This window comes from Chenopodium album, chromosome 11, assembly GCF_948465745.1.
Source record: "Chenopodium album chromosome 11, dcCheAlbu1.1, whole genome shotgun sequence".
NCBI classification, from domain to species: domain Eukaryota; kingdom Viridiplantae; phylum Streptophyta; class Magnoliopsida; order Caryophyllales; family Amaranthaceae; genus Chenopodium; species Chenopodium album.
The window spans coordinates 36,300,150-36,361,097 of record NC_137844.1 but is presented as its reverse complement, the minus strand read 5'-3'; the positions used below and the strand labels follow the sequence as shown (position 1 = coordinate 36,361,097).

Below are 60,948 nucleotides of genomic sequence, written 5' to 3'. Positions count from 1 at the left end.
TTTTTTAAGGAAATTTTGACTTTTACTACCATAAAAAAAAAGCATAAAATTGTTTTTTTACCATCAAAACGTCTTAAAGTTTTATTTTACCATCAAACAAAAATCTAAAAATTGTCTTTCACGACTTGCTGTCAAAATAATCATTATATCTAACGGAATTATTAAAATATCACTCTCTCCGTCCCACAATATTTGACACGTTACTAAATATGAAATGGGACCACTAGTAAAAAAAAATATTTTTCCACATTTTCTCTCTCCTCAGCTACCCCACTCCCGAGGAAGTACTTATGTCGTATTGTTATGCATTTGCAAATGCATAACAAATACCAAAATATTAAAAGTCACATGGAAAAGAGAGAAAGATAAGTGGGACCACTTTTAATTGTACCACTAAAAGCTTATATAATACTATTGGTTATTTAGTGATACTATATATGCAATTAGTTAGTACCATTGAATGCATAAAAGTACCACGGAAATATTCAATGGTATTATTTGATCACCCAATGATACTATTGATCACTCAATGGTACTACTCTAAAATCAGAATATACATTACTTGTAATTACACTCTTACCCCTTATTATGCAATTTTTCATGCATAACAATACTCCCTTTAAACTCCCTCTCCCACTCCCACCCCACTTGTTTTCTTGTAATATAAAAATACAAAATAAAATCTTTTATACAATAAACAAATATTTTAAATCGACCCACTTGTAATTTTCTTAAATTACGTGTCTACTCCAATATTCCAAATATAATTGGCCAGATGAAGTACGATTTTTGTGCAAAAAGTGTTCTTTAATGGTTTTTGGGGTCATTTTGCCCCTTTGAATCCGATTTGAAGTTAGAATTGAAGAAAAATTAATGCAAATGTCTCATTTTGCCTGCTAAAAATGCATCGGTTTGCGTGAAACAATTTTAGGTAGGACTTGTGTCCCGCACCCATGCAAATTCTTTGAAGGATAGGGCCTAAAGTCCCAATGAAGACAATATCTAATAATGGGCTCATATTGATCTGTGGTATTACATAATTAGTTGTTAATAATAATTAAATTTGGTATATGATTTATTATATATAATGGAGAGAGAATGTGTAGAGGAAGGAAGATTGTAGGGAATATTTCAAGCATCTTACACTTGAGCCTTACTGTGATCATACACTTAAGTATGGTGGCGTCCAAAGGGAAGGAAACTAGAGCAAAAAAGTCACCAATAAGTTTTAGGAACTTGTAAACTGTTCACAAAGTGAAGGTTACACCCCTTCACGATCCATGAGATTGCTAACTCCATAGTGGTCTTGAATCATGACTTGACATTCAGAGATGAAGGTACAAATCCAACCTAAAAGAGATTGAACCTGCCCTAAATAGGCCTCTACTTTATTCTTCTCATATTCATGTGCGCTTTTCGATCAACATACAATCAATATATTAACCCTAAACCTGTTTAATCTATGTTGGTTGACATTAATGCACAAACAAATCTACTATTGGCGATCACTTGGATTAAAATCACATTAACCTAATTCAAATTATTAATTATCTTATTAAGCGTGATTTCAAGTACAAATTTCCTTTAAACCTACAAGAGAGGGCGTGATCAAACAATAACAACAATATATCAAGCAACATAATAATAGACACAACAATCATCATCATCATCTCAATATTATCAAAGCATAATAATAATAGCAAGATCCTAGACATGATACTAACATGATTAATAACAAATCCTAGCATGTCACTAAACACTAAAAATTAAAGCTTTATCCCTAACATGATACTAACATGATAGAAGAAAATAGATAGCAACCTAATCATGATACGAAAAAGCAATAAATAACATCCTAACATGATACTAGGAATTAAAATAATCCAAGCATGCTTTCTAAAGATATAGAGCAATGAAATTACTCACTTTTTTGCCTCGTATCTCTTTCTATCAAAATAATACACACGTTAGTAACTTCAATAAAAGTATTAAATCAAACAATTAATTTAAATAATTGAAATAGGGATTTGGGACCAAACCCTCAGAAATTATCAACCTTTCACGTCTAGGGCGAAGGCAACTTCGAGCTTGGCTAGGTGTGTCTAAGTCTCGTGATAGACGAATGTTGTATTTTGAAAAGGAAAGGCTTAGGAATCAAGAGAGAGAAAGAAAAAAATAAGCTTTAGCTTAAAGAGAAAGAAAGATGGTGATTGTTGGTGAATTGAAAACGGGGAAATACGACCTTATTTATAGAGAAAACTGTCCGAAAACGATAGAAAAGAGTCTGAAGTCGACTTAGAGTAAAATTGCTCCCATCGCGATGCGACAGCGTCATCGCGACGCGACAGTTTCATCGCGACGCGACGGACTTCATCGCAACGTGACGGACTTCATCGCGACGCGACAGACCCATCGCAGCGCGATGGACCTTATCTTGATGCGATGGATGCTGTACTATAAAATTCGTACGGAGTACTTCTTCCAATTGAATTTGGCTAAGTAGAGTCCGTACTTCTCTATTATTAAATCAAATTTAATCCTTAAAACACTTGTTTTATTCCAAATAAAATCATTTATCTTTTCAAAATCAAATATAATTATTAATCTTAATCTCTTTAGAAGTTAAAAGAACCTTCTAAATTAGTCTAAAAAATTAAAGTAAATCCCAATGAATTTAGGAATAACAATTAATGGGGCCTCCACTTGATCATTGGGCTGTATATAAAATTCATTTTGGGCCCAGTTTAGTATTTTGGCCATAACTACCTCATTATTCATCAGAATTGGGTTTATAATATATCGTTGGAAAGCTATTTTCGAGCCCCATCCAACTACACTATTATTAGACCTATATCATGGACCAAACTAAATTGGACTGGATATTTTCATAAATAGGGTACAATCAATCAATCAATCAATCAATCAAAGCCTTAATCCCAAAAGTGGGGTCGGCTAACATGAACCAAATTTGATTATTCCGTGTAGTCATCAACATAAATCTTTCTCCTCCATCCCTTACGATCCAAAACTTCATCCTCACGTAAATCCATGCACTTCATATCCTTCCTCACTCCTTCCAACCAAGTCATCTTTGGTCTCCCTCTTCCTCGTTTAATCCCTCCATGGTCCCACTCTTCCACTCTTCGCACCGGTGCACCCTCGGGTCTCCGTCTTACATGTCCAAACCAACGCAGACGATTTTCCCTTAATTTATCTACAATGCCCGCCACACCTACTTTCTTGCGAATAACCTCATTTCTGATTCTATCTCTTAAAGTGTTTCCACACATCCACCTTAACATGCGCATTTCCGTAACCTCCATCTTTTTAATATGCTCTTTCTTAGAAGCCCAACATTCTGTACCATAGAGCAACACTGGTCTTATGGCAGTCCTGTAGAATTTTCCCTTCAACTTTAAGGGAATGCTGCGGTCGCATAGCACTCCCGTGGCCGCTCTCCATTTAAGCCACCCTGACTTAATCCTGTGGGTCACGTCTTGATCAATGTCACCATTCTTCTGGATGATCGACCCTAGGTACTTAAAACATTCACTCATGGTCAAATCCTTTCCATCCAAACTCACCACTTCATTGCTTGTCCCCCTCTGAGTGCCAAAACGACATACCAAATATTCAGTCTTACTCCGACTTAGCTTAAACCCTCTAGATTCCAACCTTTGCCTCCATTGCTCCAACTTGACATTAACCCCATCCTTAGTCTCATCCACCAAAACGATATCATCTGCGAACAGCATACACCATGGAACCTCATCTTGAATTACGAAAAGAAATATTTTGAAAAACAGAAAGAAGTATTTTTATTAAAAACAAGTGCATCACGAGACTCTTTCACATTTCACCTTGTTCGATAATCAATGACGTGATAGATATTCATCACTAGGTTTGGTTTTTGGGGAGAGACTATTTGGTGTCTACTAAAGCCCCCACTTTGACTGAGTTTGGAGAAACGTAAGTTTCGAAAACAAAATTAAAAGTAGCGATAGGGACGGAGAATGATTCAGAACGTTCTACGATCCTAAATCATTCTTTGCAACGCCGATACCTGCAAACTAGCGTTACTTTAAATAGATAAAAGAGTTAGAGACGCGTATCTTGCACCGTCGAGTACACGTCTCTGGCGTAACCGATTTTATTGCTGCATTTGTGACGACCTTCCTCAAGCCAAGGGATGTCGCCGAAGACGGATTCTCTTGTAGCTGCCTTCAATTTTTTTTGCTGTGACAGTCCTCCGCAAGCTAAGGAACACCATCGAAGATTGCTCTGCTTGTAGCGATCTTCTGCTGTTTTATGACCATCTTCCGCAAGCCAGGGAACATCGCTGAAGATAACTCTGCTTATAGCCATCTCCCATTTTTATGAAAACCTTCCGTCGTCGAAGGTGACTCTGCTTGTAGTCATCTTCATTTGTTTGTGACAACCCTCCACATCCTAGGGAACGTCGCCGAAGGTGACTTTGCTTGTAGTCATCTTCAGTTGTTTGTGACAACCTTCCATATCCTAGGTAACGTCGTCGAAGACCATTCTGCTTGTAACAATCTTCAATTTGCTGTGACAATCTTCCACATCCTAGGGAATATCGTCGGAATCTGCTACATCACGAGCTATTTTCTTGAATCATGGTGACAACCTTCATAATCATAGCGAATGTCGTCGAAGACCACCTCATCACGAACGGTTCTTCTTAAATCTGGGTGACGACTTCCACAATCATTGCGAACATTGTTAAAGACCGTTCATCTCATGCCATCTTCTCAATTTCTAAGTGACAACCTCCTCAATCTTAGCGAAAGTTATCAAAGATTGCCCATCTCGTGCTATCTTCTTGAATTAATTGACAAACTCCACAATCTGAGCGAAAGCCATCAAAGACCGCTTCATCTTGAACCGTCCTTCCCAAATCCAAGCGAGAGACCCTTTTAATCCTACAGCCTCCTGTCGAAGGCTTCTTCATCTTGAGTCTTCAAATCTTCTTGTTTTTACTCCTAGAAGTAATTGACCTTTCCATCTTTGGAAAATTCATTTTAAGAACCATATCTAAGATTCTTAAAGTCTTCAAATTGGTTTGTAGAAATCTTCCATCCTAGGAATTCTTTGTGATTATAATCCATCACTACTCAAATGTTCTTAATCAATTTTCAAATCTGCTTCATTTGATCGTCATCAAGCCAATCACCAATCAAGTTGTAATCGAGATGACTACTAATCAAAAGTGTTCATTCAATATGTAATCAAAGTATGGTCGTCATCAGGCCTATCAATCAAGATTGTAATCGAGCCGGTTACCAATAAAATATCTATCAATTATTCAAAAAGATCGAATGCTCATCAAGACTCTCAAATGGATTAGTCACAGACCAACCAATCCAAGTTGTGAAACCATCGAAGGCTAACACGGAAAAATCAGAGCCATCGCGCAGCGACAGGTCTACCGCGTAGCGACAGGTCTATTGCACTGTGTCATAGTGTATCGCGCTGCATCAGGGAACCTCGTGTTGCGTCAGGGAGCATTGTGCTGCGCCAAGGTGCATTGTGCTGCATTGGGGTGCATCGTGCTATGAGATTTATATAGCAAAGCGCTTGAACCTAAGTTAGAGCTTTTTCTGCTCGTTCCGCTTTGGACTTAGCGTACCTGCATCTATATTTTGGACTATAGGACTTTGCTCATGTTTTTCTTAGGGTTGACCTAAGGCTTGGTGCTATTCAACTCATTGTGTGAACTCGACTTAATGTGTTTTAACACAACGACTTAACATGACTCAAGGTGCAAGACTCCACTCGATGTGATATCACACGACATGACTTAGTTTACATGACTCGTGTGTGCATTGTATTGTGATGTGCTTAACTCAAAATGCAGAAAAACAAAAAAATTTCGTCATTTTTGTGGAGGGTACTGACTTTCTCCCGAAAATGAAAGACGCGAAAAGGAAGAAGTGATTGTTTGAGAGTGCATGTTGAATGAGTTTAGTCAAATGTATGTGCTGATGTTATATCTCATGGTGCAAGGTTTGTAACATCCTAGGCTATCTCAATTGTTGACTCGATGATGAAAGTATTTAGGTAACTTAGGCACGGAGGCTAAGTACTTCATACTTTGTGATGCAATGATGATTATGAGTGATTAGTGATCTTGATATGACAAGGCGTGCTTCATCATTGTGTTAAGATTTCATGACAAAGGGTTCCTATCGGAAGGTTTATTTGGCCATGTATCTGTGACGTGTGTGAAAGTGACACTAGAGTTTGGCCGCAAAGGCTAAGTGTATGGGAAAATATTTTGAAAAAGAGTCAAATAGTGGTGACTCTTAGGCTAGGTAAGCTAATAGATGTAGGGATCAAGCCCCCAAGTCTAACTCTAAGTAGATAGGGATGAGCATTGGAGATCCCTTGATATGATCATGCATGAATATGTATGTGAATGAATGAATGCATGATTATTACGGTCGTACCCCAATGTGAGGTTGCCTACGTATCCATTAGGAATTAGGCCGAACGTAGCTCTAGCCGAACCTCGCACAAGTGTGTGTATACCTCAAAGAGGTCTTTTAAGGGTTGTAACGTGGTTAGGCTAAAGGTTGAAGAAGAAGGGGATAAAGGTTCAAGACCCTAGATAAGCCTCCAAGGTGTGCAACCTTGCTTTTGAATCTTTGTATTTGTATGCTTGAGGTTTCTCACTTTTTAACTCTCTTTTATTTTTGCTCTCTATTTTCTTTTTCTTTCATTTTTTTTTATTTTGATAAGTGTGGGCAATCCCGATCATGCGGTCTATCACTCATTTGGCATTCCTGTTTCTCAGGCATGATACTGAGCACTCGATAAGAGACGCAATCTGAGACGTGTTCATATAAAATATATTTTCATATTAAAGACATTGGAACACTTGCCCTTTTGCACACTTTTATTGCTATTTGAACTTTTAAAATATTGGTAAAATTACTCAAGCTTATGTATTTGAAAATTGCATAATTTTCACACCACCCCATCCCAAGGTTAGGTAGATATGGGTCGAAAAAAGAAAGGTCTATCGTTAGACGAGGTTCAAAGTGGTTTATCAAGAAAGGATCGTATTTTTGAAGGGTGAAAGGTGATATGATGTGGCTACAAGGGGTGCCTCAAATCATTAGTATACCTTGTGCTTAGTCCGAAAATGATTTTTTTTAATGCAACGCAATGATCATATGTAAAAAAATAAATGCTCCTTTTATTAAAATGAAAAAAGATAAAAAAAAAAAAAAAAAAAACAAACTCTAATAAATCTAATGAGGAAGATGGGGAATGCATATGCTAGACTTATTGGGGAAAGGAGGAATAGAAAAAGAGGTCACGAAATCTTGTCATTGAAGCTCGCCTTATGTCTGGTGCTTTATCATCATTTGTTCTTCTTGCTAGCTAGAGGTTTGGGAAGCTTGTTATTATCAATCAAATATTGGATTGCCTCTTTTAGCTTCCAACAACTCTCAGTAGTATGCCTCCTACCTTGATGGTACTTGTAGTGTTAATTTGGGTTCCAACCGGGCAACCTCTTTTCAGGTGCGGGATCTTGAATAGGTCCAATGGGAGTAATGAGTCCCTTGGCATGGAGTCGAACGAAGGCAGTATGGTAGCTCATCCCAATAGGGGTGAACTCTTTCCTCAGTTGTTTTTTAGGTCCTTGGTTATCCATGGCTAAGACTTCATTAAGGTCAAAGGTACTAACATTGTTACTTGAGTAGGTGTTTTCGGAAGAAGAAGGATTGTCGTTCTTCTTTCCTTTCCAGCCACTGTTGTTACTATTGTTAGTAGATTTTTGTTTTGCAAGGTCATCTTCAATGTCAATGCCTATGTTATAGACTGCCTTGAAAGTATTCAAGTTGTGTTGGTATTTCAAATGCTTTGAATACTTCTCTTGGCGGTTTTTGATGAACATTCTTACGGACTCCCTTTCAGTAGGGACCTCGACCATTTTAGCGGAAGTCTCCCTACACTTGTTGAAGAAGGAAGTGAATCCTTCGTTCTCTTTTTGTTTCAACATCTCAAGTTTCCTATGGTCAATTTCAACTTGAATGTTGCACTTGTATCTATCAGTGAAAGCATTTGTTATTGAGTCCCAAGAAGAGATTTTCTCTTTATCAAGGGAGAAAAACCATTGTTGACAAACGATTTCAAAAGATAGTGAAATAGCGAGTGGAAAGCTTTCCTATCAATTCCCTTAATATTCATTATAGTTTCGAAGGCTCTTAAATGAAAATAAGGGTTGTCAGTTGGCTTGAATCTAGGGATGTCGTTGGCATTGAACTTCTGTGGAAGAAGTTCCTTATCCACTGAGATCCCTTGTGAGCTTATCCCCTGAAACTTGTAGTCATTGGAAATTTTGCTCAAGCTTTCTTTCATACGCTCAAGCTGTTGTTGCTTACTAGGGTTGTTGACTTGAAGAGCGAGAGTTTTGAACATTTCAGTCAGATTGTTCATGTTTTTCCTCAACTCATCAACTTCTTGTTGGGAAGCCATTAGTATGAACTTTTTCCGGTGTCTGATGGGTTTATCGAAGAGTAGGACTTGAAAAAAGGTGTTTTCCTTGATTAAGCGCCCTTCTCTCCTTGACCAAGTGCTGTGGAAAGGGAAGTCATGCATATTTATTGTTAATTGTTTGACTTAAACTTGATTCAACATGCATAGATGGGAAGAGATCATGGAAGAATGAGGGGAATGATATGTATGGAGAAAGCATGTGGAGAGTGGAAATATGATGTAGATAGAGAGATATGGAAGAATTTAGGAATAGAGTGGACCCCCAACTCAAATGACGGAAAGGACGACTCATGCATGAACCTAAGACATGGTCATGATGACACATATACAAAGTGTGTGCTTTTGACTAGTGAGTGAAAGTGACATGTTTTGACACTTGTTTAAGACCATGGGACTATGTGCCTAGACTCAATCAAGTACTAAATATGGCTTTAGCTATTAATAAATTGATTAATTAGACTCAACGTGAGGACTCAGGCAGAAAACTGGACCATCGTAGAGGCAACGGGACTGTCACAGCGCGTCAGAGCCATCGCAGTGAGATATTGTTATTGCGTCGCGATGGACACTTGCGTGTTGCGCCACAGGTCAAACCTTCACGTCATTACTGAAACGTCAGTCTTAGCCTGTTTTCAACGTTCTACCTTAAAAGGACAAGCATATAGTCGTACTAAGTCAGGTTTAGTCAATTTATTAGACTTTAATTACCCATATTAATTAATTAATTAATTATGCAAAGTCCTTTAGTCATTAATTAGTTTATTAGACTTATACAGAAGTCAAACAAAGGGTTAGTGTAAACACACATAGATTATGCACAAGTAAAAATGCACAAATAGTCAAATAAGCACAATATGATGCAATGAGTTTGCAACCTAACCATGGCTCTAGTTCTCTAAAGTTCAAGGATTAGGTTAGCTAAAAGAGGGTCCATGGTTATGAGTCTGAATGCATCGCGCAGAAGCCTTACCTTTGGAAGGGTTGGCTCGTATGGATGGGACCCCACAAGTTAAACTTGTTTCCATGGTTTGGTGAATTTGTAAACCGTTCATAGGGTGAAGGTTACACCCCTTCACGATCCATGAGAGGGCGTGATTTCAAGTACAAATTTCCTTTAAACCTGCAAGAGAGGGCATGATCAAACAATAACAACAATATATCAAGCAACATAATAATAGACACAACAATCATCATCATCATCTCAATATTATCAAAGCATAATAATAATAGCAAGATCCTAGGCATGATACTAACATGATTAATAACAAATCCTAGCATGTCACTAAACACTAAAAATTAAAGCTTTATCCCTAATATGATACTAACATGATAGAAGAAAATAGATAGCAACCTAATCGTGATACGAAAAAGCAATAAATAACATCCTAACATGATACTAGGAATTAAAATAATCCAAGCATGCTTTCTAAAGATATAGAGCAATGAAATTACTCACTTTGTTGCCTCGTATCTCTTTCTATCAAAATAATACACACGTTAGTAACTTCAATAAAAGTTTTAAATCAAACAATTAATTTAAATAATTGAAATAGGGATTTGGGACCAAACCCTCATAAATTATCAACCTTTCACGTTTAGGGCGAAGGCAACTTCGAGCTTGGCTAGGTGTGTCTGAGTCTCGTGATAGACAAATGTTGTATTTTGAAAAGGAAAGGCTTAGGAATCAAGAGAGAGAAAGAAAAAAAATAAGCTTTAGCTTAAAGAGAAAGAGAGATGGTGATTGTTGGTGAATTGAAAACGGGGAAATACGACCTTATTTATAGAGAAAACTGTCCGAAAACGATAGAAAAGAGTCTAAAGTCGACTCAGAGTAAAATTGCTCCCATTGCGATGCGACAGCGTCATCGCGACGCGACAGTTTCATCGCGACGCGACGGACTTCATCGCAACGTGACGGACTTCATCGCGATAGAAAAGAGTCTAAAATCGACTCGGAGTAAAACTGCTCCCATCGTGATGCGATAACGACATCGTGATGCGACGTACTTCATCGCGACGCGACAGAGCCATCGCGACGTGATGGACCTTATCTTGACGCGATGGATGATGTATGATAAGATTCGTACAGTGTCCTTCTTCAATTGAATTTGGCTAAGTAGAGTCTGTACTTATCTGTTATTAAATCAAATTTAATCCTTAAAACACTTGTTTTATTCCAAATAAAAACCTTTATCTTTTCAAAATCAAATATATTTATTAATCCTAATCTCTTTAGAACTTAAAAGAACCTTCTAGATTACTTTAGAAAATTAAAGTAAATCCTAATGACTTTAGGAATAACAATTAATGGGCCCCCCACATGATCATTGGGACGTATATAAAATTAATTTTGGACCCATTTTACCATTTCTCATTTACGCAAAATTACCATCATACCCTCCCTTTTTACCTTTTCTAAAACTAAATTCTCTAAATGCCCTTCAAAATTTGTGTTCATATGTAATAATTGCACAAACCAAGTGCCTTAAATGCATTTTCATTATTTTCTCCATTTAAAAGAAAAATATAATACCTTTTGTAATTATTTTCAATGTATGTTCACACATGATTTTACATTTTATCTACTTTTCTTAACTTTTATTAAAAATGAGATACAGACAAGTAATAACAAGGGGACTTAGGGAGTATTGTGCTGTTGTAATACCCCGAAAATTTCCTTTCTTTAAAATACCTTTTAACTCCAAATAAAAATCATATTTAGAAAATATCTAAAGTATTATCGCCACCGTGATAACGGCTGAGGCTATTTTCAAAGTCACACAACGAAAGTCAAATTTTTAAAACTCAAATAAAATAAAGTTTAACACTAGTGGAAAAAACGCCATCCGTAACGGACAAAAAGGGCCCATCTGTAACGGGCAGTGTCCGTTACGTATGCGGCCGTTACGGATGGCCATTATTATTCTTAACAGGCGTTGTCCGTTACATATAACCGGTTATTCGTAACGGGCGTTTCAGGTGCCCTTTACGAATAAGTCCTTTTTTGAACTAAAATAAGTCCTTATTCGTAACGGGCACTAAAAACGCCCGTTACAAATAACCCATTATTCGTAACGGACACTTTATCTACCCGTTACGAATAAGGTTTTATGGTGTATAATTAAGTACTTATTTGTAACGGGCAACAAAAACGCCCGTTACAAATAAGTGCTTATTTGTAACTGACAAATCCCTTGCCCGTTACAAATAGTCATTAAATTAAATTTTTTTTTGATTAAATTTCGGCAGCATGTATTTATATATAATTAATATATTTTAATTAAAACCTGTTATAATAAACCTGTTCCTGTAGATAAACAATTATACCGACTTTCGTAAAAATTAATACGACATAATATAAAAATTCTAGTATAATATTACAAATAAGAACTTGTATAAATTTATCCAACACATACAACGAACAACACTAATAATATTACTAATGTTCTACCTAAGCAAATAGTTATGCATTCAATAAATACTTTGTCCTAAAGTAGTGCGCCCATTGTTCTCGAACCACATTCAACTCGTCAACATCATACGGGGCTTTCCTTGGACAATAATCCTATAAAAAAACATATAAATGAGGTTACAAAATAGAAACAATCCATAATAAAAACAATCATTTGAATAAATATGATGGTCCAAATTATAGAATTAAAACTCAAAATATAGAAATAAAACACATAACATCCATAATTAACTTATATTTTGGTTTCTATGAATTGAAATCAATGAAATAGGACCATTTACTCACTTTTGGGAGCATATAAAGCCAAAAAGGCTTCAAAATTGCCTAAGGGACTTCTATCTTTCCCATCTTTCATGTATTGGTCCAAATTATAGAAATAAAACACACAACATCCATAATTAACTTATATTTTGGTTTCTATGAATTGAAATCAATGAAATAGAACCATTTACTCCCTTTTGGTAGCATATAAAGCTAAAAAGGCTTCAAATTTGCCTAAGGGGCTTCTATCTTTCCCATCTTTCATGTATTGGTCTAAATTATAGAAATAAAACACACAACATCCATAATTAACTTATATTTTGGTTTTTATGAATTGAAATCAATGAAATAGGACCATTTACCCACTTTTGGGAGCATATAAAGCCAAAAAGGCTTCAAAATTGCCTAAGGGGCTCCCATCTTTCCCATCTTTCATGTATTGGTCCAAATTATAGAAATAAAACACATAACATCCATTATTAACTTATATTTTGGTTTCTATGAATTGAAATCAATGAAATAGGACCATTTACTCACTTTTGGGAGCATATAAAGCCAAAAAGGCTTCAAAATTGCCTAAGGGACTTCTATCTTTTCCATCTTTCATGTATTGGTCCAAATTATAGAAATAAAACACACAAAATCTATAATTAACTTATATTTTGGTTTCTATGAATTGAAATCAATGAAATAGAACCATTTACTCCCTTTTGGTAGCATATAAAGCTAAAAAGGCTTCAAATTTGCCTAAGGGGCTTCTATCTTTCCCATCTTTCATGTATTGGTCTAAATTATAGAAATAAAACACACAACATCCATTATTAACTTATATTTTGGTTTCTATGAATTGAAATCAATGAAATTGGACCATTTACTCACTTTTGGGAGCATATAAAGCCAAAAAGGCTTCAAAATTGCCTAAGGGACTTCTATCTTTCTCGTCGTTCATGTATTGGTTCAAATTATAGAAATAAAACACATAACATCCATTATTAACTTATATTTTGGTTTCTATGAATTGAAATCAATGAAATAGGATCATTTACTCACTTTTGGGAGCATATAAAGCCAAAAAGGCTTCAATATTGCCTAAGGGACTTCTATCTTTCCCATCTTTCATGTAATGGTCCAAATTATATAAATAAAACACATAACATTCATTATTAACTTATATTTTGGTTTCTATGAATTGAAATCAATGAAAAGTGACCATTTACTCACTTTTGGAAGCATTTAGAGCCAAAAAGGCTTCAAAATTGCATAAGGGACTTCTATCTTTCCCATCTTTCATGTATTAGTCCAAATTATAGAAATAAAACACATAACATCAATATTTTGGTTTCAATGAATAGAAATCAATGAAATAGAACCATTTACTCACTTTTGGGAGCATTTAGAGCAAAAAAGGCTTCAAAATTGCCTAAGGGACTTTATCTTTCCCATCTTTCATGTATTAGTCCAAATTATAGAAATAAACACATAAAATCCATAATTAACTAATATTTTTGTTTCTATGAATTGAAATCAATGAAATTGGACCATTTACTCACTTTTGGGAGCATATAAAGCCAAAAAGGCTTCAAAATTGCCTAAGGGGCTTCTATCTTTCCCATCTTTCATGTATTGGTCCAAATTATAGAAATAAAACACATAACATCCATTATTAACTTATATTTTGGTTTCTATGAATTGAAATCAATGAAATAGGATCATTTACTCACTTTTGGGAGCATATAAAGCCAAAAAGGCTTCAATATTGCCTAAGGGAGTTCTATCTTTCCCATCTTTCATGTAATGGTCCAAATTATATAAATAAAACACATAACATTCATTATTAACTTATATTTTGGTTTCTATGAATTGAAATCAATGAAATATGACCATTTACTCACTTTTGGGAGCATTTAGAGCCAAAAAAGCTTCAAAATTGCCTAAGGGACTTCTATCTTTCCCGTCGTTCATGTATTGGTTCAAATTATAGAAATAAAACACATAACATCTTTAATTTACATATATTTTGGTTTCTATGAATTGAAATCAATAAAATATGACCATTTACTCACTTTTGGGAGCATATAGAGCCAAAAAGGCTTCAATATTGCCTAAGGGACTTCTATCTTTCCCATCTTTCATGTAATGGTCCAAATTATATAAATAAAACACATAACATTCATTATTAACTTATATTTTGGTTTCTATGAATTGAAATCAATGAAAAGTGACCATTTACTCATTTTTGGAGGCATTTAGAGCCAAAAAGGCTTCAAAATTGCATAAGGGACTTCTATCTTTCCCATCTTTCATGTATTAGTCCAAATTATAGAAATAAAACACATAACATCAATATTTTGGTTTCAATGAATAGAAATCAATGAAAAGTGACCATTTACTCACTTTTGGGAGCATTTAGAGCCAAAAAGGCTTCAAAATTGCCCAAGGGACTTTTATCTTTCCCATCTTTCATGTATTAGTCCAAATTATAGAAATAAACACATAACATCCATAATTAACTTATATTTTTGTTTCTATGAATTGAAATCAATGAAATATGACCATTTACTCACTTTTGGGAGCATTTAGAGCCAAAAAGGCTTCAAAATTGCTTAAGAGACTTCTATCTTTCCCATCTTTCATGTATTAGTCCAAATTATAGAAATAAAACACATATCATCCATAATTAACTTATATTTTGGTTTCTATGAATTGAAATCAATGAAAAAAGACCATTTACTCACTTTTGGGAGCATATGAAGCCAAAAAGACTTCAAAATTTCCTAAGGGACACGATTGGAATTTAGACACGTGATTATGAAGCTGATATACCAGAAAACTTCACACTTCCAGGAGAAAAGGTCTTAGCCTAGGTTAGATTGAAGGTACTTCATCCATATAAAACAAGTATTTTGATGCAAAATAAGATAACCATGCAATTGCATTTAAAAATGAGTGGTTTATACCAATTTTGCCTTAATAAAACAATAACTAGAGCATCACATTTTAAAACTGATTTCTCTCTTTAGGTTATGCCACTAATGAGAGTATAAACTATAATGGCTCTTTTGATTATAAACAAATAGTTTATTCAAGTCACCAATACTAAAACTTATAATCAAGTAGCAGAAACAAAGTTGACATTTCTAAAAGAAGAAACTTTAAAATGATAAAAATTTAGTGACCAGAAGAACTTAACATTACTAACCATCACTCCTCTTTGTACATCCTCTTACAACCTCTTTACTTCCCCTTTCAGTTTCCTTGTTTTCCATCATTTTTTTTACATGCAACAAATAATGGAAAACTAATTTTATAATTTTGTTTTCCATGAAAATCATTTTACATCGAAAATGTTTTACAAAAAATCAAACGAAGCCTTAATAATGATAATAAGTCCAACTTTACAACAACATACTACTAATAAGAAGTCTAGTTAAACTTAATAATAGGATTATGGGAGGAGAAAATTAGCTGAACCCTAAAAGGTGAGGCCCTGACCAATAGAAACCATAAACACAAACAACTACAATAAAAACAATATTAGGCAAGAGAGGGAATTGTTATACAGGCCACAAACCTAGAAACATCTAACTCAATGCTCGCAATAGTTGTAATAAACTAATAACATTAGATCAGAAAGAAAATATACATGTACTCTTGGCAAGGCTCACCAGGAAAACCTCACCTTTCACATAACATACAGGCTAGCTATCTTAGTTTTCAGCCCAGATAACTCAGCATGTGCATATCTGAAATAACTTGTATACTCCGTAATAGACTATAAGTTTAAGAGAACTCAATGTCCCTGAATATTAAATAATTAAATAATTAAACATACTACGAAATACAACAGTAAGCCATGTAAATAACCTTCATGTCATTCTAATTTTTCACACAACCAAGCAGGTAAAAACTAATATCCATTGGTTAATTTTTTCTCAAAGATTTCCATACTAACACCTAATGCAAACATCTAACGAACTCGGCTCATTGAATCAACTAACAATGTATGAAATTAGACTTAATTTGTTCTAATGCCAATCTACTAATTAAATTTACAATCCCTACATGAAGAAAAATAATAGAAGACCAACATTTAAGTAACTAAACTACAGAAACATTTACTATGTTCAGGCCTTTTGATTCAGGCTCTATTTCCAATTCCAACAGCATGATAGAACTTATCAAATTCAATTGAATAATTTTCAAGAAACAATTTTGTTTTTTTTCACTCGATGTAAACACAATTTCGATGCAAACAATACAACAACAAAAATCATGCAATATATAAATAAGAATACAATACATCAAATTTATAGGGTGTGATAAAATTAAATCTAATTCACCCACTAATTTATAAGCATTATTCAACAGAACCCAAAAACCAAATTCCATAAAATTAAGAGCAAAATCAACAACCATAACAAGACAATGGGTATATAAACACAAGGGAAAGTGATGATTACAGCAGAAAGATGCAAACTTTGATTGAAATTAAAGGGTTTGATTGAAAGAGGAGAGAGAAAGAAGGACTTACTGGAAGCCATGGCAGTGGTTCGAAGTAGTTAGAGAGAGAAAGTAGGAAAGAGAAACTGGTGGAGAGAGTGAAAGCGCATGAAACCCAAAAGCTGTAGAGCTCAGGTTTTGCCGTTTTTTTATGGAATTAATTTTCAGTGACTAAATTACCAGTATTAATTGAAACAAGGGTTATGAAATTGGGGGAGGAGAGAGAAGGATAGCATCAAATTGAGCTTACGGGAAGCTATTGATGGGAATTTCTTGAGCAGGACCGAGCCTACAGGACCGAGCTTACAAGACTGAGAACTTGAGAGCTTGAGTTGCTTCAATGGAGAGAGCTTGGGACTAAGAGAGGGAGTCGCGACGAGAGGGACCACCGGAGTTTGGAGAAGACCGAGAACTCAGAGTGCGCTTTAATGGAGAACTCAGAGTGCGCTTCAATGGAGAACTCAGAGTGCGCTTTAATGGAGAACTCAAAGTGCGCTTTAATGGAGGATGCTTAGGAGAAGAGTAAGGATGAGAGGAGCAAATTAAAAGCAGGAGAGAGAAATAGGAAACCCGAAAAGACCGAACTGAGCTTGGAGCTGCTTTAATGGAGTTGACGGAGGTGAGCGACGCGGGAGCTGGTTCAATATTGGATAGAGAAAGGGGAAATATTTTGAGAGAGAGAGAGTGAGAAAAGGGAAATTAAAATTTTAGGGTTTACTTTGAAACCTTATTCGTAACGGACACTCCTTGTTCGTTACAAATAACTAGGTCAAAATTTTGTTGACTTTTCTATTTGTAACGGGCAAGACTTGTTGGTTACGATTAGTCGATTATTCGTAACGGGCAGAACACCGCCCGTTACGAATAACAACTTATTAGTAACGGGCACCAATCTGTCCGTTACAAATATCTCTTTTCCCACAAGTCACAACTTTTTTGTAACGGACATTGAATTTGCCCGAATTTGCCCGTTACAAATGATGTAATTGTAACGGGAATTCATATGCCCGTTACAAATAGCTTGTTACAAATAAGATTTTTTCCACTAGTGTAATAAAACCAAACTCAACTTTAAAACCAACTTACATCAAACCAATAAATTGGAACCATTAAAGACGCTTTTTAAAAACCAACTAAAGTAAAAACAATAATTAATGTTAGTGTTACAATTACATAAATAATCCAATACAATAAATAATAACAAATAAACATATAACCCTCTTCGCTCAATCCCATCATGCTTGATATGCTCCTTCTATTCGTACTTCTATTTATTTCAACCTCGCTACTCGGAATATAAAATGGGTCATAGTAGGGCCAATACAAAGAAAAGCCAAACACAAACATCAAGCTACGAATCAGCAAAAGCCGAGTACATATGCACTAATAAGAATAATCACACTAACATGAATATCCTAACAATAGACAATAAAAAAATGAAAAATTTCATGCTCGCCATACAATACAAGTCAACTTACCTTTGATTCACGACTCTACTTTATTTCATTAATAAATAGTTTTGGATAACGCATCGAACGGTTTTCATTCCTTAAAAATAGCCCATTAAAAATAGAGCTTCCAATCAGGGAGCCACCCCCAAATGGCACCTACTATGTCACACTTCGTGACGGAATTCCAACGCATTATAATAAAAGAAAGTACAACGTCATGTACACTTGTAGAAGCTATGGTTAAATAGAAAACCCCATAATTCCCCCCATATGTTCATACTCAAGGTATATATGTTTCAAGAGTTTTGGTGCGTATCCTCTTACACTTTACATGATTTACCAATTTAACATGTGAAGACTCCAACCAATCAATCAAGAATAAACATAACAACATTCAACACATACTTCCAATTCATTCTTGAATTAATTAGTGAGCAGATACTATTTATTTTAATTAAGGTTCCTTGCCTAATTTTGTGCACAAAATTACACGATTGCTACCTTGGTGCATAAAATGCACTAATAATTTCCTTGACTCAATCTCAACTTATGTGACTGATAATAAACTAACTTCTTGTCTCGACCTCAACTTATGTGGGTGGGTAAATAAAACTTTCTTGACTCAACTCCAATAATGAATGGGTGAGAATAAAATCATGAATCATGCTCAATAAATATAACTTTAGTTCTGTTCAATAAACATAAGGTGGGTTTATATAAGAGTGATATAACATGATTCAATTACTTTCAACTTGTATTAAGCTCACAATAATTATTCCAATATATTCACGTGCTTACGTATAGATATGGATTACCAATCCATCAATCCAAATATCACAACACAACTTAACATGATACTAATCTCATACTTGATACCAATTTAACTTCCTAACATGGTACTACGCATAATGATATATCCTACCTCAATTCATCTTTCCAACTAGCCACAATGCTAGAAATTACTCAACTTAAAATCTCCTACACCAAGTATATAAACTCAATTAATCCCTTGATTACACAAATTTCCAGCAACTTTTAAACACTTTAAAAGCTCTCTAACAAGCTGAAATTTTGGTTTAAAACCTTTAAAACTCTTTCTTTAAGTGGGTAACTAAAACCTAAAAGTAGAAACTTAATTATAGTGCTTATATAAAATTACAGCATACTTTTTAAGGTTTAAATCCCTCAAATAAATCTGAAAATTCAATTAAAACCAATTTAAAACCTTTTCCACTTATGGGTAATTAAACCCTTTTTATTTATAAAAACACAAAAGTAGTACTTAAAATAAAATTCTAGCATTATTATATCAACAAAAACCCATTAAAACTCCATAAAGAAACAATCTTTAAGCTTTATTATCACTTACAATCCATACATATATAAAACCCCCAAATTAATTGCAAGTTAGAACCCTAAAAACCAATTCTTTTATAATTAAAACCCCAACTTTTAACACTTTATAAAATCTGAAAACAAAGCACTTTATATTCTAAAATTTGCAATCTTTAATCATCAAAACATAATCATAAAACATAATAATCATGTTAAACAATTAAAATCAATACTCAAAATATATAATTATAGGAATAATAATTAAAACAAGAAGGAGAGTAGAGAATAGGGTTTAAGTTTGGGCTTAATAAATAAATGGGCTTGAGTTATGGAATATTTGACCCAGGAGTGTTCAAATAAAGAATTGTGCTTACTTAAATGGAATGGGTAGGTCCACTAGAAGTATGTAGGAATAGTTTACATACGACATTTTAAATAAGGCCAATAATTAGTAAACGTTTGGCCCAAAATATATTTTATTTTTATAAAACCTTATAATTAAAATACTTTAACCCTTTAAAATATTTAATTAAAATACTTGAGACCTTAAAAATACATTTTATAAATACTTAAATACTTTATAAAAATACATAAAAATACGGAGTATTACAATTGTGGTATAGATGATCATGTGGTGAAGTGAGAAAGTAGTATATACAAAAAGAGATGATATAAAATTTTATATCGTGGTCGAAGATGCTCTTATATAAACCCACTTTTTTTTACATTCTTTATCTTACTTTATGTTACGCAAACTTGTATTTTTCATATTTTTTTATATTGCGTACATGCAATACTCCCTCCGCTTTTATTTAAGTGCGTCATGTTGACTTTTTGCACTATTCACCTAAGACACTTTGACCCATATTAGTGATGTGTACATTACAAAAAATATAGCTACATAGGTCTTTAATTTATTGGAATACCTCAATATAGTTGTCGAATATCAACCTTTATTATTTATATTTATTGATTATCAAGATATTTTTGGTCAAATTTCTACTTTAATTTCGTCAAATTTCTTCATCGACATACATGCCTAGTCAAAGTGGGACACTTAAATACTTCTTTTTTTTATATTTTATTTGTATCACTTTAATTGTTACATTTACCGAATCTTAACTTTGACCATTAATATCTGTAATTATTTATCATTAAAAATTATAATTTTTTTAAATGAAAATAGACATTGTAATAAATTTAATGATATATTAAATAATAATGTTTATTCAATGATATTTTAAATATTATAGGGTAACATTTATTCAATTTATCGTAGTAATAAATTAAGTCAAAAAGAGCATCAGAATTATGCATAAATCAAAATGATGCAAAAACAAAGGGAGTAAAAGTATAGGGAATAACCGTGTACAACATATTAAAAAAAAACAAACTTTAGTTAGCGGGGTGCATGTATTTTTCTTAGTTTTTGTGGGATAATCATATTCCATCCATTTCTTAATAATCGCAATACATTTCATTTATTCTGCTTTATAATAATTACATCACTTTTGTATTTGGTAAAGACCCACTATTATTTTATTATATTTCATTAATTCCACTATCACAAATATTTTATTATTTCTTTTCTCTTCCAACCCCACTTAGGCCCCCCCTTTTTTTTAACAAAATCAATTCATTAATAAAAACATCCGACATCTACAAATGAAATATAAATTATCAAATACATAAAATAAAATAAAATAAAGGTTCCCTTCATTAATGCAATGATCATTGAGAAGATCTTGCAACGTGGTACATTCGTTGCACACATCGCTGAAATTTGCAGCCTTTTCGGAAACACGATCTAACGATTTGTTTAAGCCGTAAGGATAATTATTATCTGATTCGCTTGAACGCATTTGAGAATTCGACAATCGCTGCGATCCCAAACAAAGTATGACTAATAATAGGGCAAAAGATAATTACTTTTTTGATAAGCCATGACACATATATAAACCCTAACGAAATACAAACAACTATACTAAAAAAAACAAAAAACTTCACCTTAGGGAGACAGTACACAAGAGGGAGATGGGGACTATCTACACTACTTGTGTAGAGTTATTGAAACCTAAAATATAAGAAAAAAAGGGTCGAAAATAGTTTTTTTAAAAAAAAATTAGACTAATTTCGCCCTATACGGCAAAAAATTATAAATCCTAGCTAGAAGAGAAGAAAGAGGAGAGAGGATATATTTTAAATGTACTTAGACCCTATTTTATTCACCTTATTTTTGGTAAATTGAAATTATTTTTACTGAAAGGAAATTTTGTCTAAAACAACCCGCTAAAAACACTTTTTTGTCAAAAACCATGCACCCACTTAAAGATTTTTTGCCCAACACCGCCCAAATTTAAATTTTTGTTGTCAATAACCACCTGACTCAACATTCTATCATTGACCATAGACTCCGACGTTGACTTAGGTACGTGACTTTTAATGACCACCCACCAAACCACATCACCACCACCACAGACCCATCCATCGTCACAACCGCCACAACCACCCCAAAAACCTAGCGAATTCCACCGCCTGAATCCACCCCTTCACCTAAAACCACCCAGAAAAACCCACCTACACAACCACGAAATGCAGCCACCTCCACCAATCATGAAAAATCAAAAACTCGACCACCTCCACCACCTAAATCCACCTCTTCTCCAGATCCAAGCCCACTAACCAAAAACCCACCACAACCGCTCTTCTCCTTTTCCCCAAATTTACCTACACCACTTCGCAAACCTACCCCCACCACAAGTAACCTTAGACCCACCACCCCAAATACCTCGCCCTGCCTTGAAAACCCAGACCCACTACCTCATCCTCACGCTAATTCTCGAAACCAACCCCGCAACCTTGTATTTGAGTACGTGGAAAGTTTCTAATGGTGATGGGAAATAGCAGGTGTTTCGCGATAAAGGTGTGGCCATGATTTTGCTTTGAGGTTGCAGATAACAGAGGAGAGAGAGAACAGAGAGAAGAGATTAAAGAGAGAGAATGGAGGGCACCAAAATTTTCGTAGGAAAAAAAAGAAGGGGGGGTTAATTAAAAGTCATATACAAGTCATGTGGGGTAGGTCAATGTCGGATTTTTGGGTCAACATCGGAATATGGAATCAGGTGGCGTTTACAACAAATGTTTAAAATTGGGTGGTCTTGGGCAACATATTTTATTGTGGGTGGTTTTTGACAAAAATGTGTTTTTTTAGACAAAATTTCCTTACTTAAATGAAATTATTTTGGTTCAACTTATTATTTTTACTTAAATGATTTCTTCTTTACAATTACTGATTTTTATTAAATACTACTCGTTTTTCTAAGGTGGAGAGAACATAGATCCTTACGTTATTATATATATATATATATATATATATATAAGAATGAGATCATATAAGACCACATCACTTATGTGAGAACCATATTATATGTGAGGACATATCACAACTGTTGGATCAATTGCATCCAATGGCTACAATTTATCCCAATGAAACATATTTTCAAAAAATAATTTTTTGAGTTTTCTCTCTCCTCCTTCATTCAACACGCCATTTTCTCTCTCCTCCTTCGATTTCTCTACTCTCTTTCTTACTGCTATTTACTTTGATTCTTCATCAATTCTTCTTCAAACTTCATTGACTCTTTTTCAAGGTGATTTTCGTTGATTTTAGTTTGATTTTCATTGATTAAAGTTTGATTTTCATTGATTAAAGTTTGATTTTAGTTTGATTAATTAAGGTTTTCGTCAATTGAATTCTTCATTAATTAAGGTTTTTGTCAATTTTTTGCGATTTTTCGCGATTTACGATCAATTTTCGTTCGAAATGTTTGTTCATTTGACAAATGAGCACTAAGTTTGCTCATTTGTTAAATTAGCAACTAAGTATATGCTCATTTGACAAATGAGCAACAAACTATTTGCTCATTTTCTAAATGAGCGAAAAATTGATTGCTCATTTTCCAAATGATCAAAGAAATGTTTGCTTATTTTTCAAATGAGTAACTAATTATTTGCCTATTTGACAAATGAGAAAACTAATGGTTGCTCATTTCACAAATGAGCAAAGAAATGCTTTTGATTTAATGAATTATTAAAGAAATCTTTGCACATTTGACAAATGAGCGACTAGGTTTCACTACTAGAATCAGGTCGAATTTCGACGGAATAGTTCCGAAGGACACGTAAATCCGTCGGAAATATCAAAATTTCCGACAGATTTTTATTCTGTCGGATATTTCTGACGGAATTAAAGATTCCGTCGAAAATCCGTCAGAAATTTCCGACGGAGTATAAATTTGTCGAAAATTATGTACTTTTCGATGGATTTTCCCCTCGAAAAGTACATTTTCCGACGTAATAAGAATCTGTCAAAAATTTTCGACGGATTTTCCGTCGAAATAATATTTTTTTTTTAAATTTTGTTTTTTAGAAAACCCTAAGAGGATAAGTTCCCTCTTTTCATAGCTTGTTGTCCGCTTCTGTTTTTTCTCTTTCCCCCTTCTCCTCTTCATTCCCTTTCTTCTCTCTCCTCTTCAATTTTCTCTTCATTCTCCTATCACTCCTCAACGTTCTCCTTCTCTCTCCCCTTCTTCTTCTCGTCCTCAACGTTCTCCTTCCCTATTTCTTCTTCTTCTCGTTCTATTTCCTCCTCTTTCTTGCCGGATTTTTTTTCTCTCTTCTCCTTCTCTCATCTCTTCTCGTTCTGTTTCCTCCAACACGCATGAACAACAACAACAACAACAAAGGCATTAACAAAGGTTTTCAGATCAAATTCGACCATAAAAACTCTAGAGTTTTCATGGTCAAATTTGGCCTTATAAACCTAATTTCGAGGTTTTGTTCGGTCAAATTAAGGTATTTATCTCTTTTTTTCTTAATTTCAACTTTATTTTGTTGTTTTTTGGGTTTAATTTTTTAAAATTTATGGCGGTGGTGGTGGCGGCTATCGGAGTACGGGTTTTGGGGGTGGGGTTGGCGAGGTTGTGGTGGGTAGATTTGGGTTGTGGTCGGTTTGTTTTTTTGTGTTGCGGTGTCGTGGTGGTTAGTGGTGGTGGGGGCTGGTGGTGGTGGGGCATTAGAGTTAGAGTTTAAATAGGGTGCGAAGGGAGGGAGGTCAGTGGTGGTTCTTGGTGGGTAGGGGCTAAATAGGGGCTGAAGGGAGGGAGGTTAGTTGGGGTTTAGATCGGGCCTGGAGGTTTGGGGGTTTGGTGGTGGGGGTTGGTGGTGGTTAGGGTAGGGGTTACTGGTGGTCGGATGGGGGTTTGATGGTGGGGGTTGGAGGTTGTGAAACGTCGTGCCGGTGGTGGCGCGGCATATTTTTTTAAGTCAGTGGTGACGTTAATTCCCTCGCAAATTTCCGACGGATTTGTGTCCGTCGGAGGTTTTCGACGGATTTTTCCGGTGCCGGAAAATACCTTTCGACGAATGAATTCCGTCGGAAAAGTGTTTTCGATGGAAATTCCGTAGGAAGGTCCATTTTTCCTACCAATTTGTGATATTAGCAACTAAGTATTTGCTCATTTGACAAATGAGCAACTAACTATTTGCTCCTCTGCTAAATGATAAAAAAATTGACTGCTCATTTCCCAAATTAAATGATCAAAGAAATGTTTGCTTATTTTACTTTGATCATTTGTGAAATGAGTACGCCCCCAACCCGGATCCAGCCAGGTTCTATTGATCATGTCCTTTTCCCAACAGTTGTACTTTGTCTTGGGGAGTCTTTGGCTTTACGAGAGAAAGCCCGTCGAAGAAAGCCATGTGCTCGTAGGTAAGCTCTATTCGGTCCGGAGCAGCCGGGAAAAGTTTATTGGCAACAGGGGACCCCTTCTTACATAGCCCTACCTACCCAAATGAGCAAACTAATGGTTGCTCATTTCACAAATGAGCAAAGAAATGCTTGTTGATTAAAGAAATGTTTGCTCATTTGACAAATGAGCAACTAAGTTTTTGCTCATTTGTTAAATTAGCAGTGAAGAAGAGGAGAGAGAAATCGTCAATCTTCAATTTTAAGTCTTCATTGTAATCTCACCTTCAGTTTTGAAAAGAGAGAAAAAGGAGTATACAAATTGTATGTAATGTGGGTTTTGGGGACTGATGTGTTTGTTTTAAGAATTACATTATTGCCATTAGTAGTTGAACAATCTCAGCTGTTGGATTTAATACAATCTAATGGCTGAGATTTGTCCTCACATAAGGAATGAGTTTTCACATAAAGGGTGATTTTCACTAGATCCTGACATATATATGGGTTCTCATATATATTATTTGTCTTTTCTACTAATTATATTTTATGTTATAATAAAACTTGTAAAAAAGATAAGTGGAGGGAATAGTTTATTTTTATTTTAATTTTTCTAGCAACGGCCTAAAAGTTCCACTTTTGATGATATGAGTCACAAGTAGTACTGTCAAACGGTTTGACAGTTTGGGTTCGGTTCGGTTCGGTTTGAAATCGGTTCGGTATTAAATCGGGTCGGTTTTAAATCAGTTTAAGTGTCTCGCGGGTCAGTTTCAGTTTAGTTTAAATAGTTATCGGTTCGATTCGTTTCGGTTTATTCTTGAGCGGTTTTAATTCGGTTCGCGTTGTAAACAGTCTGGGTAGTAAACGATTCGGTGCAGACGGGTCACGGTTTGTTAACGGTTCGGTGTAAACGATTTTTATCCCGGTTTAAACAGTTTAGGGTTGGAAACGGTTTCGGGTTAAAAACAGTTCGGTTTTTTCCGGTTCAGTTTATAACTAGTTCGGTTCTTTTTCGGTTCAATTTATAACTAGTTTGGTTCTTTTTCGATTCAATTTAATAACTGGTTCGATTCTTCTACGGTTTAACGTTATTCGAATCGGTTCCATTTCGAGTTTACTAAATTACGGTTCGAGTCGATTTTCGGTTTCAAAAAATCGATTGTTTATCGAGTCGTTTGGATTCAGGCAGTTAAATGGTTTTGGATTGAAATTTGATAGTACTTGCTAACCTTTTGTTGGTTAACAAATTTTATATTTAGTCGAGACTTCATCATTTCATAAATAGGCATCAAATTATATACAAATTCTCATTGATTTTATAAATACATATCATGTTCTGTTTCAAGTTTAGCCATACCAATCTTACTAGTTTGTAGCCGATTCGTTTATAAGCTGTCCGGTTCATAAAACGATTCGGTTTGCAAGCGGTTCGGTTAATAAACGGTTCGGTTTATATATAGTTCGGTGCAAACGGGTCGCGGGTTGTTAACGGTTCGGTGTAAACGGTTTTTATCTCGGTTCAAACGGTTTCGGATTGAAAGCGGTTTCGGGTTAGAAACAGTTTGGTTCTTTTTCGGTTCGGTTTGATTTCAGTTCGGTTTAGAACTGGTTCGGTTCATTAACGAGTTCGGTTCTTATACGGTGTAACGTTATTCGGATCGGTTCGGTTTCGGGTTCATTCACGTACGTTCGGGTTGATTTTCGGTTTCAAAAAAACGGTTTTTAATCGATTCGGTTCTCATTTGGGTCGGTTTGTTTCGGACAGTTAAACGGTTTCGGTTTGAAATTTGACATCACCAGTCACATGACAAACATGCTCACACTTTAAAACTCCTGATATCTTACATTCTTACCTTAAAACATTGAAACTTTTTTGCCTATATAATTTCTCCCCCAAACACCATTTCTCCAATAACCCCCAACAAAAAAAAATTAATTCATCCCAAAACTCCCCCAATTTCTCTAATACAAAAACCATGAATTCCAATTCCAAATCAAATAAAAAGATCAAAATTGATCCACCATTCGAATGTGATGATCGATTGAGCGCACTTCCCGACCCAATTCTCGTCGACATTCTCTCTCTTCTCCCCTTCACCGCTGCAGTAACCACCGGAATTTTATCCCGGCGGTGGTTTCACTTTTGGAACCAACTTACAACGTTTCGAGTCGATTCCGATACCGATACCGTCCCATTTGGATGTTACAAGAAGTTTTTCAGTGTCATGGATGATGTGCTACACCAGCTTTCTTCGCCAGAGATTGAAATTTTTGAATTTCAAGCTCCGCCGCCTCCATTTGATTGTTCTGATCAATTCAAATTATTAGCTGAACACATTATTGACCGCCGTGTTAAGGAGTTTAAGGTAAATTTCACAAACCATGATTTTTTTGATCGGATTCTATTGCCGGATTTTGTGCTTGAGAGCAGGTCATTGAAGGTTCTTGAATTAGGGTTTGGGTTTGATTATAAATTGCCTGAAAATGGTGTTAATCTTCCGAATTTGAGAAAGCTTGATGTTAGTATTTATGATGATAATATTGATTTTTTGGGAAAACTTGTTAAATCTTGTCCTGTGTTAGAAGATTTGCAGATTGAAGGGGTATTGATGGATTATGAGAACTCGATTGAGATATTTAGTCTGAATTTGAAGTTGCTGCGAATAGGAATCGTTTCTTATTCGCCGCTTACTAAAGTTTTGATTGATGCTCCTAAGCTTGAATACTTCAATGTGAGTGGTCCTAATTTGCTCAAGTTCTGTTTTGCTAAAATCCCTAGTAAATTGTTTGATGTAGAAGTTTGTACAACCTTTGATGGGGGTGTATCGTCGAAAGGTTCTCTCGAATGGGAGCTTGTTAGATCAATTGCAAATGTTAGGACCCTTGTTCTACAAGGGAATATATCCCCTGCCTTCTATTACATGAACAAGTATCCATTGCCGGTTTTTCAAGGCCTTGTATCCCTTGAAATGTCCTTGCATTTTCCGACATTTTGGAAAGGGTTGATGCGCTTTCTTGAATTCTGTCCAAACCTGCAGATCATTAGGTTGCAACGTATTGATTTTGCGTGGTATGGAGCTGGTTGGGTTGAACTCGATATTGTTCCAGTTTGTTTGTTGACTAAGGTTAAGAGCATTATGTTAAAGGATCTTGTTGGAGGGAAACATGAGTTGAAGCTACTTAGTTACATTCTATTGGTAGCAAAAGTTTTAGAAACCCTTCTGATTACTATTGCTGAGCCTAAATCTGAGGAACATAAAAGCCTTCTGTTACGCAAGGAATCCGAGTTTTGTCAACAATTGTACAGGTTTCCTAAGAGTTCGATAAGCTGTCAGATTAAGGTTGTAAGTCCTGTATCTTCTTATTAACCCAATTTTGTTGCCCAACAACTTAATGTTATACCGATACAAGTTTCTGCTGTCATAGTGGAGAACAAGATGCAAATTATAAACTAGAATTGGTAGTGTATTGCCTTCCCCGTAATGCATATAGAGCTCATCAACTGCTATAGTATCAGTACCTTACTCTGAGCTATATTTTTGGTTATTGCTATAGTTTTGGGAAATCTTTGTATATCGAAAAAAAGGTGAATGTAGCTGATTAGCTCATTTGAGTTGTATGTTAGTATATAGGAAAACATAAAATAATAATAAATAAAAAAATCTTCTTTTGTTAAGAGTTAATTAATTTAGTCAAGGTGTGAATGTCCACACTCCAATTTCTTCATTACATTTAATGTAGTAGCCAACCCTAATTGCCACCCTCTAAGGTTATAGCCCACAATGTAATAGTGGTTTTTACTACTATAAATAGCCATGTAATTTCACTTGTATGACACAAAAAAATATTACCAAGAGTAATACATAATAGTAGTAATACTTCTCTTATTACCTCCTTCTCTTAATCCTCTAATTTCTATATATTTCATAACACGTTATCAGCACCATCTTCAATCAGGTATACTTATACCGATTATCCAATTTTTACAAAGATTCAATTTCTTTCACAAAATATATTTTGAGGAGTATGCTCTATAGTTGCCCATATGGGATCCTCTATACCAGAAACTCACAATATATTTCTCCACAAAATTACTCCACATAATTAGCCATGTTGATTAAAAATGAGGATATCAATACATACCTTATTTATGATACTTAGTTTGGTAACTCTCATGCATGGTTATAGAAAGTAATATATAATTACTTTTGCATGTGGAAATATTTGTTGTATGCATGTTAATAGAGTAAATTTCATGGTCACACAAATCATGTTTATACTTACTTACTTGTGCATAATTACTAAAATGAAAAAAAATGATGCAGCCTTTATATTTATTTAATTTTTAGATTACACACTTTTATGTTTCTTTCAGTTTTCGAACCCTTGACCTCATGAATAGATTAGGGTTCTCGGACCACTACGGCTTGCATCCCAGTGTGATACTTATTTACGTTTGTAAATATTAATAGTTTGATTACGATTATTTTACCAGTCTACTAGAACATTGTATGATACTTTTACAGTAGTGTAAAGCTGAAACGGATAATTTACCCCCCTATAAAAGGCGGATTACACCCCCTTATTTCACCATACAAACCTTATCCCCTCCTTAAACTTTACTCAAATTATCTCCTCTTCTTCTTCCTCCATCTACACCGGTCACACACCATGTTCCCCGTCGACAACCGACAACCACCACACCCCTTTACCTTTGAAGAAGATTTAAGGAAATTAAAACTATATTTAGTTTTAATTATGGCCCTAGTAGTTTTATTAATGGCAATGATGATTTTCATCATTTTACATAAGTAACGCTCGGTTTTTCGACAAAGGGAATTCATGCGTGTAATCTCCGTAGTACTTCAAGTTTTTTTTTGTCTTCTAGATAGAATATAAGTGCATTTTGTTATAATAAATGTTCCTTTTGTCTTATCATTAATGTATGTCATTAATATTATTATTATTACTATTGTTGTTGTTGTTGTCGGTGATGTAGTGATAGTAGTAGTATTTATTGTTATTGTTATTTTTATCATTGTTATTGTTATTATTGTTGTTGTCGTTGTTTAATTAACGTAATTATCATGTTTAATTTTAGCTTAACTTTATGTACATCATAATAATAACCCAAGGGGGAGAAGCAAATATGTTTTAAATGGATTATTATTATGATTACAATTTGATTACTTTAATTATCACTTGCTTAATTGGCTTAATAATAATTACCTATTTGATTGTAGTTAAAATGGGAGACTTGATGAAAAGACAATTTGACGTATTAGACTTGTCCGGACATAATTATCTTGAATGGACAGTTGATGCCCAAATGAATTTGAAGGCTCAGGGATTGGAACATACAATCAAAGAAATTACCATCCCAGGAAACGAAAAAGATGCCCCTGCTCAAGTTAAAGTTCCAACTGATCAAGAGAAAGCAAAATCTATAGTTCTCTTAAGGCATCATTTACATAACAGTTTGAAAACTGAGTATTTAATGGTGGAAAATCCCAGAGAACTATGGGATAGCCTGAAAGGAAGATATGACCACCATAAAAGGGTACTCCTTCCTTCAGCACAATTTGAGTGGACAAACCTGAGATTTCAGGACTTTAAATCTGTCAGTGATTATAATTCATCACTATATAAAATCGTATCAATATTGAGATATTGTGATCAACCAGTCACTGAAGTGCAAATGATAGAGAAAACACTCTCTACATTCCATGCTAACAACATTGTATTGCAACAGCAATACCGTGAAAGAGGCTTTGCAAAATATTCTGAGCTTATTTCTACATTATTGGTTGCTGAAAAGAATAATGATCTTCTGTTGAAGAATCACAACCTAAGACCAACTGGGTCTCAAGCATTCAATGAAACAAATGCTGTAGAAAGCTCAAATCCACCCGAGACAAATGTTGCTCATAGAGGTGGACGTGGAAAATATAATAACCGTGGCAGAGGTCGTGGAAATTTTCGCGGACGTGGCCGTGGACGTGGTTATGGCCGTGGTAGAGGCTAATTTTCCCCTAGAAACAACACTCAAAGGGGGCATCAACAAGGAAACAAAAATCAAGCCACCACAAAAGGAAAAGACACATGTTATAGATGTGGCATGACTGGACATTGGGGACGTACTTGTCGTACGGCCAAACATCTGGTAGAACTATACCAGGCTTCTATTAAAGGGAAAGAAAAACATGCCGAAACAAATTATGTTAATGAAGAAAATGTCCCTGGAATTAGCCTTGATGTGTCTGATTTCCACATAGACAATGGTGAAGCTGGTGGTGAATTTATCTTTGGAGAGAATAATCATGTTTAGATAATTCATCAATTACTATGATATGTATTATGTTTTCATTATGTACTTTTCTTGTATGTTTTTTTTTCATGTTCAAGTTATGTACTCTTAATTTTTCATCATTAATAAAGTAAGTCCAGTTAAATTATCTTAAACTAATCTTATACTTATTATTTTATGAAGATATGGATCTGCCCGAAGTTGGTTCCAAATTTCAATGCCTTTTGGACAGTGGAACAACACACACTATTCTGAAGGATAGAAAATATTTTTTAAAGTTAAAATTATTTCAAGCAAATGTTAATACCATTTCTGGGTCAGCCAAGTTAATAGAAGGTTCTGGAAAAGCTTGCATAATACTCCCAAATGGAACAAAATTAATCATTATTGACGCTTTATATTCGAGTAAATCTCGAAGAAATCTTATAAGTTTTAAAGATGTGCGTCAAAATGGTTTTCATTTAGAAACAATGATAGTGGATCTAAAGGAATATTTATGCCTCACGGCAGAAAAACATGGCAAGAAACATGTGTATGAGAAATTGCCAGCATATTCTTCAGGGTTATATCATATAGATATACGACCAGTTGAAATAAATTCGATATCTAACCAGAAGTTAGATAATAAGAATCTGCTAAATTTATGGCATGATCGTTTGGGTCATCCTGGTACAGGAATGATGCACAAGATTATAGCAAATTCAGTAGGACATTCAATTAGGAATGTTAAAATCCCTCGATCAGATGAATTAACATGCTCTGCATGTTCACTTGGCAAATTAATAATAAGGCCATCTATGAACAAAATTGCTACTGAATCTCCAACATTTTTAGAGAGGATTCAAGGAGACATTTGTGGACCAATTAATCCTGCATGTGGACCATTCCGATATTTTATGGTATTAATTAATGCCTCAACTCGATGGTCACATGTAAGTCTCTTATCCAGTAGAAATGTTGCTTTTGCAAAACTCTTTGCTCAAATTATTAAACTGAGAGCACAATTTCCAGACCATACAATAAAAAGAATAAGGCTTGACAATGCTGGGGAATTTACATCCCAAACATTTAATGATTATTGTATGTCGATTGGAATTGTTGTAGAACATCCAGTAGCTCATGTTCATACACAAAATGGACTTGCTGAGTCATTAATTAAGAGACTACAATTGATTGCAAGGCCATTATTGATGAGATCAAAATTGCCTTCATCTGCTTGGGGTCATGCCATAATACATGCGGCAACTCTAATTAGGTTGAGACCAACTGCTTATCATAAGTTCTCACCACTACAATTAGTTTTTGGTCGAGAACCTAATATCTCACATCTAAAAATTTTTGGTTGTGCGGTGTATGTTCCTATTGCTCCACCCCAACGAACAAAGATGGGTCCACAAAGAAGGCTGGGAATTTATGTTGGGTTTGAATCACCCTCCATAATTAAATATCTTGAACCAATGACCGGTGATTTATTTACGGCCAGATTTGCCGACTGTCATTTCAATGAGACAGTATTCCCAGCCTTAGGGGGAGAGAAAGTGGACCCACGAAAGAAAGAAATAGAAATCATTTGGAATGCAACACAATTGCCAATGTTTGATCCACGAACAAATATGTGTGAACAAGAAGTTCAGAAAATTATTCATTTACAAAGCATTGCAAATCAGCTGCCTGATGCATTTATAGATGCAAAGAAAGTGACAAAATCACATATACCGGCTGAAAATGCCCCTGCACGAATTGAAATTCCATCTGGTGATAAGATCATTGAAAATGAATCTCTAGCACGCCGAAAGCGTGGAAGACCACTTGGTTCAAAAGACTCTAAACCAAGAAAATTAAAAAGACCTGATGAGATCGACAATATTCCCCTTACAGAAGGTCAAGAAAGACAAAGTACAGATAAGAATAGAGAAAAAGATGATAATCCGAAAGGGGATGAACAAGATGACCATAACATCGATAACAATGAAACTTCAATAAATTTTGTTTCTACCAGGAATTATTGGAATAGAAATGATGTTATCGTAAATGAAATATTTGCATATTCCATTGCAATTGAAATGGCATCTGACGAAAATGATAGTGAACCAAGAACAGTGGAAGAATGTCGTTGCAGGCATGATTGGCCAAAATGGAAAGAGGCAATGCAGACAGAGTTAAAGTCACTCGAAAAACGAGAAGTGTTCGGAAAAATAACCCTTACACCAGAAGGTGTAAAGCCAGTTGGATACAAGTGGGTATTTGTGAGAAAACGAAATGAGAAAAATGAAATTGTAAGATACAAGGCAAGACTTGTAGCCCAAGGTTTTTCTCAAATTCCAGGGATTGATTATGAGGAGACATATTCTCCCGTAGTTGATGCAACTACGTTAAGATTTCTGGTAAGCTTGACAGTCTCAGAAGGACTAAAGATGCGATTAATGGATGTAGTAACCGCATATTTATATGGGTCACTCGATACAGATATTTATATGAAAGTCCCAGATGGACTAAAATTACCAGAAAACCACAAGCCTAGACATTTACTTTCCATAAAATTAAAAAGGTCACTTTATGGATTGAAACAGTCTGGGAGGATGTGGTATAATCGTCTTAGTGAATACCTTATGAAAGAAGGGTTCAAGAATAATCAAATCAGTCCTTGTGTTTTCATTAAGAGATCACAATCAGGGTTTGCAATTGTTGCAGTTTATGTTGATGACTTGAATATCATTGGAACCCCAAATGAACTTGAAAGAACTGCAAAATACTTGATGAAAGAATTTGAGATGAAAGACCTTGGACAAACTAAATTTTGCCTTGGATTGCAAATTGAGCACTTAAATAATGGTATTTTCGTCCATCAGTCTAACTACACCGAAAGAGTGTTAAAACGTTTTTTCATGGACAAAGCGACCCCAACAAACACCCCAATGATTGTTCGGTCTTTGACTATGAAATATGATCCATTTAGACCTCGAGAGGAAAACGAGGATGTCCTTGGTCCTGAAGTACCATATCTAAGTGCAATTGGGGCTCTAATGTATCTAGCTAACAATACTAGACCAGACATAGCTTTTTTTGTGAATTTGTTAGCCAGGTTTAGCAACGCACCAACGAAGAGACACTGGAAAGGAGTAAGACACTTACTACGATATCTACGAGGAACAAAAGATCTTGGTTTGTTTTATCAATCAAGGCAAGATGCCACCCTCATCGGATATGCAGATGCTGGATATCTATCAGACCCACAAAACGCCAAGTCACAAACTGGATATCTGTTCACCTATGGTGGAACTGCAATTTCTTGGAAATCAACAAAGCAAACCTTAACTGCGACATCATCAAATCATGCTGAGTTGATTGCCCTTTATGAAGCAGAACGTGAGTGTGTATGGCTAAGGTCAATGATCGGCAATATCCAAGAAGAATGTGGGATGAAAGAAGTAACTGAAAGTCCAACCATCATTTACGAAGATAATACTGCATGTATCGCACAAGTAACTGAAGGATATATTAAAGACTTGTTTACAAAGTCCCTACCTTCGAAGAGTGTTGAGCGGTTGGTCCACAAGATTGGGATGCGTCGTCTTCATGAACTATGTTAAAATCAGGGGGAGCATTATATGCACTGCACTCTTTTTCCCTTCGATCAGGTTTTTATCCTAATGGGTTTTTCCTGACAAGGTTTTTAATGAGGCAGTACACTAAAGCATATAGTAATATATTGTTGTACTCTTTTCCCTTAGCTATGGCTTTTATCCTAAAGGGTTTTACCTAGCAAGGTTTTAACGAGGCAACATATACCCTATTCTGTATGGACATTCAAGGGGGAGTGTTAAGAGTTAATTAATTTAGTCAAGGTGTGAATGTCCACACTCCAATTTCTTCATTACATTTAATGTAGTAGCCAACCCTAATTGCCACCCTCTAAGGTTATAGCCCACAATGTAATAGTGGTTTTTACTACTATAAATAGCCATGTAATTTCACTTGTATGACACACAAAAATATTACCAAGAGTAATACATAATAGTAGTAATACTTCTCTTATTACCTTCTTCTCTTAATCCTCTAATTTCTATATATTTCATAACATCTTTCATGATATTTGTGAGGAAGTTGAATGTGCTTTTGATTTTTTATTAAGAAAAAACAATTCATTGCATTGTTGGATTATCTGAACGCTTTTTTAGATATGTTAAAGAAGTGAAGGTTATAATGTTTGGGAGTATGAATAATGAATTAATGATTGATATTTAAATCTAGAAATAAGGATCGCATAAATGGCTACACTTTATATTTTGGCAATATTCACAAATTTCATCTTGATCATCTTTGTGATTGTCACTCAACATCATTCATAATCTTCATGTCACGCTGACTTTTGTTACCATGTTCAATGACCAACTCAACCAAAAGGTTAAAGTGATGGTTGAAGCATAGGACTGGTTTATATAATTATATACTCTTCAGTTTCCTTTTTTTTATACTTGTTTTGTTAAAAGTTGTGGTGATTTTTGTCGGAAAAGAGCGAAAAATCGCTGGAGTTTACCATCACTGGTATGTATTTTTTGGTGTGTTGGCAGATGATCTTGTTGTTTCGATTCTTTGCAAGTTGACCTAAAGCGTTTCGCCATAAAAGGTTGGTAATTGGTTTGAATTTGCTCATCGTTTCTGTAAATCTTGCTCCTACCTTGGAAAAGTTAAAGCATGCTACACTCTGGCATATAGACCAATGGCGTTCTACTTTTGGGAACATCCAAAGTTGTGCTATTATTACAAGTTTGACTATATTGTGTTAGAACAAAATTAGAGGATTAAACGATAGAGATCGAATATTACTTATGTGCGTGTAACTTAATATTGTTTTCCTAATACTTTATTATTGCACCTCTATGAAACAATAGGGTAAACAGGATAAAACTATTGAGATACAAAGAAGAGATCAATTGGTTCAGGTATTTTTTTTTTTCTTCTTTTTTTTTTTTTTTTTTTTTTTTTTTTTTTTTTTTATTTAAACCAATCTACAAGAAATTTGTAAAAACAAAGAGAGAATACTCTAGAAAATTTTCTTATAAAAAAAGCAATTTATTCTTGATCATGCATTCTTAGTTCAAGTTAGTAAAACCATCTCTATTTATAGAGAATGAGGGATGTACATGAAAGAGTGTCCTTCAAACGAAATGTCTTTTCACCCAAAAGACATCAAATGAATTTAGGCCCCGTTTTTTAGAGCTACCTGCTCTGCTCTATTTTCAAATAATAATTAATAATAACAATAATCATAACTAATATTTAATGATAATAATTAACATTGTATTGATGATAATAATTTATTATTTAAAATAATTATAATAATTATTATATTAAAATAATAATAATAATAATAATAATAATAATTAATATTTATTATTCATACTAATAATTAATAATTCAAAATATTAAGAATTAATATTTAATAATATTATTAATTAATAATTTCTAATAATTATAACCATTCTTTAAAAAAAATTAATAATAATAATAAATAGTAACAATTTCTACTTTTTTTTGAAATAAAAATAATAACAATTTTTACTATTTATCGAGAATAATAATAACAAATAGTTAATATTTTTTATAGGGAATAAAAATAATTTTTTTATTTTTTTTTTGAAAAGCAATACTTAATATTTTATAATAATGCTAAATATATAATTTTATTTAATAATAATAACCAATGATATAAAAAGAATAAAAAAACTGCAAAAACACTATGTGCTTTAAAATATGTGATAACAACGGAGATTAAAGCAACAATGAAGATGATAACAACGAAGATCAAAGCGACAATGAAAATGATGAAAATGACGATCATATGGAAGTAGATGATTATTAATTCACCAGGATGTTAAACTCTTATCTAATTATTTTCCTATTTTGATATGTGGTTGTAATAATTTGAAGATGTTAAACTATTGTTTTTAATCTTTCTACTATTAACATATGTTAAATATGGTACACATTTATTTATGTTTTCACTAACCTAAATCAATGGTATATGCACTTAATAATAGTAATAAGGATAATAATAGTAGTAGTAATAATAATAATAATAATAGTAGTAGTAGTAATAATAGTAATAATAATAATAATAACAATAATAATAACAATAACAATAATAATGCCGAAATCTGCTCTGCTTAATAACAACAACAACAGCAACAACAACAACACCAATTATAATAATAATAATAATAATAATAATAATAATAATAATAATAATAATAATAATAATAATAATAATAAAAGGAGGTGGACATAGGGTTGTCTGGAGGGAATGACGGGGCCCTCAGACCTGCTGATGTGTTACTTTATTCATGGGATCGTGGTCGTGATGTGTGTGTTGACTTGACAGGGTCTTCACCATTGACACAAACAAGGCTTTCTGACTTTGTTCCGGGACGGGTTGTGGCTGATGCGGCTCATCGGAAGCGGGTTAAGTATGAAGCTCGTTGTCTGGCGATTGGATATGGTTTCATTCCCTTCTCCTTTTCTTCGCTTGGGGAATTAGAGAAGGAGACTGTTGCGTTGTTGAAGCGGATTTAGAGGTTCTCGACGACGCAAGACATTGGGGCTCGTGTTGTAGCTCATATTTTCACTAGGGTAGGCTTTGCTATTGCTAGAGGAGTGGGGGCCCAGATTGTATCTCGGCTTCCCACTAATTTATTGTAGGTTGTATGACGTTTGTTTTTTAGATATAATAATAATAATAATAATAATAATAATAATGATAATAATAATAATGCCGAAATCTGCTCTGCTCTATTCTGCTAGCCTGAAATTTGCTCTACTCTGCTAAAATATAATCTGCTCTGCTGACCTCTACTATAATCTAAAAAGAACAGGCCTTAATTGTAGAAAATATAATCATTAACTACTTATATGTTATAAGTATTTATATGTTATAAGTACATGAAATTTAGCGAAGGACAAGTATTTTCATGCAAAAAACACCAACATAAGTTAATACACAATTATGTTTCATTGCTATATTTCTTTTTTCTTTTTTTTTTTTAAACATTGCTATATTTCATTTACTTACGCTCCTTTTATAAAATATTATACTATATTAATAATTTCATAAACTCCCAATGATATAAACGTGAATTCAAAAGCACGTTTAATATAATAAACAATAATTTCGCCCAGAATAACACCACCTTTGGCCAATCTTCCAATAATAGTACAACCTTTTGATTATTCCAAAATAACACCACCTTTCACATGCATTTGCCAAAAATGGTACAAAACCGGTTAGTACCTGGTTTATAGGTTACCTGTGACACGTGTCACAATCTCATTGGTTTATCCTTTTCTTTTTTTTTTATATAATTTTGATTTAAAAACTAAAAGAAAAACATGAAAAATTATTTAAAAAACCTTAAAATTAAAAAAAAAAAACCCCAACCCAGCCCACCCACTCCATTGCCCAGCCCCCTACTTCACCGAAAAACACTAGCCTCCCCTTCCTTTCCCTTCCCTTCCCCATTTCCGGCACCCAACTACCTTTCCCCTTCCCTAAAACCACCTTCTCAAAACCGTAACCAACCGGAATTGCCTTTATTTAGAGGGGAGAGGCTCAAAATCAGGGAAGGTAAAGGGAGAGGGGTTGAAATTTGCTAAGGGAAAGGGAGGGGGGGCTGATATCGAGAAAAAAGAAGGGAGGGGCTGAAATTAGGAAAGGGGAATGGAGAGGGCGTCGAAAAAGGGTCGGGAAGGGGAGGGGGGTGCCGAAAACGGGGTTAGGAAGGGGAGGGGGGGTGCTGCAAAGGGGTTGAGAAGGGGAGGAGGGTGCCAGAAAAGGGTTGGGAAGGGGAGGAGGGTGCCAGAAAAGGGTTGGGAAGGGGAGGGGGGTGTTGGAAAAGGGGTCGGAAAAGGAAGGGGGTGCCAAAATAGGGTCTAGAAGGAAGGGGGTGCCGGAAAAGGGGTCGGGAAAGGAAGAGGTGCCGAAAATGGGGTCAGGAAGGAAGGGGGTGCCGGAAAAGGGGTCAGGAAGGGGAGGGGTGCCGGAAACTGAGAAGGGAGCCGGGGAGAGGGTGGTTTCAGGTGGGATGGTGGATGCCAGTGCAAGGGGGTGGGCAGAGGGGGCTGTGAATGTGGGAAGAGGGGTTTATTTATTTATTTATTAGTTTTTATTTTTTATTTTTTAATTTTTAGGTTTTTTATTTTTTTTAAATCAAAAATTAAAAAAAAAATAAACTGACAAATCATACTAGGACACATGTCCCAGAGTTACCCATAAGATAGGTGACCGGTTTTTTGTTTTATTTTTGGCAAATGCATGTAAAAGGTGGTGTTATTTTGGAAAAATCAAAAGGTTGTGCTATTATTGGAGGACCGCCCAAAGGTGGTGTTATTTTGGGCAAATTTTCCTTTAATAAATGTTAAATTGATTTTTTTTTCTTTTGTTTTTTTTTTAAAAACAAAGATCACTAACAAAACAAACAAAATAACAACTATAATTAAAAAGACCAACAAAGAAAGCGACGATCATGAGCACCAATAGCCAACCAGTGCGCAGGAGCAACCCAATTCTGAGGCACCTTACAAAGATGACAGGTTTAAAACAGGGGAGAAGGTCATGAATCTCTCAGAACAACCACAAACAGGAAATATAAGAGGATCTAGTGAAACGAAACAAGGAAATCAAAGGGGCACAGCCCGTGTAAATTAGGAGACTAAGAAAATCCCTACGCAAGGCCAACCGAAGGCCCCACAAGCAGGCCTATAATTCCGCTTGAAGAGCATTAGTAACTCGGCAGGCGCGCGCCCCACCTCCAAGGACTGTATCCGAAGCGACCCCTCTGACCACCCAACCTGTGCCTGCGCGATTGTCATGACGAAGCCAGGCTCCATAAAACTTGACAATGATCGAAGCGATTCGTGAGATTCTCTTGCAGACACAAAGGCACCAACTCTTGACACATATTACTAGATTAGGAGAACCCCTTACCAAGGATGTAAGGTGACGATGGAACTCTTGCGCTTGAACAACCCTAGCTGTCCAATCCCGAGAAAGATGATGAAATAATGAGGGGGGCCAAACTGCCTGCCTGAAAACAATCCAGATGGTCCACAGGAGAGAAACGAAGGATGTTAGACCAACCAAATCCTTGGACCTCCTAAAGTACGATACCACAGATACTACCTAGTCGATAAATGGCGTAGACTCCGGCAAGGTACCATTTAGAGAGAGGAGAGTCGAGTTCCAAAGGGAACGAATAAAAGGACAGTCTCTGAAAAGATGAGATGTCGTCTCAAGGTTCGTGCGGTAGAAAGTACAGACCGGATCCATCGAAAGACCCTTGGAAAATAAGGTTGCCAGTAAAGGTAGGGCATCATGAAGCAGCTTCCAACAAAACAACTTAAAGCGAGGGAGAAACGGAAGACCCCAAAAGGATTTCCACCATTGATCTGGAGCTGGAGTGCTGACAATCGAAGCGATGGATTGTCAAACCAGAAGAGAGTAGGCCGATTTGGTAGAGAAGAGACCATCCTTAGAGAATTCCCAATAAACAAAATCATTCATGGCTCGATGTGGCCTTTTAAGCGCTAGGATGCGCAGGGCCGACTGACTGTCAAAGAGCACATGGATCTTAAAAGTTCCCCATGTGCCAGAACACAGAATAATAAGAGATGAAACGTGAGTTGGTACATCCGACTCAGATACTGAAGGTTTAACAGAAAAACCTCTAGGAACCCAATCATCATCAAGGGTTCTAACCTGGGAACTTGAACCAACTTTCCAACTTAAACCCTTTCCCAAAAAACAGACTGCCCTTCCATTAGGCCTCGACACCTCCAAGATGACCGGAAAAAAATTAACCGGTCCAAGAGAACTAAGAGAAGGGTACTTGGCCCGTAAAACCCAGGATAGAAGAAGTTGGGGGTGTTGGAAAAAGCGCCAACGCTGACGGGCAATTAAGCAAAGCCTGATTAACCAAGGTTGAACTGCGGAGACCCAACCCTCCTAAACCTTTCGGAAGGTGCAGGAGCGAGGCTGATCGAAACGCCATACCCTTCGAAGAAGAAGAAGACCTCCACTAGAAACGGGCCAACATATTATCGATAAAACGACAGATCGAGGATGGCACCTTGAAGACGGACAAGACATGATTAAACAAAGCCACCTACATTGAGTTAATGATAACCAACTTTGGTGCTGCTGAAAGGTGGAGGGAAGCGAAGTGAGACAGACGGTCGGAAACCTTATCAATTAGAAACCGAAAAGCTGAGACTTTGCTACGGCCCAAATCCACTGGCAGACCCAGATATGAACCGAGAGGCGGTTGATTCTTTAACTTCAAACACTTCGCCAAATAGTCCTTATAATCCGAAGGTGTATTGGGACTGAATTTGACAAAAGATGATCAACCTTCAAAAATCTTTCTTCAAATTCAATCCTATATGTTTTTAACTTGCTAACATGAAAAAACACTCAAACTTATGTGTAATGAATATATCAAAATGATTGAATTTCCAATTAGTATAGTATGCTTAATAATGATTCCAATTATAATGTTAGACTAAGGTTTGAATCATACAACCACTTTGAACTGTTGAAGATATTATACATACAAGTTCATACAAACTTTCATGTATCAAAAGTTGAGATTATTCAAAGAAAATCGGTCAAATTAAAGATTATGAAAACCAATATTTCCTAAATTAATCAAAACAGTTATCTGACTCAACTGAATTTTAAAGAAAAAAACATACATTAATTAGTAGGTATCGATGTTTTACATAATGTTTAATGTCGGTAAAAAAAAGTAACTCGAAAATAATGGATATAATTCCTATTCTCTTCGTCTCTAATTGTTTGCACCATTTGATCCAAAAAGCTCTTATAAAAAGCGGGTTTGTGGTGAAAACAAAAAGAGATTGAGGGAGTAACTAATAACCAAATCCGTACTGTGTCTGCCCAACAACTCTACACCAAATGATCGAATTGTGTACTATTTAAGTCTAATAAGTGGATTTAAGGTCCAGTAATAATTTGAATTCAAATATATTAAATTATTGAGCTTAAGGCCTCCATAAAGTATTAATGAGTCACCCATTCACTAGGCAAATTTTAACATGCACCATGGTACATGTAAAATTGTGTTTTCCAATCAATAAACATATTAACATTATTCCCTCTCCTCTCTTCTCCTCCTTTCACACTTTCCTAATTTCTGATTTCTATCTACTCTATTTTCTCCCTCCTCTATTTTTCTCCCTCTTAACTTCATTCTTTATTTTATTTTTGATTTAATTCCTTCATCACCGTTGATATCACCATAGATTGAATTCCTTCATCTCCTCCTCTTACAATTTCTTAATTTCTTATTTCTCTCTCCTCTATTTTTCTCTCTCTAAATTTCATTCAATTTTTTGTTTTGATTTAATTTCTTCATCACCATTGTTGATCACCATAGATTAATTTCAAATTTCGTTTTCTTCAACCTTCAATTTGAACCTTTGTTAATGGAGTTTATGCAATGAAGTGAAGTTAAAAATGGCGGATTTGACAAGGAGAAGGTGGTTACGACGACGAAGTTGATTATTTTCCGATGAGATCCATTATCTAAATCACCATGGCTAGGTTTGAGTTTCGAAATATGTAGCTTTCGTATTCTTTTGATTTTTTTTATTAGTGATATTTGTGTATTTTATTATGAACAATTTTGTTTTTGGTTATATTTTGGTATTTTGAACATTTTAATATAATGATACGTTTCCTATAAATATATATTTGTACTAACATATATTTTTGGAATTATGAACATCTTAATTATAATTCTGAACATGTGATACATTACTTATGAACTTTTTTTGTTTTAGATATATGTATTTTGTAATCATTTTTCAAAAAATTGGCATGTGTTATGTACTTTATAATTTATACTTCCTCGGTTTTTTTCAGTTGACACCTTTCTATTATCACGCTTGCCAACGCATGTTTTTAACGGTTAATATCTCTAATTATCAACATTGTAAAATATAAAAAGTGGATATTAATAAAATATACATTGAAACGATTCAAACAAGATCCCACACGAATATGTTTTATCATATCTATAAACTACAAAAGCGAGTCAAAGTGTGTTGTGTGAATAGTGTAAAAGTCAAATGGCGTCAACTAAAAAAACGAAGGAAATATTTGAACATGTGGTTCTTTTCATATGAAATTTGTTTTGTTTAGATTTATACATTTTTAAAATCTTTATAAGTTGTGTAATTAGAACATATTGGTTAGATATCTAATCATGTATATGTTTTTTATGAACATTTGAGTTAGATCGATATATGAACATAAATTAATTTTGGTTAAGGAATTATGAACCAAAATTGGAATTTGATAAATAAAATGGAAATTTAGTATATTTCAACTGAACATTTAGTACATTATAATGAACATAAAAGAATTTATAATGAATTAATATGATCTATTTTTCTTTAACAATTATATAAATAAAGTTTTAAACTATAGTTTCTGAAAAAGAATGGTAGAGGGATAAATCGGTCGTTGGACAATCATCCTAAACCAAACAATATTTCTACCTAAACCAACCTAAGACAAGTCTAGAGTAGTAGAGGATCGTATCCACAGGGAATGGGTAAAGAACACCGAGAGTATGAAACGGTTGTAAGCCAATTCGGTCACAAATTGGGGTTTGATTAGTTAAGTTCTATAGATATGAACGCTAGGGGAAACGGGATTCAACTTCAACCAAACCAAATAATCAATAACAAGGATAAATCATGAGCATACACGGGTGATAGAACAAGAACTTAACATTGTCTTCTTTCAAAGTCATAACATAAATATTCCCTAAATCAAACACTAACATGACAATGAGTAAGTCTCAATGGTATAAAGTGGGTTTCTAGCTCGAGTTTGTCTCTCAATCGTTCCGAACTAGCATGAAGAACAAATAATTGGGATTTCGCATCTAATTACCACACTAAAGCATCCTATTCAATGGAACCAAATATCCATAATCATGAAAGTAGCATAATCTAATTGCACAAGAAAGGACTCACTCCTAAACCCCATCTTTCAATGTAAGTAAAGGAATGAACACATGAGCATGAAGTGGCCACCAAAATACACATGCAATAATCAATTCAAGCACAAAGAGACATCAACCCAAAGTAAAACATGAAGGAATCTAAGTCAATCAACCATGGCTTGGTTGGGTTTTCACTAACCCCTAACTATTCAATCAACCCCTAACTAAGGAACTACTCACTAAACATGGTGGAAAACAAGCTAACAATTAAATATAGGATTGTCATGAATTCAAATAAGCTAGGAGAGAGATAGAACAAGGATGGATTGAACATGCATGAACAATTAAGATAGATTAAACAAGGACTAAGTTTAATCAAAGATAAAATCAGAAAATTAACTGTGCCGTAAATTGCATAGGAAAAGCCGTCAAGAAAAATGGAATTACAGTGAGGAACGCCCGCTCTCGCAAATAGGAGCGCCCACTCCATATAACTGCGCGCCCGCTCCCCTACTATTTAGAAATTTGACAGATTTCAAAATACCAGGGAGGAGCGCCTGCTCCAGGTAGATCAGCCCGAGACAGAATGTTTGGAGCAGCTAGGAGCACCCGCTCCAGCTATAATGCATGCCCACTCCTCGTAGGTCTCAGAACTTGGCAGAATGCTTGGGGGATGAAGGCGCTCCCGCTCCTCTGGTGGTGCACGCCTGCTCCATGCTCCAACAGGAGCGGGCTCTCCCTTCTTCTTTCTCGCCCTAACACAAGCCTTTAAAGAGCTATTTTTGCGCCAAAGCTTCACCTACACCTGCAATTCATGTATACAAACACACAAAGAGAGGGCAAGGCCAAAAATGCAAGACTTATATACAAAATGGGTTAGAAGGAGGGGAGAAGATTATAAAAATCGGGTTAAAATCACCACAATAAAGTGGTCAAGTAAACCACTTATCAATTAACATATAAAATATGAACATGACACTATTAGAATTTGATGATTTAACTTTTAAAATTAAACGTTGAAATTTTTAATGATAATCATTGCCCTATTTTGTAATGAGCATAAATAAATATGAACATGATACTATGATAGTACTCGAATTTGAGCATTTATTATTTGAAAATGAATATTGAAATTTTAAATATGAATATAATACTATTTTATTATTTTATAATGACCAACAATTTTTTGAAAGAAGTTAGACTGGCTTGGGATAACTCAATTGTTTTGTAAGATAACTGAACATTTAGTGTATATAAAATGAACATTACGCTGTAAATTATGAACGTATAAAATTGGATTTTCAAGTTCACTTTTTATGACGTGTTCATATTTTTATACAAAATGTTCATTTTTTGTAAAGTGTTCATAATATCTTTTTACTAAATGTTCATATTATAGTCGTGGTGCACCTATTTCTAAATGCACCATAGTGCACATAATAACTATTGCATTCACTATAATCCAAACCCAACTAGCTACTTACTATGAGGCCCAACCAAATTAACTAAACTAGCCCAAAATTAATAATTAATTTCAAGATTATTACATTTTTAAAGTCTTGTGCCACAAGGCCCACAAATTAAATAGGGCTATATTATTTATACTCCTTTATAGTGTGTTTTATTCACTTGATTTTTACTTATCTGGACATATATAATCTTAACTTAACTTATTAAAACTTATTTTAGTTGTAATTTGAACTTGGTCAACCCTTATCTAAAGTTATTCGAACTTATTAGACTTGAATAAAGTGAAAATAAGTTGAACAGTTGAGACCCTTAATCACCATCATTATTCATTCATCAATCAATGAATTTTCATCCTTGTTATCATGTACTAGTTAATGTCTGATTTATGCTCGAATTTTTAATTTAATACATGGTTGAATTATCTTTATTCATAATATAAAATTAATTTGGTTTGATAATTTAGTTTTTTTTTTTATTTTTTTTAATTTTTTTTTTTGAGGAAAGTATGATGATTTACTTAGTCGATCAGCAATTGAATTTTATAAAAATTAACTAATCTTTCATCTTTTTAGTCGGTCAAAATTGAATATAGGATTATGAATGTTAAGATAAGACTTTCCTACTCCATACCTTATCTTTTACCTTATAAAAGTAACTTTTAAAGTAACTTCATGTTTTTTTTATTTTTTATTTTTTATTTTTTTTTATATTTTATTTATTTTAAATATTAAAAAAAAACCAAAAAAAAAAAAAAGGTTTTTGGGTTGGAAAATGGTGACGATGGACATGGTTGGCCATCTTTAATGGTGGACGTAACCTTGGACATTTTCTATGGTGGACGAAACCTTGGGCATCTTCAATGGAGGACAAAATTAAGCTTGGGCATTTCACTTAATGTTTAACAACGTGACTTGACAATAATAATATTTTAGCATTAATTTTTTGAACATGCTCATCCACGTAAGATATAAGGTTGATATTAACACAATTATATTTATACATGATATAAACTCAGACAAGCTCCTTAATAAATAGTTCAATATTTTCTTGGAAAAATTAGAAATAATAATCGGATTTTATTTCAATAATCCCAAATTTGGATTATTCTGGAATAATCTGAACTTTGGGGGTTGTTGATTTTCTTTAATCCCAAAAACCGATGATCGGTTAAATGGGTAACTTTTTGTTTTTTTTTTTTTTATAAAAAGTGACACGTGTCATAAGTTAATTCGTTGAAAAATAATTTAAAAACCAAAAAAAAAAAAAAGCAGAAATAGCTTGACGCCGGCCACCAGCCATGGAATCCGGCAAGCCTCCCAATGACACTGGCCGGCCGCCTAACTGCGCAGGGTTTCCCCTGAAAAACCACTCGCCAATCCTTTCTCCTCCTCCCGCCGGCTAATTGCCCCAGCCACGAAACCCCTATTGCATTTTCTCTTTCCTCTCCATTGCCCCAAACCACGAAATTCGGCCACCTGTACGCTGACCGGTCGCGAATCTCCTCTAAAACCGAAAACACCTAAACCACCCTTGAAACCTTCGTTTTCGTGGTTGGTGGTTGCGATATGGGGTTTCGTGGCTGCGACTTCGGGGTTTTGGTGGCTGTGTGGAGGAATGGGAGGGGGTTTCTGGGAGGGTGGAAATCGGCGACGCAAGGGGTGGGGGAGACGTGGCGGTCCGGCGAGGGGAGAGGCGGTGGGCTTGGTTGTGAATCTTGTGATGGTGGGCGTTTGGGTGGATCGGTGGGTGAAGCTAGCTGATTTTTTTTATTTTTTTTAATATTTTTTGGACTAATCAGGACTTGACACGTGTCAAATGACCTGATATAATAGGTCATTGACTTTTGTTGACCGATTAGGGATTAAAGAAAATCAACAACCCCCAAGTTCGGATTATTCCAGGATAATCCAAAGTTGGGATTATTGAAATAAAATCCGATAAAGTTGGGATTATTATTTCTAATTTTTCCAAGAAAATATTGAACTATTTATTACGGAGCTTGTGTGAGTTTATATCATGTATAAACATAATAGTGTTAATATCACCCTTATATCTTACGTGGATGAGCATGTCCAAAAAATTAATGCTAACATATTATTATTGTCAAGTCACGTTGTTAAACATTAAGTGAAACGCCCAAGCTTAATTTTGTGTTCGGGTCAATTTTGAGTTTACGTTTTCGGGTTAATTTCGGATCACGGGTCGGGTTAGAATTGCCAGCTCTAGTTAACGGTAATGATATATGTATATAGTAGGCCTCTAATTCGGAATTGTCACCAAATTTTAGCAGTTGGTGGTAAAATTCAAATTTCTTTTTTAGGGCGATATATAGGAAAACAAAAGGCTTTTTAGGTAGTAAAAGACAAAATAATATTCTATTTACTACCTCTGTTCCCGAGTGTTACACAATTTTCGTTTTTATTAGTTTTTATAAGTTTTACTTAGATCACTTTTATTTTATTCCTTTTATAACAACTTTTTTTTTTATTCTTTTTTTATCATCCACAATCCCCCACTTTGTGAGGTTTAATTTCATTTAATAAAACCCTTACTCTCTATGTCTCTCCTTTTTAATAACAAAGTTTTCACACGTATGATCCTCATTTTTACTTTTCCTAGATTTGCGTAGCTATAGTAACTGAGTAGCACTTAACAAAACGGAGGTAGTAAAAGAAAACAACTATTCTATTGAATCTTAATTACGCAATATAATCTTAGCTTCCAAGAAAAAAAGTAAATTATCACATCTTTCGAACCTTACTTTGGTAGCCAACATCAATAGATCGTGAACCATGTAAGAAAAATAAATAATTAATTCAATTAATCACTTAGGCCTTGTTCATTTCATCTTAATTTTGCTAAATTGAATTATTTTTACTCAAAAAAAAAAAAAATTATTGAAATGAAATTATTTTTGCTAAACAATTTTTTTTTATTTTTTTTTACTGATTCTCAATTATATTTATTCTGTAAAGTTACTAATTTTTACTGAACTGAAATTATTTTTAATGAACTTAAATTAATTCACTAAACAAAATTATTTTTTACAAAATTGAAATTAATTTTACTGAATAATATTTTTTAAGGTGAAGTGAATAGGGTCTAAGAAGAGGCAAACATCAATCAAACATGTCTATTCGTAAGTAGTGAGAGCGAGATTTTTGAATAAAATAAACATGAAAAAAAATTGGTTTTATTAATCCCAAATTAAATTTGGGCATTTATTATAATTAATCCCAACTATCAATTATTCGTGAAAAAATCCCAACTTTAGGGGGTGTTATCTTTTAACAGATCCAAATGACCGGTAACCTGAAGAAAAGGTGAAATTCTTTTTTTTTAAATTGCCACATGTCACATTTTAAATGGTCGAAAAAATAAAAATTATTAAAAAAAATCTGAATCCACCCCTCCCCCGTCCTAGCTTAGCCCCCCTACTGAAAACCTTCCCCCCGCCCCACAGCAGTCGGTGACCCTCCCTTATCCCGATGACCCACTCAATCCAAATCCCTGCCTGCGAACCCCATCCAACAAACTCCCACCCACCCCACCCTTGCTCTGGTCGCCAAAATTAAACCCCCAGCCCACTGCCTACCGTACTTCCCTCCCAACCAGCTACCATTACATTCTTGTGCTCGCCCACGGTGGTCTACTTTGGGTGATTGGAGTAGCCAAATTGAAGAAGGGGAAAGGAGAGGGGCGTTTTAAAGGGCAGGGGAAGGGAGGGGGATTTCGTGGGTAGGGGAGGAAGTTTTCAGGTTAAGGGAAGGGCAAAAGGGTTTCGGGTAGGGGAAGCAATTTTCCGGTGAAGGGGAGGGGGTTGGCTAGTGGCGTGGGTGTTGCCTACAATGGAGTTTTCTGGGTAAGGATGGGGTAGTTTATTTTTCTATTTTTATTTTTTTTGATTTTTTGATTTTTTTAGACCAACGGAGTGTTGATACATGGGAAATGACCTGCTATTATAGGTTTGGTAACTGGTAAGGCCTGATAAAATTCAATACCTATCAAAATTGGACTTATTCAGGAATAATCGATAGTTGGTATTAATTAAAGTAACCAGTAATGCCTGATCGTTTCTGACGATTTCTATCTGAATGTCGACAGAATACCAACTCGGCTCTGATACCAGTTATTAGGAAATAATATGCAACTTCCTTTAGAATCAGATTAGTGGGAATAAAAATAATAATATAAATAATACAAATAAATGAACAATATTTGTATCTCTAATTATGCTGCAAAACTTTACTAAAGAAGATAAATAATACACAAGTGTTCACAACACTTATTACAACTCACAACCATATGCACCCCAATTACACCCGAGAATTTTCTCTAAAAATTCTCTTGAAGCTTCTCTCTCTCTCTTTTATGTTTTCTTTTGTTTTTAGGATGATTTGAAATGAAAAACAAAATATTAATACATATAGGCTTACAGAAACAATGCTACCCACCTATTATTTAGAAAATACATGAACCATTAATTTAATTTAGTAAAACTAAAATAATGCTCCTTAATCCTCAACCTTTCATATTTTTGGCATGCTAAATAAAGGCTTATATCTCAACAATCTCCCACTTGAAGACTGATTTTAATCTGTCTTCACTCCTTACTCCATGGAAAATAATGTTTTCGTATATTACCCAAGTAGGCCAACCAAAGTTGAACACAACTTCAGTTTGTCAATAGTCGCCGTCTTTGTTAACATATCTGCCAAATTCTTAGTTCCTTGAATTTTCTCCAATGTTAGCACTTCATGTTCTAACAAAGATCGAATAAAATGATACCAAAGTCCAATGTGCTTTGTTCTAGAATGAAATGCTGAATTCTTTGCCAAGTGTATTGTAATTTGACTATCGCTGTACAAAACACTATTCTCTTGCTTGAATCCCAACTCAGTTAACAAACCTTGAAGCCATACAATAATATCTTTATTAGCTTCAGTTACCACTACATATTAAGCCTCTGTAGTATATAGAGCAACAATCTTCTGTAATTGCGACATCCACTAACCGCTGTATTTCCTACAGTGAACATATAACCTGTGGTGCTTTTACGACGATCGACTTCTCCTCCAAAGTCTACATCGACATAACCTTATTCTGTTAAATCACCTTTACTAAAGTACAAGCACTTCTCTATAGTACCTTGTAGATACCTCAAAATCCACTTCACTGCTAATAACTCCCACTGCTTGTCCAATGTCTGGCCTTGTACAAACCATTGCATACATCAAACTCCCAATGGCTGAGGTATATGGAACCTTAGTCATATATTCTCTATCTTCCTCCGTTTGAGGAGACTGGTCCTTGGATAATCGAAAGTGACTTGCCAAGGGTGTACTAACTGGCTCGGCATCACTGATACTAAATCTCTGTAAAACATGTTTGATGTATTCTTATTGAGATAATTGCAATGTACCTTTATGAATATCCCTTATAATTTGCATTCCAAGAATTTTCTTTGCTGGACCTAAGTCCTTCATGTCAAATTCCTTTGAAAATTGCTCCTTTAACCTTCTTATAACATCCATATTTGAACCTGCTACTAACATATCATCGACATAAAGTAGAAGAATGATATAACTTGATTGATATCTCTTGATGTAGCAACAGTGGTCAGCATTGCACTTTTGGAAATCTTCCTTGTGCATAAAGTTATCAAACTTTTTGTACCACTGTCTTGGGGCTTATTTTAGACCATACAAACCTTTCTTAAGTTTGCACACCATATTTTCTTTTCTATTTTCTAAGAAACCTTTCGATTGATGCATGTAAATCTCCTCATCCAGATCTCCATGAAGAAATGCATTCTTCACATCTAATTGCTCAACATGAAGATTTTCAATGGCAACAATACTTAACGTTATTCTAGTGGTATTAAGTTTCACAACAAATGCGAAAATCTCATTGTAGTCAACTCCTTCTATCTTTTGGAATCCTTTAACTACTAATCGAGCTTTGTATCTCTTGGAACCATCATGCTCCTTTTTTACTCGATATACCCATTTATTGTGAAGTGCCTTTTTACCCATGGGTAACTCAGTTAATTCCCATGTCTAGTTTGAAATCAAAGATTTCATCTCATCTTTCATTGCAAGCTCCCACTTGCTAGCATCACTTGTCTAACATGCTACATTATAGCATCCAGGTTCCCCTTTATCAGTCAATAACATATAATTCACGTACTTTCTATTTGATACATGTGGACGAGTAGTCCTTCTCAATATTGATGATGGACTAGAAGGTTGTGGCATGTTGGACTATGATGTACGGACCTGTCCAACAGATTCTTCTTGTTGAGGTTCTCATACAGGTTAGTCTTTCACCGTATTATCAGGGATATAATCTTCATCTACAAGCATAGGCCCACTCTGTACTGAGTCGCCGGCTTCAATTTTGTGTCTATCCTTGTGCATGACTCTTTCATTGAAAATTACATCTCTAGTACGGATCATCTTTTTAATTTTATCATCCGTTATGCGGTATACAAACTCATCCCCACCATAGCCAATAAAAGTACATTTCTTAGATTTAGGATCAAGCTTATTCATGCCTTGATCACTAATATGTACATATGCTACACAACCAAAAACCCTTCAAGTGAGCCAAATTTATATCTTTTCCAGTCCATACCTCCTCTGGTATTTTGTAGTCTAATGGAGTCAATGGTCCTCGATTGATCAAGTAACCTGATGTGTTGACTGCTTTTGCCCAGAACTGCTTTGGTAAACCTGACTGTATACGAATGCTTTTGGATTTTTTTGTCAACGTTCGGTTTATACACTCAGCTACACCATTATGTTGAGGTGTACCTGGCGCCGTTCTTCCTATCTTGATCCCATTCTCATAGAAAAAATTCTTGAATGTGGTGTCTTCATATTCACCACCATTGTTGGTTCTGAACTTTTTAATCTCCAAACTTGTTTCATTTTCCACCATAGCTTTCCATCGCTTGAAAGTTTCTAACACTTCGGATTTTTGTTTTAGGAAGTAAACCCATACCTTCTAGGAGTGATCATCAATAAAAGTGACAAAGTAGTGTTTTCCACCTATGGATGAAGTAGTTGTTAGTCCCCAAACATCAGAGTGGACAAGCTCCAACTTTTCCTTCTTCGGGGTTCTACCACTAGTTTGAAAGCTTACCCTCTTCTGCTTTCCAAGTATGCATTCTTCACACATGTCGATATCAACTGATTAAAGGCTTGGTAATTTCCCTTTAGAACGCATTTGTTTCATCCCTTTCTCACTTTTGTGGCCAAGTCTTTGGTGCCACAATTTGGAATTTTCATTTCCTACTGCAATTGAAATTGAACAACATGCCCCTACTGTCATGTAAAAAGTGCCACTCTTTTTACCATGAGAAATTGTCACTGCTCCCTTTGAAATTTTCCAAATGTCATCTTGGAAGTTTATTGTGTAGCCTTCGGTGGACAACTGGCCAACTGAAATCAAGTTCTTTCTTAGGTTTGGAATATACTTGACATTCTTTAGCTCCCAAACTGACCTATTTAACTTAATTCTTACTACACCTTTAACAACAATATCACAAGGTTGGTCATCCCCAAGGTATACTTTTCCAAGGTTTCAAGGGACATACTTCTCAAAGAATTCTTTCTTTGAAGTAGCGTGGGTGATGCTCTAGAATCTAACACCCAAGATTCTTCCTTGCTCTCTAAAAAGCATATCAATGCATCATCTCCTTCTACGATAGAAATAACATTTTCCTCTGCCTTTACTTGGTTTTTCAATGCAATCCTACACTGATTTTTTATAATGCCCTGTCTTCCTACAATTCCAACACTTAATAGGCTTCGAGTTTTGGGAATTATTGGGAGTCCTTGATTTTGATCTCCTATCTCTGGAACCTCGATAGCTTGATCTTCCACGTTCGTTTCTTTTGGTTGAATTTCTTCCTCTTGACTCTGTATGTAAAATTGAAGAGGTTGATGATTCACCCGACTCTCTCCGTCGGATTTCTTTGGTGATAACCAGGTCACGAACATCGTCAAATTTCAACTTATTGCTTCATGATGAGCTACTCACAGCTGTAACTATAGCATTCCAGCTATCTGGTAATGAAGACAAAAGTATCAATGCTCGAACTTCATCTTCAAAATCAATTTTAATTGAACTTAATTGGGTTGTGATTGAATTGAGTTCAAAAAGATGTTGGGCTACTGACCCGCCGTCTGTCATCCGCAAATTGAATAACCGCCTCATTAAATGAACTTAATTTGAAGCCGAGGGCTTCTCATACATACTAGAGAGAGCTTTCATTAGACCAGCCATGGTCGTTTCCTTTGCTATATTAAAAGCAACATTGTGTGATAACGTTAACCGAATAACTCTAAGGGCTTGTCCATCTAGAAGATTCCAATCTTCATCTTTCATACCCTCTGGCTTTTTTTTCGAGAGAGGTTCATAAAGCTTTTTGTGGTATAAATAATCTTCGATCTGCATCTTCCAAAACCCGAAATCTTCACCATCGAATTTTTTGAGTCTTATCTTTCCTTTGTTTGCAGCAATTACTTCCATTCAAATCTAACTTCTTACTATCGTTTTTGACAATTTCTATCTAAATGTCGACAGAATACCAACTCGTCTCTGATACCAATTGTTAGGAAATAATATGCAACTTCCTTCAGAATCAGATAGTGGGAATAAAAATAAGAATATAAATAATACAAATAAATGAACAATATTTGTATATCTAATTATGTTGCAAAACTTTACTAAAGAAGATAAATAATACACAAGTGTTCACAATACTTATTACAACTCACAACCATATGCACCCCAATTACACCCGAGAATTTTCGTTAAAAATTCTCTTGAATCTTTTATGTTTTCTTTTGTTTTTGGGATGATTTGAAATGAAAAACAAAACATTAATATATATAGGCTTACAGAAACAGTGCTACCCACCTATTATTTAGCAAATGCATGAACCATTAATTTAATTTAGTAAAACTAAATTAATGCTCCTTAATCCTCAACCTTTCATATTTTTGGCTTGCTAAATAAAGGCTTATATCTCAACAAATCCCACCTTTATCACTTCTGTTCAAAATTATCCTACTTTGAATAATCTATAAATATTCCCACCTTTACCCCTCATTTTCTGAAAACGATCCCGTTTACCTATAACTTGTTTACTAGGTTACTTTTTACTTTTTCCTTCAATCTCTCTGCTCACACCTCCCCACCCTCTTCCACGGCAGCCCACATGACCACCACCACTCCATAACCACTACCTTATCAAAACCATCACACACCACCTGACCACACCTTCTAACACCCTATCCCACCCCCTTGACCGACCCCAACACACCCGGATAGGCAGACTTCCCTCCTACCCTAACCCCGAAAGTCCGAAACCCCATCACTCACGCACCAACCAACACAACAACAACAACATCGCTCATCAATACACCTCCATTTGCCGCCAATCCACCTCTCCAAAGCCGACCACCACCTTTCTCACTGCGCCACCTACAACAGCAACCACAACCATCTGGTTCACTAGCTTGACCGAACCATCAAGTCACTGATGATCATCAACTACTCGTATAGGGTCCGAGTAAAAGCCGAGTCAACTCAGGCAAATGACACTTCGCTGCAATTTCCAAGGTCAGAGGGTTCTCTCCCTCTTCCTTCTAAAAATTAATTGGCCATAGCGACGGCCGATGGGTTTGCGAAATTCTTCGGTGAGATGTTTCTAGAAGAAGAATCTCGAATATTGTTTGGACCCGATAATTAGGTTTGCGCGGCGGGGAAGGGAGGTGGCTGCTTCTGCTTCGGCAGGCGTTGGCATGGGTGATTCTGGTGGGTGACGGGAAGAGGAAAGGTGAACAGGAAAGGAGGGGCATGATTTTTTTTTTTTTTTTCTTGTTTTAATTTTTTTTTATTTTTAATAATTATTTAAAAATAAAAACTAGACCAATTAGAAAGTGACATGTGTCAACTCATCTTCTTTAACAGGTTACCAAATTAACAAACCTAAGGAGTGTTTTGAGTAGATAAGGGGATAAAGGTGGGATTATTTTCTGAATACTTGAAGGTGGGATTATATTGAGTATAAGTAACAAAGATGAGATTATTATTTTTAATTTTTCCTATTAATTAAACTCAATGGCAAGGCATACAATCCCACCACATATCCCTTTTGTTTATGTGGTGTCATGTTGTGCTACAAATTAATCAATCACCAATGTTTTCTTACATAAAAATTGTAATTTGTTAATAGTAATATTTGAACTCATGATCCCACATTCATAAAAATTTAACTTTAACCATCGGTTCAATGACATGACTTATGACAATAAAATCATATTCCCTCCGTATTTTAATACTTGCTTCATTTTTCCATACGCGGAGTTTTAAGAGGAATAATAGGGTGATAAAATTTGATGGAAGTGGGGTTGGTTGAACACTAAAAAAAAAAAAGCAAAAGTGAATGAGTATAAGTGGGGAGGAGAGAGAATATAAAAAATATTAAAATATGATATGAGGAAACTACTAGTATTGAGGAATATAGTAAAATATTATTAAAAATTTCAAAAGAAAAGAAAAGAAAAAGAAAAAGAAACGAAGCAAGTAATAAAATACAGCCGCAAAAAGAAAGTGAAGCAAGTAATAAAAGCGGAGGGAGCACTAAAAAGATTTATTCGTGTTCGAAGTCTAAAAATTTAAATTGTCAAGTAATATGTGCATTTCAACAACAATATTACAAAATTAATCTCGCTTATTTCATTTACTCATTCATAAATCAATAAAGATTATAATAATTTTTAAAATGTGTAACCTAAAAATGCATAGTAATTTTAAAGGTTTATTCTTAAACACAAAATACGTTTACTTTATCAAAGAATTTTTTATGACAAATGATGAATAAAATCCTTTTAACTAATAAATTAAACTTATGTAAATTTTAGGTTACAACATAATGCATAATGAATTTTGTTGTTCAATAATATTTGCAAAATTAAAAAAAAATGATGTTTTAATAAACAATGACTTGAGACATTGCCGAGACAAAATATTAGTTACTTAATTAAAACCATAAAGGTATAGGTATTAATAGAGCTGGTGACTTAAGCCTATTCTGATTTTCTGTAATGAGCTAAACTGAGCTGAACTGATTGGAGCTACACTGAACTGAACTGAATATTTTATGAGAGAAGAAAATTAGGAAATGAAATGAATTGAAAATAAGTTGAAGAGAACATGCCCTTATTGTTAAAAGGTAGAGTTTGAAAGATTAGAAATGAGTCCCAAAATTATATGTGGAAGGGCTCATATAAGATTGAAATACCAGAGTTCATGAAATATAAAATGGCTTTAAATGTAGAATGAGTTATAGACTTACAGGCTTGGAGTTAGTACAGTTATGCTACGTTAGTTTATTATTAAATTTTTAATAATGACTTATCGAAGATTACTCAAACAAAGAATAGTTCCACTTTCATTTTGTTTCTTTCAATCCTACTAAAATGAAAACTTATTTTATGTTTAGTTTTAATTATTTTTAACATCAGCTTAAACAAGAATCCTACAAAATGTTACTAAAACATGATAAGCTATAATTTTGCATAATTACTAGTAAGTGGGCCCAGTGTACCTTACCGCGGTCCACCTTGTGAACACTAGCCCATTCAAAACCATAAAACATTTGACGTATCTTATATCTACAGTCCAACAGAGAGTAATATCAATAACTTGTGGGTTCCGTAGTAACTGCACCATTGCTGTTAAATCTGTGTAAACAATAATAGCCCTAGCTGACCATTGACTTGCCCATTTGAAACCCCCAAGACAAGCTCGTATCTCCGCATGTAGATCGAGTCGAAGTGCAAGGCCAGAAGATGCATCTCCCAACAAGCCTTGTGTCCTGTAGAAGTTCATAGAATTTATGAACTGATGAAATTGAGAAAGAGAAAATAAAAGAGAATTGAGAGAAAATATGGGAAGATTTTCTTATTTTTGTAAAAACTGAATTAGAACATTACAAAGAGGAGGTTCTAACATATTTATACAGCAACTATTACAGAATTAAGGCACAACTAACTATCTAACAGAAAAGCCAGTTGTAATGATGCTTGTAATAAACTCATAACAAATTCTGTTATGCCGAGTTAGTAGCTTGCTCTGAGCTGGATACACCAACACCCCCCCCCCTCTCAAACTTGGGGATGGCTGAGAATCAGTCATGCCAAGATTGAAAACTAACTTGGAATGCTGAGGATAAGGTAAAGGTTTTGTCAGCACATCTGCAAGCTATTCATCAGTAGAAGGCATGTATGAAAGTTCAAGTAGACCTCTAGAACTTTGTCTCTTGTAAAGTGGCAGTCAATTTCTATGTGTTTTGTACGTTTATGGAACACTGGATTCCTTCCAATGTGAATAGCACTTTGTTTTTCACAGTTGAGAACAACAGGCAATAAATTATGAACTCCAAGTTCCTGCAGTAATCTGAAAGTCCAGTCTACATCAGATGCAAATGTTGACATTGCTTTGTGTTCAGCTTCACTAGATGACTTAGAAAAAGTTGATTGTTTCTTAGATTTCCATTAAACAGGTGAACATCCAAGTAATAAGATGTAACCAGTAACGAACAGACTTTCTTGAACTTGGACAAGCAGCCCAATCTGAATCACTATATGCCTGCAGAGTCAATCTTGTTGTAGCTCGAAGTAAAATTCCCCGCCCTGCTGTATAAGCAACATATCTAAGAACATGCTGCAGAGAACATTAACATGTGGCACCCTTGGTTCATGCATAAACTGACTGTGAGCTTGAACAACAAATGATAGGTCTGGTCTAGTGTGAGTGAAGAAGTTTAGTTTGCCAACTAAACTTCTGTACTGAGCTGGATCATTATATAACTCACCATAGTCATCACTGAGCTTAGGAGTCACTGGAAGAGGTGTCTTTGCCACTTTAGAAAGATCAAAACTACACTCTTGTAATAACTCTTTAGTAATTTCTTCTATATGATTATGATGCCTTGAGAAGTATGGCTGACCTCCATTCCCAAGAAATAATTCAATAAACCAAGATCCTTGATTCTGAAAGTATCTTGTAAATGATTCCTCAAAGTCAAAATTTCATCAGGATCAGAATTAGTAAGGATTATATCATCCACATAGATGGCTGCAATTGTCATATGAGCACCATTGATCTTGATGACGAGTGAATAGTCATTGTTTGACTGATAGTACCCTTTCTTCGGCAACTCTTTGTTCAACGTAGCAAACCACTGTCTTGAAGCATGTTTAAGACCATATAAAGACCTTTTCAACATTCAAACCAAATTGTCTAGATTGTGAAAACCATCTAAAACCTTCATGTAGACTTCTTCAGTTAACTCTCCATGAAGGAAGGCATTGTTGATGTCCAATTGATGCAGAAACCACCCTATACTTGCAACAATAGATACGAGACACCTTACAGTAGTCATTTTCACTACTAGAGAAAACGTTTCTAAGTAATCAATGCCATACTTTTGTGTAAATCCTTTTCCCACAAGTCTTGCTTTCAGCCTTTCAACAGAACCATCAACTTTGAGTTTGATCTTATACACCCATTTGCAGCCTATAGATTTTTTTCCTTTAGGTAATGCAACCAACTCCCATGTCTGATTGTTTATGCGAGCATCAAGCTCCTTTTGCATTGCTTATACCCATCCAGAATGCCGAGATGCCTCAAAGTAACTAACTGGCTTAGATAAATTAGATGTATGATTTATTAAATCCTTGATTGGTGTTGGAATCTGATTAAACACAACAATATTACACCAGTGACCAGTAATGCCTTTAGCAACACACACATAACTATCCATCCAGGCAGGTTTCTTTCTATCTCTATCAGTCTGTCTGATCTTAGTTGTAGAATCAGAAGCTATAGATGAATCAGGAACAGGAATAGGGACTGAGGTTGGGATTGAGGTTGTATTTGTGGTTTCAGGAATGTTTGAGGTTGTATTTGTGGTTTCAGGAATGTTTGTGTCAAGTTCAGGAGCTAGTTGAAGAGGTTCAAGAATGTCAAGGTTAAATAGTGTGTGTATAGGTAAGAAAATAGGTAATTTTTGAGATGGATTGGAAGATTTGAAGTGGTATGGTAGATGTTTTTTCATGAAAAATAATGTCCCTGGAAACAAATATTTTTCATGTGTCTAGGCATAATACTTTGTAAGCTTTCTGATTTGCTGGATAGCTAAGAAAAACACAAGATGTAGCTCTAGGTTCAAACTTAGATCTATTTGCTTTTGGTGTAGAAACATAGCATAAACACCCAAATACTCTAATATGATCCAATCTAGGTTTTTCACCATTCAATTTTTCATATGGTGAAGAAAAAATTATGCTACTAAGAGGCATTCTGTTATGATATGTGTAGCACACAACAAACACTCTCCCCAAAACCTAACTGGAACCCTTGATTGAAAGAACAAAGCCCTTGCAGTTTCCAAGAGGTGTTTATGTTTTCTTTTAAATTTGCCATTTTGTTGAGGAATGTCAACGCAAGATCACTGATGAACCATACCTGTAGACATCTAATTGTGTCTCCCAAAAAACCAAACCCAGTGATGATTATCTTTCATGTCATTGATTATCTAACGAAGTGAAAGTGTGAAAAGTCTAGTGATGCGGTTATTTTTAATAAAAATACTTCTTTCTGTTTTCGAAAATATTCCTTTTCGTACCCTGTTTATGAAAAATGTGCAGTCTAATTTAGTTTGGTCCATGACATGGGTCCAATAATTGTGTATTTGGATGGGGCTTGAAAATACCTCTCCAACGATATATTATAAGCCCAATTCCGATAAATAGTGAGGAAGTTATGTCCAA

The 60,948-nt window shown here is 34.9% G+C and overlaps 1 protein-coding gene and 1 long non-coding RNA gene across 2 annotated transcripts; one reads left to right on the top strand and one right to left on the bottom strand.

The window, feature by feature from the left end:
* Positions 1–11,860: 11,860 nt before the first annotated feature.
* Positions 11,861–17,357, bottom strand: LOC145568819 (uncharacterized). Its single transcript, XR_014095971.1, has 2 exons — positions 16,794–17,357; positions 11,861–12,094 (listed from the first exon to the last, which is right to left on the bottom strand). It is a non-coding gene; the product is annotated as an uncharacterized LOC145568819 (long non-coding RNA).
* Positions 17,358–27,267: 9,910 nt separating this feature from the next.
* Positions 27,268–28,659, top strand: LOC145566554 (F-box/FBD/LRR-repeat protein At2g26030-like). The gene has a single exon (XM_081625938.1). The coding sequence runs from the start codon at positions 27,268–27,270 to the stop codon at positions 28,657–28,659; it is 1,392 nt and encodes a 463-aa protein (XP_081482064.1).
* Positions 28,660–60,948: the final 32,289 nt, after the last annotated feature.

Bases quoted from the DNA above. Each gene is read 5' to 3' on its own strand.
- LOC145566554 (XM_081625938.1), top strand. From the start codon at position 27,268: ATGAATTCCAATTCCAAATCAAATAAAAAGATCAAAATTGATCCACCA.